Genomic DNA, 71417 nt, shown 5'->3' on the forward strand with positions numbered 1-71417 from the left:
TCTTTAATCGGCTAGCTAGAAAAATCAATAGGGTTTTGTAATTTAATTAAACTAATATAAACTGAAAAATAATAAAATAGGGTTTAAAACAGTAAGATTAAAAACTCAAGGATTGATAATCCCAAATAAATAAGTAAAATTATGGAATAGAATTTCTTAGCGATTTTATCGCGAATCGAGCTATTCTAAAGCACCGAATCCCGCCCTCTCAAGCCTCAAAGATCCGAATAAAATCACAACCTAATTAACTAACCAATTATTAACTCGCTCTCACGATATTAAAACTGAATTAAATAATCAAATTGTAATTATGAAGCAAACTCAATGACTACCTAAATTCCAACCCGCTCTCACGGCGTTTTTCTCTAAGTTCTTAATTATCTATGTCTATTTAATTAACAATCTCTCAATTAGTTAACTAAACACAAAATCATGAACTAAGTAGCTAAATTAATCCAAGCAATAAGATTAATAATTAAGACACGAATTAACACTAATCCATCCCATCCAAGTAATTACCAATTTATAAGTTCATATCAACCCTCGAACAAGGGTTTTAGTTACTCATAATAAAACTGAAACAAAACAAGAAGGATGATGAAGAAGAAAGCATAATTAAACAATAAATACCGGAGTTGTCAATTTCGGAAAGAATCGTCTTGATTAAGCTTGAAATCTTCAACAATCGTCTTGCAGAAACTAATTGTAAACTACTTATAAACTGCTGAGAAACAGAAAACTAAAACGCTAATCTAAGAGAAAATAATTAAAACTAATGTATTCTAAATTATTCTACATCTTAAATTGAGTCTAGTACAAGGTCTTTATATAGTAGGAGAAGTTCCGGAGTCTTCTAATTCATATTACAAATCAATTTGTAATAGGAGTTGTAATTGTGGGTTGAGGAAGAATTTCAGTCCAAATCAAATCCTGAAGCATGCGTGTTTTACTCTTGTCTCGTTCGGGAAGCCCTTGGTTCCGTTCGAGACACAGCCAATTTTCACATGGTCTCGAACGGGAACGTAGGTTACGTTCGAAAAACTTGTAACCGAGAGCAAAGCTCTCGTTCGGGACACTCTTTCCCGTTCGAGACACAATTTCAGCTGCGAAACTACTAACTTCAAAACTTCATAACTCGATGTAGAAAACTCCAAATGAGTCGGTTCTTGAACCGCTGGAAAGCTTAGGATGTCTACTTTATTTCTTATGAAGAACATAAAGTCATTTGAAGTCATTATCTGCTCCAAAATTGCCAATGAATGCGCCGGGGTCAGATTTTCATGTGTGCAAATGTGCTTTCTTCATTCCCAAGCTTCACGACCTCGATCTAATCCACGATTTATACTCTTTATTGCTCAAAATGCTCCATAATCACTAAATAATCCTTGAAACACTAACACACACCATAAAGCATAAAAATACTAAATAATGTATGCATAATACGATAAAAGTGATTAAATACGCTTAGAAACGACTCGGAACATAGGAGTAATTTTACTCCTATCAAACATCCTCACACTTACCCTTTGCTTGTCCTCAAGCAAGAAATAAATCTTACTCTACAAAACATGTTAGAAAACTTAGCACAATCTTGAAAATATATCAATAATAGAAATCCCCAAACCTATGAACAATATGAAAAACAAACTTCTAAACCCGACAACTAAATAATGATGCAATCAAATAATAATAATAATTTTATGACATAATTCAATATAACAACGGTTACTAACTCATTAGTACAAGGTCAAATTGAATCACACTTCAAGCTTTACTATCACTTGCGGGACATGGAAAATAATCGATTTCTCACTTAGGCAAATCATAGCACAATTTAGTAAAAACTAAGCTAATGGCATCAATATTTCAACAAGTAGGGTATATAACAAAGAAAGCTCACAATTGAAAACATGAATACTCACCATAAGCTTGCTCATAGTCCCGGACTCCGCTACTTGATTCGGTAATCAACAAAAATCATATGGTCTTTTATTGGGTTGTAATGTGGCTAAGGTAAAGGGTAGGTAAAAAGGTTAAACAAAGGCTAATTATCAACTTAATACACTATTTACTACTACTATTACTTCTAGGTTGATCTAACTCCGGTTTTTCGTTTATGTGAACTTATAACTTTCTTTTCTTTTTGAATTACGCTCTACTCATTGCTTTTTGCAATCTCAGAATTTTTCTTCTTTTTGAGATTTTACTTGCAAATTTCTATCTCTTTTTTTTCAATCTTTTTCAAAGCGTAAACTCTATCTTTTTAAGCACAATGTAGTTCACTTTCTATTTTCACTAATCTTGAGTTATTAATCACCTATATTCATCATAGTCATAACAAATAATATATCAAGTCGATAAGGTAAATAAAAGAGGTAAAACATAGAACGGTAAAGGGTAAAATATGGTAAAAACAATAAAAAGGCTTAAGGCTCAAATTGGTGTAATCTAAGGGATAAAGGGTGGTCTATTTAGTGGTCTAAAAGAAAGGTTATACCTAATTGCCATAATCATCTAATTGTTGAAAACTCAATCGTGTAACTTTAAACGGACACCGAGCAAGTTCTAGGAATAAAACATGAAATCAATACTCACAACAAGAAAATTAAGCTCAAAACTCTCAAAAGTGTGTAGTGTTATGCCATAAACTCAATTCCTACAAAAATTATGCTACTTATGCCAAAAGTTAAAAACGACTATAAAAATAAACAATCAACATGTCATGAATCCGCATCAAGTTATTCAATTATGTTTCAACGATTTGAACAAGTCTAAATTTTGAATTCACCCTTATTTCATCGGATTATGTCAACGAATTATTAAGTCATTAAGCAAGCATCGCTTATCAATTGTCGAATTAAGAAATCGCGTTCATACATTCATCGATTCGGGGAAATCTAAGATTGACAAATTAATTTAAGATACACACCAAATCAACTAACACTTTTTTTCATAATTGAAAGACAAAGATTTAAAGCGATACAAGGCATTGTAAAAAACTACGACTATCCTAAAACACCCTAATACAATCTACTAAAGCATGAAAACACAAGAAAAAACAAACTAAAAAAAAACAAACTAAACCTAAGAAAACATAAATAAACAAATAATAATAAATAAATAAAAATCCTAACTAAACGATATGTTTTTCCCCCATCCTCACACTATTTCATGCAATGTCCTCAGTGTAATGAAATAATAAAAAAAAATTGAAAAACATGAGTGTAAGATGAAAGGAAAATAATACCTCTTGGGATTGCCTCCCAAGTGCGCTTTAGTTAGAGCCTAAAGCTAGACTCTTCGCGTAAGGTTGCTAAAAATACAACCTAACATGAGGAAGCCGTCTTGGTAGCATCTTCTTCCTCTTTTTCCTTGTTGGCTCCTTCAAATAAAACTCGGATGATATAGAGTATGCTTGTACTCTATAGTAGGGAACATGAGGAGTATGAAGCATATTCATATATTTAGTATTATTTCCATCATACTCGGAATCAAACCCTTCTAAGAATGGATCTTTAAAATCAAAGGTTTTATTAAATTCCTTGTAGAGTACCGTAATACCAAATTGCTCTCCACTTTCATTATTTAAGCTCATGGGTGTTGTAACTGGGTGGAAAATCGGAGTTTCAAGTTCGCCATCCTCACACTGTTCTTTTTCGACCTCTACATGTACCTTTATTGGATGATGTCCAACTAAAGCATTGACATATGGAGTTTCAGCCATCTCATCGTCACTATTGATCGGCACATCGTCAACTTGAACCACCTTCGTAACATATGGACTGTCAAGTGATTTTCCGCTTCGAAGCTCAATTACTTTTACTTGCTCTTTTAGATTTGATTCTGTTGTAGATGGTAGACCATCTTGAGCTATATTTTGAATCAAAATAGCCAATTGAGAAATTTGCGTCTCAAGACGGTGGTTGACCGCGGCTTGATTTTGGAAACCGATTCTCATCTCCTCAATGAATTCATCAATCTTGCTTCCTTCATCCACATTCCAATTTTGCTGAAAATCCGGTAATTGTTGTGGTTCATTATCAAAGTTGGAATTGAAATCCCATTCGTTTTGATGTGGGTGATAACTTGAATTAAAGTTCAAATTTTCATTGAAGTTCTTCCAAGTATCGTTCCAACCATAAGTTTCACTAGCTTGCCATTGATCACCCATATAGTTGGCATGTCCATTCCAATCTGGATAGAGTACATGACAGTCAGCTCGAGTATGACCAAAATCCCCACAAATTTCACAGTTATACTGAAAATTTCGGTACTGCATATAATTTTGATTCCATGCCATTAATCTTTCCAAAATAGGTACACCAAAAACAAATTGAGGAAAAACCAACAAATATCAAATTTCCTGCACACCCAAAAACAAGAACACCCCACGTAAAATCCAATAAACACAAAAAAATAAAAATAAAAAACAGAAAATAAAAGCTAACACAATCAAGAATATAATACTCTTAATTTATTAAATACGCAATTGTCCCCGGCAACGGCGCCAAAAACTTGTTGGCAAATAATCGCAAGTGTACGATATCGCTCAAGTAATATAACTTGGAAGACCAAGTATCGATCCCACAGAGACAATGGACTTAATCACTAATTTTAAATATTCTTTAATCGGCTAGCTAGAAAAATCAATAGGGTTTTGTAATTTAATTAAACTAATATAAACTGAAAAATAATAAAATAGGGTTTAAAACAGTAAGATTAAAAACTCAAGGATTGATAATCCCAAATAAATAAGTAAAATTATGGAATAGAATTTCTTAGCGATTTTATCGCGAATCGAGCTATTCTAAAGCACCGAATCCCGCCCTCTCAAGCCTCAAAGATCCGAATAAAATCACAACCTAATTAACTAACCAATTATTAACTCGCTCTCACGATATTAAAACTGAATTAAATAATCAAATTGTAATTATGAAGCAAACTCAATGACTACCTAAATTCCAACCCGCTCTCACGGCGTTTTTCTCTAAGTTCTTAATTATCTATGTCTATTTAATTAACAATCTCTCAATTAGTTAACTAAACACAAAATCATGAACTAAGTAGCTAAATTAATCCAAGCAATAAGATTAATAATTAAGACACGAATTAACACTAATCCATCCCATCCAAGTAATTACCAATTTATAAGTTCATATCAACCCTCGAACAAGGGTTTTAGTTACTCATAATAAAACTGAAACAAAACAAGAAGGATGATGAAGAAGAAAGCATAATTAAACAATAAATACCGGAGTTGTCAATTTCGGAAAGAATCGTCTTGATTAAGCTTGAAATCTTCAACAATCGTCTTGCAGAAACTAATTGTAAACTACTTATAAACTGCTGAGAAACAGAAAACTAAAACGCTAATCTAAGAGAAAATAATTAAAACTAATGTATTCTAAATTATTCTACATCTTAAATTGAGTCTAGTACAAGGTCTTTATATAGTAGGAGAAGTTCCGGAGTCTTCTAATTCATATTACAAATCAATTTGTAATAGGAGTTGTAATTGTGGGTTGAGGAAGAATTTCAGTCCAAATCAAATCCTGAAGCATGCGTGTTTTACTCTTGTCTCGTTCGGGAAGCCCTTGGTTCCGTTCGAGACACAGCCAATTTTCACATGGTCTCGAACGGGAACGTAGGTCACGTTCGAAAAACTTGTAACCGAGAGCAAAGCTCTCGTTCGGGACACTCTTTCCCGTTCGAGACACAATTTCAGCTGCGAAACTACTAACTTCAAAACTTCATAACTCGATGTAGAAAACTCCAAATGAGTCGGTTCTTGAACCGCTGGAAAGCTTAGGATGTCTACTTTATTTCTTATGAAGAACATAAAGTCATTTGAAGTCATTATCTGCTCCAAAATTGCCAATGAATGCGCCGGGGTCAGATTTTCATGTGTGCAAATGTGCTTTCTTCATTCCCAAGCTTCACGACCTCGATCTAATCCACGATTTATACTCTTTATTGCTCAAAATGCTCCATAATCACTAAATAATCCTTGAAACACTAACACACACCATAAAGCATAAAAATACTAAATAATGTATGCATAATACGATAAAAGTGATTAAATACGCTTAGAAACGACTCGGAACATAGGAGTAATTTTACTCCTATCAGTACACAAAGGAGGATTATGAGGATGATGGATGTATTGGATCCAAAATCGTTGGAGTTGGAGTAAGGCCACCACCTGCATTCATGAGCATGAGGGCTACATGAGGCTGCTCTGGTGGGGTGGGATGGAGAAAAGTGGGCGAACTGTGAAGACTCTGCTGGTGCCATATCTGGTTGTGGCTGTATATGCTCTATCTGGTGAGGCGATGGAATTTGTTTCCGCGGATGCAGCTTTGGTTGTTTGGAAGACGAGATAACTAGTTGATAGAGAGAGAAAGGTGATTGCATGCCAAATCAGACATGGGTGAGATTTTATAAGGTATCAGACAGCAATTAAGCAATGCATACGTCACTTGAGTCTATTTTTTTTTTCCTTTTTTACAATTATTTTCCCCCCTTTATAAGGTACTAATCGAAATGATTCTATTTCTGATGGGTCTCACTACCTCTTATTTTTGATTTGTGTGTTTGTTCCTCATTTTTCTTTTTAGTGATCGACAAAGTAATATTGTTACTGTTGTATGCAGTGCACTAAATAATGTGATTATGTTGCATTTTGTGAGTTATTGGTAATGATAATCTTATATGTCTATTCATTTGAGTTAAAATAAAAAAGGTGCATGGAGTGGATAATGAGACCCGGAGTTTTGAAAACGTTACTTCCAGCTTTGTGAAAAAGACGATAGAGTCGGTTAAAGGTAAATTATTAAAATTTAGAGAAGAAAACAAAAGAAGAAATAGTTCCCGTCAAAGATATGAGATGTGTAATAGACAGGCCCACGAATTTGTGTTGTGTATAGTAGTCTTTTTTTTTATCTGGAAAAGGGAACACTTGTGAAATAAAATGAATTTACGACCATGTTGTCCAGTCACTTATGCCAAACTATAATTCGTTGCTTAGTGTGTAGTAGTTAATAAAGTATAGAAATGGAAATGATGGATAGGTTCACACAGCATAAGTCATCAAACGGGAAATGAAGACTGAGAAATGACTCGACAGAATACAATCCACTCAGGCATCCTTCATGCGCCCGCCCAATACGACTACTCGAAGTTTCATTTAATTTGATATGGAAGACAAGAATAGAGTTAGATAGTAAATTGCCTTGCAATAGAGGCAACTGAACAATGCATCCAAGCAATTGAAAATTATATGGTTGTATTGGTAAAGACAACTTGTTTTTCAGGAGGACCACTCCATGCCCATGCTTCTAACTTGTTAATGTGTCTGCTAAATTATTTACTCCCTCATTCAAATTGATAGATAGTTTAAGATAAATATAAATACTATTAAAATATTTAATTTAAAGTTAATTAATAAAAAATTACTTTCTTGTATTTCTTATTCCAAATTGATTGGTAGTTTATGATAAATATAAATATTAAAAGATTTAATTTTAAATTAATTAATAAAAAATATTACTCGCCTTTATTTAGTATAGACGCAAATATTTATTTTTTATAATTTTTTGGTTTATATGAAAATTAAAGATTTAAATAATAAAATGAAAGTAAATTATTTAGGAAAATAAAAATAAAAATAAAAATAGCATCTCTCAAGTTGGAATTGGGTGTGAATAATATGGAAAAAAGATAGAGAAAATAACAAAAATATTTAAAAAAAGAAAGAAAATAACAAAAATGCTAAGTTTATTGAAGAATTACATGAGCACCTAAAAAACCTAAAAGTTTACATTTAATACCTTTCCAATGAGGATGCAACACATGGCACATTCAAAACAAATAAAAAAAAATTTAAAACGTGTCAGAATGGGTCAAAAACGCGTCAGAAACGCGTCTGACATGCGTTTGACACGCGCGTCAGTCACGCGTCAGTTTGTCAAAATTATTCACATGTATCATTTATGTATCCGCGATGTATCGACAATGTATCAGAAACATATTTAATTATCATTTTCTCTTATTTCTAAAACAAATATACACACACACACACACACACACACACACACACACACACACACACACACACACACACATATTATTTATATTTATTATTTATGTGCCTATAGGGTGTATGTGCAACGTATTTTAAATTAAAAGAAGCTTGTATCACATACTTTAAAAATACATAAATTATGTTATAAAAGAGTATCTATAAAAAAGTGTTATATATATATACATATATATATACACACACACACTCTCATATTATTTATATGTATTAATAATGTGTTTTTAATGTGTATGCATAACATATTTTAAATTAAAGCTATATCTATCATATACTTTAATTGAAAATTCACGCATTAATAACATTTTAATTTGTTATTCGGTATAAACATCTTTATAATTTAGGTTTTTTGGTTGTATTTTTTTTATTCAGTTGCCTAACACTTAAAAATTATGTGTATTTTGTATGTATGTAGAAGATATTTCTAACATATTTTAAGCATTATTTTTTCCGATATATCTATCAAAATATATGATGTGTATCTGTAATATATCTAAAACATATATCATATTAAAAAAATATATGTTATATATATATATATATATATATATATATATCATGTATAAATTAAATATTAGAGATTTATCTAACAAATATAAGTAAGAAACATGTCAAAATACGTCTAATAAATTAATATATATTTAAAAATGTATACATTTGAGCTGTTTTTGATATGTATAATTTATTTATTAAAAATGTATCTAACAAATACATTCAAGTTACATTATACATTTCAGATACATGATATATACATCTCATTTTTTCAAGGTGTGGCTGAGTAAACTCAGTTTTCAAGTTCATAAAATGGCCAAGAAAAAGTGATGTTAAAAAGTTCTAACTATCGCTCAGATAAACATATCTTTATATCTTCAATTATTGAAAACCATGTACCAACAGTTACTCTACAACTATAATGATTCACTAGTTTAAAAATTGATCGATGTATCTATGATGTATCGATAATGTATTATTGATGTATATATGATGTATCAGTAATGTATCTACAATATACTGGTGGTACATCTATGACTTATCAGGTAATGTATTTATAATGTATCATTGATGTACCAAGATGAACTAATAACAATATAATGACGTTATAAAATTTATCACAAACTGAAGTTAAATTAAAAGATATATGTATATCACGTGCTTTAATAAAATTCACGCATCAAATAATATAAACAATTTTTTGATATGTTACTATTCACTATAAATTGAAACATAAAAACAATAAGTTGTGATTTTTCAACTCAACTTTTATCAATATAAACATTCTCACTTGAATTACAACCACTATTATCCATAATGTATCAGATACCGATCGATAATACTACATGTCAATATACACACATAAACATATATTAAAATAAAAAATATAGCTATAAACTATTTCTGATATGTACAAAGGATGTGTCGAATATGTATAGTATTTGTATTTGAGTTATATATTTAACGCATTCAATATATAACTTACGAGTAGTTGAAATTTATCTATAACATACATTAAAATAGAAAACATGTCATATGCTCTGTAAATTATGTAAATTATTTATCAATGATACGTATTAAGGATATATTTACCATATTTTAATTGTATATGAAATATGTATCTAAAAATACATCTAAAAGACATATATTTATATAATATATATTTAAATATTCTTTAAGCTGTTTCTGATATGTATTGATGACGCATCCGAGATGTATCAAAAATGTATAGGAGATAAATGTATCTCGAAGGTATTGAGGTACCAGCATTAACGAAAAGATGCATATTAAGAATCTATTTATCATGTATAAATTATATTTAAAAAATTTATCTAATAAATATATTTAAGTAACATGTCAAATACGTTTGATGAATTAATGTATATTTAAAATAAATGTCTTTGAGCTGCATCTGACATGTATCTGATATGTATAATATATGTATCTGAGATGTATCTCAAATACAGTCACATACTAATAATGAGCCCTATTGAAAAAATATATCTCAGACACATCTATACAACACATTTGATATATAATTTTATAATTATTTAAAATAAACAATATAAAAAATGATATATTCACATAAAAATATATAACTGATACATCTTCAATACATAAACAATGCATATCAAATATAATTTTAATAATACATTTATTATGGCCAATTCCGATTAGAAATCTCTAAAATTATCCCCTATTTGTTTGACTACAGCTCTTATCGATCGACAGCTTTCTCTCCACCAAATTCATCAAAGCAGACTGATTGCATTATGTCAATGGAAAACCTAAAAGAAAAGAAAAACAAAACATCCCTTAATGAAATGATGAACTATAAAAGAAGAAAGTAATTGGATCTAATGCAAGTCATACAAACCTCATAAACTCATGAGCATCATCCTGTTTTCCATTGCCAAGATTACCGCCAATATTAGACAAGCGCGACAGAATACTCATTGGCAAAAAGGGCTGCATACTTTTGCTTGCTCTTTCAACATGCACTTGAAATTCACATAAGAAGCACTAATTATTACATCTACCTGAAAAACCAAATTTTAAAAAATGAGAAATTGTTGAGCTTCCTCCATCAAAAGAAAACATATAAATAATAAAAAAAATTAATATCCAAATTTGCATTCTCTATGATGGCCTTTCTCTAGCAAGTAGGCAGTAAGAGGCCGTGTGAACGCGAGATATAGCATACCATATTGGCAAAGCAGTTGTCCATAAAATGTAGAATTAAATAAAAGAATCCAAAAAAATATAAGTGGTAACATTCCATAACTCATTTGTTTTCTATATTAAGCGAAACAGAAGGAAAAGATCAATAAGTATACTCCAGCTAAAAGACCACAAGGAGGGAATGATTCCTTGTCCTAGTTGTAAAGCTTAATGAATTCATATGCTGAAGTTGTAAAGTATAAATATACAATCCGAAGAACCAATTAAGTAATGCCATCTGAAGCACATAAAACAATAACAATAATGACAAAACCCATCTATACCTCTCTCGGCTTCTTTAAGAACTTAAAGGCTCCACGGGAAGGAACAAGCGCAATACCAAAGAAAACTATTTCGCCCACAACACTTGAAGCTTTAAATCCAAAAAATTTTCTCGGATCTCAAAAAAATCAATAAATCTCATATCATTCCCTAACACTAGCTGCTCCTTCTTCTGCACTCCATCAATAATTGCACGCCATCCTTCAGAAAGTTAGAAAGAGATGGAACGAGAGAAGAAAAACGAGGAAGGAGAAACGGGAGAGTGAGAAGGACAAAGATGAGCAGAGGAATGGGCGGAGAGGGTAGAGTGAGTAGAGGAAAAAGAGGAGAAAAAATAGAAATAAAAGTGACAGGTGTAGGTTAGGGATGATCCACGATCCTTTTTAGCTCATAAAAGTAAAGAAAAAAATAGCATTGATGAAAGAATATAGAAGCCTTAGTATTTTTAAAAGAAAAGCCCGCATTTGGCCCGGTTCTGTAATTTTCTCAAAAAGATAATTGGGAGTTGTGGTACTCAATTTCAATAAAGCCCAAATAGAAAGACAGACTAGGAAAAGCGCAGCCCAGCGTGAATATTGGGCTGAAAAGGTGCCGGGCCAATTCAAATTTGAAAGAGAAAGACAGGTGAGAGAAACAGAAATATGTGAAGAGTGGAGTGCAGGGCATTCGGGTATAGTTCCTCCAACTGAATATGATTTGATCTGAGTCTGAGCTCTTTTATGGCATCAATGAGGACATGGAGGACAGCTTTTCTAACGCTGAGGGACGAAACCCTAACAGCAGCTTCTCCTGTTCCACAGCTTCTCCATGATCTCATTTTTTCTCATTCCCACTCTTTAATCTCTGCTGCTTCCCACCTGCCTCCGCATGAGGTAATCTTTTTCACATGCTTTCTTCTACTCATACTCATACAGACTAACCAATCTCTGCTTCTTCTTATTAGGTTACTTCCGATTTACTATTCCTCTTGGATTTGGCTGCTCATTCTGCCCAGCATCCAAATTTTGATTCTCTTTTTACTCAAACTGCTCTCTTGGTACCCCTACTCTTTTCCCTTCTCTCTCTCTCTTTAATTTCATCTCTTTTTCTTGCTCATTCGCCTACTTTTAATTCTTCAGATGCATGAACTATGTCAATCTCAAGGTCTTCCTATTCAATTCATCTCATCTTCTTGGATTCTTTTCCTGAATTCCCTTTCCACCATCCTCCAAACCTTTCTCCGCAATAATGCAACTGCATCCACCGTTAAACCTGCCGTCCAGTCCATTCAAACCCTAAGGTTACTTACTCTTTCTTTTCTCTTCCAAATTATTACTCACTGCTCTCTTTAAAATTAATCCATACACATTTTATTTTTTTCTCTCTCCAGGCAACTTGTCAACCTTCATCACCCTAAGTTTTCTCTGTCAGATAATCTTCAGCTGCTGAAATTTCTTCTTCCAATAGTTGAGCTCTCATATGTACACTTGGTTTACTCATCTACTGCAAGTGCGCCCCAAAAGCCTGCTGCACCTACTGCAAAGAGCTTGTCTAAATATACTAGCTTTTGGGAGCTTCATACTGATACATTTGCTATGTTAGGTGAAACTTTTATGAGGGTTGGGTCTTCTGTTCCTGCAGACATTTGGCAATCTACAATCGAGGTATAATGTATTTGCATACTCTTGTTCCATTTCATTACTAGTACTTTATAACATAATAAGCAATTTATCTTTGTCCTCAGGCTCTTAGGAAAGTGATGGATGCTTTGGCCTTAAAAAGCTTGCTTGTTGAAGATGTCATTATGTCCAGGTGCCCTTTTTATAATATTCACAATCGGTCAATCTGATCAAGTTCTCAAACACAAGCACACCACCCACACCCGTGTGGTCGACATGATTGTTTTGATCATTTCACAGTACAAGTGTTGACCTTTAAATGTGTTGGTGCTTCTACTGCAGGTTTTATGCATCTCTTCTTAATAGTCTACACTTGGTTCTTGTGAATCCTAAAGCTTCCCTTCTTGACCATGTATGTTATTTTTATTATGTTTCCATTCATTTACGCATTGTGATCTTTTAACTTTTGCTACATGTATGTACTTATATACATTTGTTTATTTTATTTGACTGTTTTTAGGTCTCTGGTTTTGTGACCACACTCCGCATGTTCTTTATTTATGGGCTTACCATCAAACAACTATATATATTACCCGCTTGTCATCTCAAGGAGAAGGACATTAGTACAATGCATCTTAAGTTGACAGTAGAAGAACCTACAAGAAAAGATCGTGCTCCATATAGGCCTCCACACTTACGCCAAAAAGACAGTTTAATTATGAAGCAGCCGAAAGCTCGGGATTCTTTGAGCTTCTCAGATCATGAATCTTCCACTGCTGAGAGTATGTCATCAGATTCAGACTGCAGTGACAGTGATGGAGCAGCAAAAGAGACCGATAGTATTCAGAGCTCTAAGGTTCGAGTTGCTGCAATTGTTTGCATACAGGTAAGCATCTCCACTGGTACTATTATGAGTCTTTTTGCAACTTTTTGTTTGGGAAGAGACTTTCAACACTGTATTTATATCTCCCCTTGTACTAGTAAGGTAAATTTCCATAAATACATCATATCATTTGCCTTATTTCAATGTGAATCACTTATGGTGGTGGCCTCTGTTTGGTATATAATCCACTTTGTTTTCTTATGCCCAACTAGCTACTTCAAAATCTATCCATAAGAAGTAATTACAAGTAGCATTGCTAAATTTGACTTAATTATTTTTGTTATGCTGGGTAAGGACCTTTGTCAAGCTGATCCCAAATCATTTACGACTCAGTGGACAATGCTTTTGCCAACCAATGATGTTCTGCAACCAAGGTTATTTCTACCTAATCAATGTGACCCTGAACATTTTTGTTCTTTTCTTCTATACGAACTTCTCTTATTCTCTTGCTTTCTCCCATCATTTCTCACTCTTGTTTGCAGGAAGTCTGAGGCTACTCTGATGACATGTTTGCTATTTGATCCTCATTTAAAGGTACTGTATTTTACCCCTTTCTTGTGTTTTTCATGCAGATTACAATTTGTCCGTCTTGTGATAGGGATCGGAAAGAACTGTCCTTTACCTTACTATGTCGTGCATGAAAACAAACGAGAGAAAATAAGAAAGAATGCTTTCATTCCTATGAGATCCTTAAGGTTTCGTCCCCTTCTTGGAAGATTTGGGAGGAAAGGAGTTGGCTTTTTTCTTTTCTTATTTAGCTACTTTTAACCTTATTTTTTGTTTTTGAGCCGTTTGGGTTAATAATTCTAACTACTATTTCTTTCCCTGCTGTCCCATCAATAACAAAATCAAACAAGGAATTTATTCTCATATTCAGTCTCTTTGATAGCCAGAAATGAAGATGCAAATTGTGTTCTTTGCTTCTGAAGATCTTTTTGTGCATTTCAACATCTTCCTTCCTTCTTCCCATTCAAGCTGATTGTTGATATTTATATGTCCTTGTTTTTTTCTAATGAAAGAAATATGTTTTCACTTGTTTGTTGCGTTGGTGCTTCTGATTTGTTCTTCTGGTGTGTGATATCCAGGTGCGAATTGCCTCTGCTTCTACTCTGGCAGTTATGCTGGATGGGCCTTCATCTGTTTTTCTGCAGGTAGCAGAGTATAACGAAACAAGTAGATGGGGATCTTTTATGGCCCTTTCAAGTTCCCTTGGGAGAATACTAATGCAACTTCATATTGGTAGCTGAAAGCAATTTTGCTATTAATTTCAGTTACCTTGATGCAATTATGCCCGATGATTGCATAATTGTTATGTTTTGCTGCTGACTTGTTTGTGAACTGCGTGTGCTATTCCGCCTTATATTGTAGGTATACTATACCTGATCCAGCATGAAACTTGCAGTAGAATGCTGCCGTCCTTCTTCAAGATTCTCATGCTTTTGATGTCATCTACACCGTAAGAGCCCCCTTCAGAGTTATCTCGTAGTTTGTAAATTCTGATGCTATGTTGATTCTAGTGAACTTCACATGGAAATGGAACTACTCTTTTCTTTTCTTTATGCGAAAGAGTTCTTGTCTGCATTCAATTTTTTAATTTTTTAATTGCATAAGTCAAGAGTGTTTGAGGTGTTACACCATGTCAATCTGTTGTTGGTAGTCAAATTATTATGTTGTTGGTTGCTATTACTGGAAGCATTACTCACACTATTGTGATTTTAATAGATATCATTTGGGTTGAGGCACCATGCCTTGTGTTACTTGTTGTAGCAATGTAGGAGTATTAAGATACTAACTTTGTAGGTTCACTTTATTTGAAGTGTCTCGACTTATATGTATTGTCAAATGTGAACAAGTGTTGGTGGGGTCAGATCTATGATTTAGTTTTTTTAAATATGGTTTTCCTTCATTATTCTTCTTGGAAAAACTGTAGATATACTCATGCTACTTGTTGTTCTTGTGGGTGATCATCGAGCATAGTACAGATATTCAAGAATGCCTGGAGAGTTGTTGCCGACAGTAATTACATCTTTGTTGTCAAGGACTGATAAGGGATTCCCTTTTAGAAGTGATCAAACTGCTTTGTTGGTTAGTGTTGCTTATATTTGATGTATGGAGCTGTTATTGGTTTCCTTCGTATTTTGTGGAGGCTAGGAGTATTGTTGAAGCAGATTGCTTGACTGTGATGCCCATACCATATTTTTACATCATTCTGCAGGCTACTGCTATTAATTGCTTGACAGCAGCTCTTTCTACATTACCTCCATCACCACATGTCAAACAAATGCTAGTAGAAGAAACGTCAACAGGTTGGATTTACTATGATATGTTAATAAGTCTTACACCGATATGTGCTCTTTATCATAGGGCTTAGAATCGTTCAATCACTGCTTCCCTTTTACTGTCAAGTGATTGAAGATGTGTTTGTCGTGCTCCTAATATTAAATGCACGAAACTGATAAAATGTATAGGCTGCTCCTCGAGGCCTTAAAAATTAGAAAAATTAGCTGTAAATTGTACTCATATAATTTTTTTTTCTTGAAGCTCAAACTTAACTCTTTATGTGGCTTGTTTGTATGAATGCCTTGTAAAAGAATAGCATGTTATTGTTATGTGCCTTAGCTTATGATATAGTCACAGGTCTAGACACGATTGAATTTGTCTTCAAATCTATCTTTTATGAATTTAATCTGACTGACTCGTCTTTGACAGAGCCCCTTTCTAAGACTTATTTTTGAAAGAACAAAAGTTACGTTTTATTATTTCATAAGGCCTATTTATAGGCCACATAAGAGAGGAAAAGACATCCTAAATAAGAGACTCCTATTTAGGATTAACTACTTTAATAGAAGTAATAAAGAAATAAAACACTTAATGATGAAACATTGTTGCTCTAGATTTCTTCCTATATTGTTGCTCTAGATTTCTTCCTGTAATAGTGTTGACCAATAAAAGCATCTGTATCAGTTATTTTCTCTTCCTCCTGTTTAAGTTGGATATTCTACACATTTATTTGTTTTTCAATTGTTTTTCTGCTTTATCTAATTTGAACTTATAAATCTATTTGAAGCCATTTTCCAGGTGTTGATGTGGCAGAGAAGAGGTCTGGTGTTCTTTCTACACTATTGCATTATTCCAACCACCCAACCAACTCAGCAATATGTTTTGAAGGCCTCCAGGTAATGAAATAAATTTAGATGCATTTGATACATGTTACTGAATTTCTTTTAAAAGAAAATAGCAGTATGGCTGGCTAAGCTAGCAAGCAGTTCCCGAACTCTCTTTTAACTGTCTGTGATTTTAAGACAAGTAACAGATTATTGTGCTGTGCCTGATCAAATTTAATTTATAAGTAAAGGCTCTTTAGTCTAAACCCTAAAGAAGAATAGGATCTCTAACCTGGCCTGAAACTGGAGAAGAGGTACATTTTCCAAGTGATCTTGAAATTGTTATTGCTGGACGTCAACATGGCTCTCAAACGTACTTAAGCATGGGTGTCATTCTCAAATGAGTAATTTTGCTTGTGGATTTGCAGATATTTTTCCCATTAGTGGATCTAATTAAGGTCGTATCATATCTTAGAAGAGGATGGTTCAAGAAGAATTACAGATATAGAAAATTGTGAAGAGCAAATCAGGGATAAAAAAGAAGTTGCAAAATCATAGGGGAATTTAATGATAGGATCTATGCTGCGCATTTTACAGGCGTTTAGCCAACTAAAAGATAGGAATTAAATACACAAATTCGAGTATGAAAATGCACACCTTGTTAATACTAGTATCAAATGTCTGACAAAATACTAGTAATATCTAAATATTCTAAGAATTAAAATGTAGATAATCCCATGGCCCTAGGAATCACATCCTAGACGTTTGATTACAGTTTTGTTATTCTCCATCAATTACATTACAAAACTTTGTGTTGCAGGCACTTAGAGCTGTGATACACAATTATCCGAACATAGCATTTGCATGTTGGGAACAAGTTATACTAGTCCTTTCCAAAAAAATGAGGGTTGCCGTCTCAGAAGCTCCTGTACGGGCAGGGAAAGGGCATGTGGGAGACAATGTTGGTTTTACTGGTGAAAAAGTTCTGACAGCAGCTATTAAGGTAGAAAATGTTTCATCTATTCAGTTAATTTCTTCACGCATGAGTCAACTTCTGCATGTTAATCTATTTTTATTTAATTCAAGTTTTGTTATGAATATGTACTAAGATTATGCACTAGTAGAAGCATATATACGCCTTTGATCTACATTATATGAAAACTTTTGTTCAAAGAGAAAGACAGAAGATTAATATTACCTTTCTTTTTATTAGTAACTTCTATCACATTTACTTCTTGGGTTTGATGGGGGAAATCCATAACAACAGCCAAGGTAGATATCCATGACAATTCCCAGCTTCAAATTGCAACTATATAAGTTTGGTTATTACTGCATAAATCACCTACACATAAGATAAGAATTCTTAGAATTGTATTACCTGCCATACTTAAATAAATTGGAAAAGTGCTTATATATGAAAAGTATAACTGTTGGCCTATTCAGTGTTATTTTTTAGCCTGGATTGATGCTCTGTGGTTAAGAGGATGGCTTCTTCTTTTATCCTGTTCAGGTTCTAGATGTATGTCTTCGTGCAACATCTGGATTTAAAGGAACTGAAGATCTAGATGACAAATTATTGGATAACCCATTTACAGCTGATTGCATAAGGACAAAGAAAGTATCATCCGCTCCGTCATATGAACCAGAGAGTACAGAAGATATTAAGGAAGAACTTCAAGTCTTTGAGCCAGGGTGTCAGTGTTGGTCTGAGACATTAGAGAAGCATATACCTCCGATGCTGCAGCATCCTTCTTTCTTGGTTGGTTTATATTATTTTGCTTATTTTTTTTTACCAATTTGAGTTCCTGGTATGTTGTCTTTGAAAGATGTCTTCTTCCTATAGAAACCTTAAAATTGCTGCACCTTTATCTAAGTAAAGGTTTCAAATTCGGACTCACCGCCAGTTAGACTGTGAAACTTGGAAACCAAGGAAAGTGCCCCTTGGAATTTTGTTTTGAAATTTGGATCAACAAATTCAACCTAATCAGATACCCAGTGGTCATGGATTAAGCAATTTGGATGCAATTTCTCTATTTTACCTTTTTCGAAAAGCTCGACAATGTTTTAAGTTTTGAACGTTGAGTGGGTATTTTTATATTTGTGAATTAATTTTAGTGGTTCAGCTGCTTTGTTTTTATGAGCACTTTGTCTGTTAGATCTGCTAACCACCAAGCACTAAGGCAGCAAACTATATATAGTTTTTTTCCTAAATTATTGCTAAGATTGTCTTTAGGCAACTCCAGGACTTTCTTCCAATCAGGTGTTTCTCTAATAATTTTCTTCAGTTACTTGTTTCCGTGCTTAGGTCCATTTTGTCTCCATTAACTTATCCATTTGCATCCTGTTATGGTTTCTGGTTGTTCAAGTCTTTTCTATAATTGTTTCTTTCATTATGATTTATTGTCTCTTTGAAATTCAAAGTAGTTGTCTTGCTATTGGGTTTATTTGACATGTTTCTCTTACACTTTACTAATTTGATATGTTATGTATACTTTTCAATTTATTGAATTCATATAGTTAAAATTTCGCCTGTTCAAGCTCAGCTGAACCTTTGATCTGTGATTTCCATTTATCAGTAGAAGTCGTCCCAGTGTTAAAACCCGTAGATGTGGCACCTATATAGTTCTATTATACTTAGTTATGGTAATTTTTAGATACCATGTCCACATATGATTATTTTCATCTTTTCTGCATCCCTTATCCTTCACTTGGTTAGTCATTTACTCTAAGTCTTTAACCATTCGAGGTTTATCTGCTTGAAAGTTGAGATTCCTTCTGCATCTTTAGAGTTGAAGAAAGATGAAATATGGGAGCTATGGCGATGATAGCTTGCTTTAAAAATAAGTATAAAATGACAGCTATTGCAAGAGAAAATCACCTTGTGAACTTGTGATTTAAATTAGGCGGAATGGAAGTTCTTGCATTTATCATGACAAGTAATTAAGTAGGAAATGCACTTGGCATATATATATATATAAACTATGTTACTCACTTTTCATTATCTTTTTGCATATGAAAGGTGAGAACCGCATCATTGACCTGTTTTGCGGGTATTACATCTTCCGTGTTCATATCCCTTGCAAAGGAGAGACAAGAGTTTGTTATTTCTTGTTTGGTAAGTATTCTAAGTGATCATATATATTTTATTCCTGGTAGTTAATTTGGTACAGTATGTTTACACCTCAAAAATCTTTATAGATCAATGCTGCCGTGCATGACGGTGTTCCTTCAGTTCGGTCAGCCACTTGTCGAGCTATTGGTGTGGTATCTTGTTTTCCACAAGTTTCTCACAGGTGATAAAATGTTTTTGATTGACATAAATTTTTGTATCATTGCCAGTTCATTCAGGTCTAAGATTGCAATTAAAAAATGTTTTAACTTATACCATTCAGTGCAGAGATTCTTGTCAAGTTTATCCATGCTGTTGAGATAAATACTCGTGATCCCTTGGTTTCGGTAACTTACCATGCCTTTTTGTTCCTATTGTTTTTGGCATCTATCTGTATTAAAGCGGGTTAAACTCTCGGCTGAAAACTCCTAACTGCAGGTCCGAATAACAGCCTCTTGGGCTTTGGCAAACATCTGTGGTTCTCTGCAACATTGTATTGATGATTTTCCTGTGGAGAAATATGCTGGTGGGTTTTCGGTTATCAGAATGCCATTTTATTTTAATCTATGGTAAAGACCTATAAGTCAAAATGATCCGAATATTGGTGAGTTTTGTCGATATTTGACAATTTTAAATCATGTTAGAAGATTAGTTGCAATAATGGCATGTGGCACTATATTTATTTAGACTTTGAGATGATTAAATTTGGTAGAGAAAAGTTATTTTTTTTCTCATTTTGACAATGTCAGCTAATTTAATTAAGGCTTATCCCCTTAAAATCCCCCCACCTTTTGCCTTCAATTTGTTTGCACCCTCACATTGTAAAACCACCAAATATACCCAAATTACGACCTTTCACTTTCAATTGCACCCTCAAGCATTAAATTGACCTCTTTTCACTTGAAAAATGTTCAAATCAATACTTTAAACTTTAGCATATATTTTAAAATAGGACTTAATATTTTATTTAAAACAAAAATAAACCTATTTTTCAAGTGAAAAGAGATCAATTTAATGCTTGAGGGTGGAATTGAAAGTGAAAGGTCGTAATTTGGGTATATTTGGTGGTTTTGCAATATGAGGGTGCAAACGAATTGGAGGTAAAAGGTGAGGGGTTTTTAAGGGGAGAAGCCTTTAATTAAAAGTGCTACTGAATATTTTATTTATTTTTTAAAATCTATAAACATTTACAATTTTATTTCAGAAGAATATTTTATTATAATTTACTAAGAACGCTGGTAACGTAATGTAACCTACAAACTGATCTACTTCCTTTAAAAAGTTTATATACCAATATGTAAGCAAAGTTGATTCAACTGTAAGTCCGTATGATTGTGATTTAAAAAGTTTAAATGTACTTTTCAATATTTTAGTTCTTTGAGCTGATAATAAACAAAATTATTTCAATGATAATCCAAAGGGATACCTGAATTAAAAATTTATAGGATATTAAAACGCTTAACAATTAGCTAAAATTCGTAAAAAACTAAAAAGGCTTGAATTTTTCTTTTAATCTGCTTTATATATCTATTTGTGGATTAATATTTAATTCACATCTGTAATGCCAAATTCAAATTTGACTGATATTTGTAATTGACTGAATCTATGACAAATTGTATCATTTGGGTTAGAATAGCCAAAAATAAAAGGATGACAAAAATTAGCATATCTCGCTACAGTTAGATTTTTTTACCATTAGACCTATGATAAAAGTATGATAGATTTTCATTTTCAAGTTTCCTTCTCATACTTTATAGATTTAAATGGGAACCTTCAAGTTATGGAATTCTTAGCTGAGTGTGCTTTGCAACTCACGAAAGATGGTGACAAGGTATGATTGATCAACTATGTTATCTCCATAAAATTCTCAAGTTTCTAGGTTTTTATTTTCTGATAATAAAAATCATAACCATATGAGTTATAGGATTTCTGATATCCCTATTGTTTATGATCAGCTAGGAAAGTGCGTGTGTCTGTGTACCTACTACCTATTTATAATTCTCATTCTCTTTTAGAGGGTGTTATGTAAAAGCAACTAACCATCCTAGTTATTTCTTGGTAATGAGCTTTGGATATAACGTTTGTCGGAGGCATGTGAAAGAATCTGTGTTTTGTGGATGGATAAGATTCATGAGCTTATTGTGTGAGTAAAATATATGTAAATGAGTAACGTCTTGCATAAAACATGTTTCTTGTCAGAGAAATGTTATCGGGGTGTTTATTGTTCGGTGATCACACAGGTTTTGTACTATAGTGTTCCATTTATAGGAATTTCTTTCCCTTCCATCATTACTATAATTTGTTAGATGTTTCGTCTTGTGTTTATTTGTTCTTCATTGGCGGCACTCGGCATAAGGGTTCAAAATTTGTTTATGAATTTTCATTGTTAATTTTTTATTCCTTGGATATATATACACTTATTAAATCCTTTGCGTTCTTTACTTCTTGTCATCAGGTTAAATCAAATGCTGTAAGAGCTCTGGGAAATCTTTCAAGATTTGTCAGAGTCGCTTCTGTTACACAAGGTAAGCCTGTAGATTTTCTCAATTATCAAATTACTCAGGTTGAGCCAGAAGGTATGATATTTTGATGTGGTAAGGATACATATTTACATAATTGTCAAACTTGCTCAGGAGATTCTCATCTTCTGGAGAGAATGGTTCAAGCGTTCCTTTCTTGTGTCACGACTGGGAATGTCAAGGTATTATTTTCTCACCACTTAATTGTATTGGAAATTTTACCCAACTTTCCCAGTTTGCTAGTGGTCTATACTGAAGCTCTTACATACATTTAACAGGTTCAGTGGAATGTATGTCACGCACTGAGCAACCTATTTTTAAATGAGACATTAAGACTGCAAGATATGGATTGGTATGGTGATCTAAAAACAAGACTTCTCCATTTGTTCCCGATTCCTGGATCTGCAAAGTTCAATAGTAACCTAATAGTCTACTACTTGCTATATTTAGATTCTTCTTTTCCAATCTCGTGTAGTTTCCTGATCTGATTTAATTTAATCAGCAAAAGCCTCCATGTTTTGTTCTCTTGCGGTGCTAGTTCTCTTGTAGGTCTCATGATGATATTTCTGGTTCAACAATTATTTTATAATTTGCATGCCAGCATGATGATGGTGTTTTAAAAAGCTAGCCAGCAGTTTGGATTTTGGAAATCATTTTTCATCTATTTATTGATTAAATCTTGATTCTTTATAATTTTGTGCGCATGTATGTTTTCAGGTCTCCCTCTGTGTTCAGTATTCTTCTACTGTTACTACGTGATTCGTCAAATTTTAAGATCAGGATACAAGCTGCCGCTGCTTTGGCTGTACCAGCTTCTGTACTGGGTGGGTGGTGATCTTTACCCTATGGTGATCAAGATGAATATGATATGATCACTCTAGTGCCACAGAACAATGATTTTGTTGACTTTTCATGTTATATACCTTCTAAGCGAACCAAAGATTGTGCTTGGAATACTGTAATGCCTCTTATTAAATACTGACCAGGCGGCTTATCTGTCATATTTATGCAGATTATGGCGAATCCTTCTCAGATGTTGTTCAAGGTTTGGAGCATGTAGTTGAAAATCTAGGATCAGACAAAATATCAACACCATCAAGTTTCAAATACAGGGTTGTGCTTGAGAAGCAGGTCAAGTTCCTGTCTATTCCTGAAGCATTCAGAATCATATTCTATAAAGAGTAAACATTTGTATGAATTTTAGAAGTGATTAAAGGTGGTTGTTTTAATTTTTTAGTTTTTGTTATTGTGGGAAATCCTTTGATTTTTTTTAAGATGGCTGGTCTCTGATGTCCTGATCTACCCTTTCTTGTTGAGTAGTATTAGATTAAGACATTTGTATAAATTGACATCAATCTTCTTTTTGCTCACGTTTGTTTACATTATTATTTGCATTTCGCAGGTAACATCAACCCTGTTGCATGTCCTTAGCCTTGCTTCAAGCACTGATCATCAATCCCTGAAAGATTTTATTGTGAAGGTAAACATTTTTTATCTGCAATTTTTGGAAAATGATATCAAAATTATGCTAGGATATTGTGCTTTCTGCAGATGAGTTTCCTTTGGATGTGCTGCAGCCATTAGGGCTATGCATACTTTTCTTGGTGTGGTTCGGAAGTGAATGATAAAACCAATAACAACTGAACCGAATTTAGGGGAAAAAATTCGTTCAGTTTTCGGTTAATACTGAAATAGAAAAACATTCTCTCTCTTCTAAAATTTTAAAGATAAAAAAGAATTAAACAAAGAAAGCAAAAAGATTTTAAATTTAGAAATTAAATCTAAGTTAAAACTGTAATGTTTTATAAATTTTAGCATTTAAATCCGTAAGAAAAGAGTATTAACTTTTGAAAAATAATAGTATTATTTTAAAAATTGTGATAGATTTACATAGTTCGGTTTTTGGTTTTTCAGTCTTTTAAAATTTAAAATCAAATTGAATCAATTTTAAAATAAATTATAATATATAAACCAAAACGATAGTTTTCGGTTTGGTTTTTCAAAGAATTTGATGCGGTGCACACCCCGGGCAGTCATCGTGGAGTGAAGAGGAAATGCGGGGAGCAGGCAGGGGGGAGGGGGGAGAAAGAAAGAGGGGGGATAATTCATTGTTATTTTACATTGTGTTTGAAGTATCTTTTTTTTTTTAATCTTATTGAAATATCTCAAGTTCCAGCTAAATTTATAGCCATCGTCTATCTTTGTCCCCTGCAGAAAGCCCCATTTCTGGAGGAGTGGTTAAAGAATGTATGCTTGTCATTAGGGGATACAAGTGGCAGAAACTCCGTCGAAAACCTAAAGAAACAAGTGATATCCAGGGCAATACATTCATTGATAAAAGTGTTTGAGAGCAAGAATCATCACGCAATTGCACATAAATTTGAGAAGCTGGATAAGTAAGTTGGTGCACTGATCGATAGAAATCATTGTCGGCGTTTTTGGACTAAATAAACTGGCAGCGGGTGATTATGTTAAACTTCATTCCACTTTTGGTTGCTGATTGTAGATTGAAACATGTGATGCTTATTATAAAAGGAATGGATGTTTTAGTTTATAGTAAAGTATGAGTTGGCTTGTCCATTACTTAGTAAGAGTTGAGAGATCCATCCTACAATTAAAGCTTCTTTATCTTTTTGACTGACTTGAAGTTGTATTATTGTATCAAGGAATAATGGTCTTTAATTTCATTCTTTCTATTTATATTATTTTGAACAGAAGAAATGCCATCAACTAAAATGTGCTAAAATGCTAGTATTAGAAACACTCATAACAAATTATCCAAATTATCAATAAAAATTTAATAAAATGATATCAATATTCAACCATCTATAAAATGTACTTCCTTATTTATTATTTAATCTAAAATTTCTTAATGTCAAAGTACAAAATAAAATAATATATGCATGTTACTATACTTTTTGTCTACTTAAAACTTTGTTAGTTTCACTATTAGATAAGAGTGATAATAATTTATCCAATAATAATAAATAAACCAAGTAAGATAAACTCTCTAAAAAATAAAACAATTGTAGAAGCATCATATATATATTTGCACTATTCAGTTATAATTTTGATTCTTCAATAACATACTTATTTGATATGGTCTGTTATGATTATAAATATGAATTTCAATCTGACATATAAAATCACATCAAGTAATTTTTTGATAATATTCGAGTAAAAATATTAACGATCAACAAATAATTTATAATTAGAATTTGAAAATCTTAGATCCTTCCACTATTTTAATTTATATATATAACACGCATCCAATTTGATCAAATAACATGTGGTCGTTCAAAATTAGTTTTAATATGGATTAGTAGTAATTATATGTATATAACACGCATCCAATTTGAAGTTCAAACACACAATATTTTATAATTTAAGTATTTTTAAAATTTTGCTAATTAGCAGTTGTATTATTTATTAAACACGTGCTAATCTAATTAATTTTGAGGACTAAAATTTATTGTAAGTTTATTTAACATAAAAATAAATTTAGAGTTAGAATAAAATTTGTTTTATATTTCATTAAAATAAAATTGTATTAAATTAATTTTTAATAATGAACCAATTTGATTAAATTTAATCATGGAAAAGGAGAGATAGGGAAGTGAATAATTAATAAATGAATAAAGATTCAATCCAGGTCTCGAGTTTGTATTTCGTGATAAGTAAGTATTTTTTTAGTTAATTAGATCTTCAAATTTGTTTTTTCGGGGTCATTTTAAGCAATTTATAACTTTACCAGTGAATTAGGTTCCCAAACTCTCTTAATTACACAAATTTGAAAATTTAATTGATCCAAAATAAATAAAATATATTTATTTGATCGGAGAGAGGGGCTTGTTAATTGATGAAGGAAAGTAGAAATGGGGGAATATGAGTTGAATATTGAGATTTGGGGAAAAGTAGTGAATTAAATGAAAAGTATGGGGGTGATAGTAATTATCCAAGGAAAGGGATTGAAGCAGGAGATGGAGGTTGAGACCACATAAAATCGTGAGTCGGCCGCAGAGAGAGGTTAGATAATCGAAAAGACAAGGAAAGCTCACATACACAGAGAGCTGTGCCGTTTTTATTTAATGAAATAGAAAAGAGAAGCCCATTCTGAGTTCTGAGTTCTGAGTTCTGAGTTTGGTTTGGATCAAATAAGGGAGATGGAGTCATCGTCGTCGTTGTCGACGGTGGAAGAGGAGGTGGGAAGAGTGGTGGAGCAGGCGAAGCAGCTGCAAGAATCAGCGGCATCTCTGATTGCTAGCTCATCTAACGAAGAGCAATCGCTCCGGCAGAGAGCTCTGCTGCTGGATTCTTCTATCCGTAGATGCCGTTCCCTTCTTCTCCACTCTACTAACCTCGACACCAACCTTTCTCACAAGGTGAAATCACCTCTCTCTACTGGTCTTAATTTTATTATTTCATTTTTATTAATCAATTCAATCGCAGCAGCTCGAAGAAGATTTGGAGAGAGCCAGATGTGTGCTGGTCGATGGAGATGCCTCTGCTTTTCTTCCTAATAAACCTCACGGTATCTTTGTTTCATGGAATAACTATACTTGGCTCCTTTGCTTAGGTTCATGTCCAAAGCCTATAAATTGATGTAAATGAATGAATTGCAGGCAGGGTGCTGAGAATGTTCCTGGGGCCAATTAATGTGCGCGCCTCTCGCAAAGACGTGCAATTGAAGGTGAAAGAGGAGTACAACAGTTACAGAGACAGAACTGCGCTTCTCTTCCTTCTATTTCCATCTCTTCTCCTTATTCTCCGATCTTCCCTCTGGAACGGTTGTTTGCCCACCTTCCCCGTCCAACTCTACCAGGTAGCTCCCTTTCTCTTCTCATTTTCATTACTAACTTTCACTCATTTTCATCTCACTCTCTTCCTTTCCTTTCAGGCGTGGCTTTTGTTCCTCTACACTGGCCTGGCCTTACGTGAAAATATTCTTAGAGCCAATGGAAGTGATATTCGTTCTTGGTATATTCTGCTTCTCTCCATTCCTATCAACTTTACTTGTTACTTTCACTTCATTGCCATATATTTTACTTAGCTGTTCTATCAAAACCCTTCTTTCCCACTTTTATCAAACACATACACATTGCTTTTGCTATATGCATACCACAGCATTGCCAAAACTGCATCCAATTCTTTCTTTGTTTTTTCAAAAACTCTGTTTTTTTTCTTCATCTCTTGCATTTTACTATCTTTATTACTTATATTTTTCTGCTCAATATGCTGGCAAACATTTTGAGATGCTAAGGTCATGATTCTATGTTTTTAAATTTATTTTGGTTCTTGTCATTACATATGCGTATGTAGGTACAGATACATGCATGTAGTGCATAAAAAGCATTTAAAACACAAATCACATTTTTTGATTTAGTGGGTATTCTTCTTGTTTGCAGTTTCCATTTAGAATGTCATGTTAGGATACAGCTCAACACTAAAATGTTTTTCATGTCTGGTTTTAGTGAGATTATAGGCTAGTGATTATGCCTACGGTTTTATGATTATCTTCTTTTATTTTATGTTGCTTTTTTCCTTTTCATGTTTGTCAATCTTATTACAATTACTATCCTGCATTTCATGATGAAGTTGATTGACAAAAATATAATGTCTACATAAAGAAGAGTAGTAAGGTTTAGAACTTGAGATACTTTACCCGCTTTTGCAGGTGGATATATCATCACTACTGTGCTATGATTATGGCTCTTGTTAGTCTCACATGGGAGATTAAAGGACAACCGAATTGTGCCCAGAAGCAGGTTACATGCACTATCTGCTAGTTGAATTTGCGCTTTACACGATTATTGACAACTTAAAAAATTGTGCAGAGAGGGGTTCAGCTTTTCTTGCAATGGGCTATGATGCAAGGAGTTGCAATGCTTCTACAGAACAGATATCAACGTCAAAGACTTTATACTCGTATTGCGTTGGGAAAGGTTCCACTTTTCAAATTATTTTATGCGCTGCAAAGTCTATTAATTTTTTTTTGTATTTGATGGCCTACTTAGGCTTTGATTTTTTCTTTTAATCAATTGCATCTTGCATAGCAACAGCCATATGGAATTGCGTTGTGCAGGATTTTGATTACAGTAACTTACATACTAAAAGGAAATGGCTAACTCAATTTCAGTTTCATTCTTATTATAGGCTAAGAGAATGGATGTTGTCTGGGGTGAAACAGCTGGAGTGGATGGCCAATTGTGGATTTTGTGCCCAATTCTATTCGTTTTGCAGGTGATTCAAGCTGCCTTTTACTGCTTCTAAGATCGATAGATGTAAAGTTCATTTATGTTTATACTATTTTATTAAAGCCTAATTATGTGGTTTCATTTTGCTGGTAAAAAATATTTGTTCCTACAATAATATTTATATGCTCTATATATTGTCTATGACATTCCACATTTTGAAATTTGAAAATGAAAAATCTGAGATTATGCCCGGGAATTAATGAAGCAAAGAATGGATATTTGAGTCTTTGTTGCTGCAGTCAAACTTCAGAATAAAAGATCTATATAAACATTTCAACAAAAATCTATTTAACATTATTTTCCCACAGAACATGTGAGGTTTAATTGATGTTCTCTTCCTTTGATAAGCTTGATGCAAACTTGAGGAGGTTGGTTATTTTGTTTCTTTGGTTGTATGTAATCTTATTATTTTTGTCTACTCTTTGATAGGGTTTTGAGGCATATGTTGGACTACAGCTGCTCAGGACTGCATTTGCAAGGGTTGTCACCGAATGGCAGGTAAGAATACACTGTTTTGTCCTCCTTTTTGGGGTTTCTGAAGTTTGTTTTCTATTATGACTGTAGCAGCATGCATTTCTTGAATAATGCTGTTTCTGGCAGGTAATATTCTGTGGGATACTTTTGGTTTTTATGGCGGCGGGGAACTTCTTTAATACAGTGCAGACGCTAATGGCAAAGTCGAGATTTAAGGCAAAAATGAAAAGAAGCAAGAGCAAGCAGGAATTGGATTGAGTAAGGCAATTCCTAATTGTCAGGATCAAATTTTTGGATTTTCTGTTGAGAAAGTTTTGTTAGGTTGCATTTGGGCCATTGCAAAAAATTTGATGATAATGCTGTTCATTTCTGGCGTCCCATCCTCCTGATCTGATCATTTAGCTAGCTTGGCGTCAGTAGAATTGTGTTAATAATATGCAAATTAACGTTTCAGTATAACAGTGCATTTTTCTCTCTTGGGTGATGATTTTACTTTTATAAATGCGACAAGTTTAAGTTTTTTGCAAGATGTTTTACATTTCCACCTAGGGGCGTGAATTCGGTTTTTCGGTTCTCAAGAATTTGAAAAGCTCAAAACTTTGACAAAAAAATCGGTTCGCTTTTAGCGAAATAGGAAAAGGATATATCTTTTTTAAAATTTTACTCAAAAAATAAAAATAAAATGAAAAAAATTGAAAGATTGAATTAAAAAAATCAAAGTTAATGCCAAATTATAATGTCTTATATGCTATAGTAAAATGGTTTTTTTTTAATAATAGTAATTTCAAAAGAAAATTGGGTTTTTGTTTTTCGGTTTTCTAAAACTTAAAACTGAATTGAATGTATGAAAAAATCACAACTTTAAAATTGAACCGGCTATTTTGGTTGGATGTTTGGTTTAGTTTTTTGCACATCCCTATTTGGCTAATAATCACCCATGGCACCTCAACTTTAGGGGTACGGGCGCTAAACCCCCTAATGTTTAAAAACGGGCGCTAAACCCCCTGAACTTTGAGGCGGCGTTCACTAAACCCCTTTTGGACGAAATATGACCAAAATACCCCTGGCGCCGTTTTTTTGGTCAACTGACTTTTTTTCAAAAAAAATCTGACATTGTCACATCAGCTACCACGTCAATAAAATACCTTAAAAATTTCAAACACCCAAAATACCCCTAATTTGATTTAGAAAAAGACAAAAAAATAAATCAACCCAATCTAAATCAAAAGATTAACTCAACACCCGACCGGACCACACCGAAAAATTTTTCCGGTCATCTTCTCCGTTGAAGATGACCGGAAAAATTTTCCGGTCATCTTCCGGATCTGTTCCTCAAGAGGAACAGATCTGTCGCCGGATCTGTTCCTCATCGTCGTCTGTTCCTCAGTGAGGAACGATCTGTTCCTCAGTTGAGGAATAGATCCCGGCGGCGGCGGTGGTTATGGTGGCGGCGGCGGCGGCGGTTGTGGTGGCGGTTCGGGTGAAAGTGGTTTGGTTGGATGTCATTGGGTTGATTTGATTGGGTTGGGTGTTTTAGGGGTATTTTATGTGTTTTAATTTTTTAGGGTAGTTTGGTGACGTGGCAGCTGACGTGGCGCCACTATTTATTTATTTATTTTTTGAAAAAAAGTCAGTTGACCAAAAAAACGGCGCCAGGGGTATTTTGGTCATATTTCGTCCAAAAGGGGTTTAGTGAGCGCCGCCTCAAAGTTCAGGGGGTTTAGCGCCCGTTTTTAAACATCAGGGGGTTTAGCGCCCGTACCCCTAAAGTTGAGGCGACATGGGTGATTATTAGCCTCCCTATTTCCACCAAAGAAATTCGTCTTTTGGTACTAGACCTGTTCACGGGATTGGGTACCCGCCCAAACCCGTCAGATCCCGATATTTAGGGCCGGGCTTGGATAATGATTTTTTGTCTCAAGCCCGGTTCGAGTCCGAGTGCGAAGAAAGCCGCTATTTTATAGGCGGGTCGAACTTTTATTTTTATAGATATTGCATAAGTCCGTCCAAACCATTAGGAACAGATTTAGGTAGGAAATACAAAGTCCGAGTCAGGCTCGAGCCTTGCTTGAACTTGTATAAAAAAATTAGAGGAAATTACGCCATTTACCGAAAAAAATAAAAATAATTATAAAACTACATATTGGCTTTTTTCATTTACAAAAATATTAATAATATTTACAAATGTACAAAAAAATAAAAAAAATATCAAACATACGGTGTATACTGTGGGTATAATGTCAGTATACTAATAAACTAACATTATATCAACAGTATACCAAAATTATACCAACATTATACATACTGAGATTTTATTAATATTAAATAAAAATTTACCAAAATTACATCAAATCGTATATTAAAAATTAAACTAATAATATACCAAAATTATACCAACAGTATACCAAGAGTGAACACATCAAAATATACTGAATTTTTATTATTACATCAACATTACACCACATCGCATACTAAATATTAACCGAACAATATACTAAATTATACCAACAATATACAAATTCTCTAGTTCATTACCAACTATAGTGAAAAATAGATATAAAAATAATTATACAATTTTATCAACTAGAAAATATATATAAAAATTTATAATCAATATACCAAAAATATACTGAAATTATACCAATAATAAACCAAATATTATTTTTAAATTATCTGATTTATAGTTTTAATATTCCAAAATTATACCATAATTATACCGACATTATACAAATCGTACTTTTGTAATTAATTTTCATTTTTTGGTACTTTTGTAATTAATTTTAAATCAGTCGTATTTTTGTAAATAAAAAAAATTTACAGGTACTTTTGTAAATATTTATAAAATTTTAGGTACTTTTGTCATCGTCCCTAAAAATTAAAATGTCCAACTGGCCCGGGCCGAGCTTGGCCCATGAACAAGTCTTGATGCCCGTAACAAAATCGTCCCTTTGTCTCTAGCAGGAACGGTAACGGGTATCCTATTCTCATGTGTTTTTCTTGGTACTCTAGTTTAATAGAGTTGTCCTTTTTTATTTTATTTTTTACTTCAAAACCCTTGCTCAATTTTAGCAAATAATAATTCTTGAAATTAATTTTATTTATATTACTCTTATTTAATATCTCTAGTCCCAAAATGATAATTCATTTGAAATTTTGGACAAATATAAAATGTGGTTAAATTTGTTATTTTATCTAAGTTTTTATTATCGTTCTTTAACAATTTTTAAAAGGTTTAATGGCGAAAAAGCCAAATATTTACGACTTGTTACAATTTAAGTCAAACCTTTTAATTTTTGTAATAATAGCCAAATTGCATCTTGTTGTTGCGATACTAGCTCTTTTTATGTTTTTGAATTTTTTGCCACTTCTTGTGACTTTTAGTATATTATTATTCATGAAAAAATTATAATAACTTAATATTTTAATTGAAAACAACAAGTTTGACCACCAATTTGACTATTATTGCAACAAAAAAATGCAATTTGACTGTTATTACAAAAATTAGAAGATTTGGTTTAAATTGTAACAAGTCGTAAATGTTTGGTTTTTTTTTTACCGTTAGACCTTTTTAAAACTTTCGCATTACGTGCTATGCACGTGGCTCGTAACGTAACTCGTCAATGTACATATTAGTAAATTTATTATAATTTTATCAATTTTTTATTTATAATTAATATTAAATTACTTAATAATTTTTGTAAACGTAAATATAATATATTCGGTTATTAAATTTTTTTCCATACTGAATTTATTCTTTATTTGGTTTTATAATAACCGTAATTAAATAATTAATTTAATTTTATTAATAATATCTTTAAAAATAATAAGATATAAATTTAAATAATAATATATTGACCAAATACAGTATTTTAATTTTGTAGTTAAATCAAACTAAAATATAGGTATTCCTACTAATTTGGAGACAATTTAGTTATTTTTTACATACTAAAAACTAAATTGGAGATAATTTAACTACCTATTCTAATTAGGACTTTAATTACAATAGTGATCAATTAAATAACTAATTAGTTAATGAGTATAAAACCTTTATTTAGTAATAAATTAAAAAGGATTATTCAGTAAATTTGTCCGTCCCCCCCCCCCACCTCCATCCGTGCTTTTATATATAGTATGGATATAGATATTGTTCGCTAGATTTTCACCTTGCTCAAACCTTTGAATTTATTAATGGGTAACTTTAGGTACTGATGCTTTAACCGGTATGATTCTAGATGAGGTAAACAGGATTTGAATGACGTAACCCTAATTCAAGTGACGTAACTCGAATTCAAGAAACGTTGTTCAAATTGTGAATGACGTCGCCGTCGTTCGATTAAACTAACAGTATTAATCTGGGAATCCTGAGATCCAAGCGAGATTAATATCAATTCTACTCCTAAACTAAGATTCAATCCGGAGATTGGGATAAAAAGCCTGAGCTTTGGTTTTTTGATTAATGATGTGTTGATGAAAAAATAATAATACAAAACTACTGACTATTTATAGGGAACAAACCCTAATAAAGAGACCTAATTCTAATGAGATTCTATCTCCTAATTAATGAAGAAAAACTAAATAATAAAAGACTAAAATAAACATAGCTCCTGTTGGGCTGAAATCCCCTATGAGCCCATTCAGCTTTTCTTTCTTCTCAGATCTCTGGGCCGGTGCAAACAATGCCCCCAACAAGCTTAGAGTCCCAGCTCTGGGCTTGTTATTTTCGGCCTAGAGCCTCATATGGGCTTCACTCCATGTCATAAGGCCCATGCGGTAATATTTTCTTGACTTTTGACATTCAGTAACCACTTTTCCCGGATATAAAATAGTCATTTTTCCCTTTTTAGATTTACCTGAATCTTTGACTCCGAAATTCTCTCAGAACTATTGACCACTTGCCGATTTTCCAGATTCAAATCGCCTATCCTTCAACACGAATCACCACATCATCATGTCTCAACAAGAACAAGCTGCTCTCGAAGCATCAAACAAGATCGCCGAAGTCCGCTCAGCTGCCCCGTCAACTTCCTTTGAGGTAATTTCAGAACTAGATGATAACCGATTCTCCGTTGGTCCGATTCTCACCACTCCTTCAGAACTCTGTGAAACCGCAGTCCCATTCCCAGATCATGCTCCTCCTCGCTTCTCCGAACTCCACTATTCTTCCGTATGGACCGGTGAAACTTTCCGAAACTGGCCAAGTACCAATGCCGATTACAAAAGTTGGGTTTTAAGACTTCACGGTTATTATGGCGATGTCTGGAAGGCTATCGGCCTGTACGATCTAATTGGGATTAGCCAAAACTCCTTCCCTATCGCCAAACATTACTGCTTTGGGGCTTCCCTTTTCTGGTCAGACACCACCAACACCTTCTGTTTCAGACAGGGACCGATGTCTATCACCCTTTTAGACTTAGCCTGTATGTTCAATATTAACATAACCGGTATAAGGATATCGCCTCTCAACTGCCAAACACTTCCAAACTTACACCTCCGTCCTGAAAAGTCGGCAAAAAGCTTCAAAAACTTCTTATCAGCGAACATCGGTCAAAATCACCTCCCCCCAACTGCTGACGAGCATGTTGCTTTTCTAGCCTATTTCCTCGCCAAATTCATAATATGCCCAGCCTCCTTCCGAGTCTCCCACGAGTGTCTTCGAATCGCCGTTGCCCTCGCAGAAGGCCATCCATTGAACATGGGCGAATTCATACTTGGACACCTCTACCGATGCATGCATACCATGGTAAAAAATGGCAAAGTCAAGGCACACCGATGTTCCAGTGGGCCGATGTGGATGATCCAAGCATGGCTGTTTATGTACTTCCCAGATATCGTCACACTTCCAGAACGATCTTCAGACATATGTTTTGGATACACCATCTTTCAAGGGGTCGCCACCTTACCTCATCTTAAAGACGTCATCGCCTACTTTTTGGACACACGTGAATCGCCTAACACCTGGTGCCCGATACTTAGCTGGCGATTCCCACCCAAATGGCTTACCTACGGTTGGGAAATAACTGACGACAATGACATTGATGAAGACATCTACTCCCAATGGTGGGGAAACTGGTGCAACGCCCTAACAAGCCGCAACCTGATGATCGGCAATAACTTCAAGCACAACGGGTCCGAAGCTTACTGTCCGAACTACCTGTCAAGGCAATTCGGCTATACCCAGGCGATTCCATGCCCGTTCTTAATAGACAGAAACGAACAAGGGCTTACTCGCTCGGCCTTACCAACTCCCAGATATGTTGGGTACCTCGGCCAACTGCATGAAGCTTACTTACCTTCCCCAGACGAATTACCAATTCCTGACCGGAACCCTTCTTCAACAAATGAGTTCGAGGAGTGGTGGGAGATAGTAATCGGGATCAACTTTGGATTATCGGCAGACGAAATACTTAAACTGAATATTTTTCAACTTCCTGAAACGAAGCGAAAACGTACTCACGCCGATGTTTTTCTTTTACAGGTGCCGCAGCAGAAGAAGAGGAAAGGTAATTACGAGCATCACCTTGAAATCGTTAAATTTGAGCGCTTTTACAAATTCAAGTATGACCCCACAAATCGCCCTCTTTTAAGCTTAAAAATGGAAAACCATAGAAGAGAAGCATGGCGAAAATATGTCCTTAAATGGCGGAAAGTGTGGGAGAAAAAATATCTGCATCGCCCTTACCCAATTTTCCAAAAACATATTCGCCCATCTTTTCTTTATAAAGCACCCTTAGTACCAAATTCTGAAATTATGTTAGCGAATAAGTGGCCGAAGTCTCGTCCTAACAAGGTGACATTTACTGGTTATTTTGTGCCAGGTGATTGCAAAGATATCGCCGCCCTCGTTAAGGAACTGAAAGTGCCTGCTGGTAAATAACGAATCCTCTTATATCTTTTTATAACTCTACAAAATTCGTCTAACTTCTTTTCTTTTCAGAGGTAGAAGCCGAGATTGAAGGAGCGATTCCTTCTGAAGACGAGGAAGACGAACAACCTCTGAAGAGGAAAAGAACTGGGAAATCGCCAGCAGTACTGCAGACTGGTAGGAAACCGAAGCCACAACCAAAAAAGGCGAAATCGGCTGTCGTTCCGCCGATTATTATACCGGAGGCGAGTCCCTTGAAACCGCAAGAGAAAGAACCCTCAAAGAAAAGTAGTAGCACCAGGATATCAATAAGGATGAGTGGGGGTTCGGTGGATCGCCCAGCCGTGGCTGAATCGCCTGCTTCGGTGACTGCTGCTGCGACAGTTTCGGTTCCTGGCCCTTCAAGTCTGAAGCCAAACATCTCTCGCACCGAAGCTCTAAAGGTACATCCCTGATAATCTTCATTTATCGCTCATGACCCCGAAATCTAACGCGTACCTTTCTTGCAGACTAAACTCCTCGCCTTTGACTCCGATACTGAAAGTGATGAGGAGGGCTCCACTGAAAGTTCGTCCAACTCTGAGCCAGAAGCTGGTGACTCGGCAAATAACGTGGATCTCCACCTGAACAACATGGCGGCGATGAAAACCAAAGGAATCCAAGTTCTGGGCGATCCTGACGAGGCTGAATCCATGAAAACATCGCTGGAAGCCCTCCTTGCCGTGAAGGATGTGAGCAAGGTCGCTGAATCGGCCAGAGCGACAATCGCCAGGGTGGTGAAGGAACTACCAAATCTGACGAAGCTTTATAAAGAAGCCGCCCCTGCCCGAGCCTCATATGAGAAATCGCTGGAGACCAAACGCAAACTTGATGATGAGTTTGGCTCTCTGAGGTCGAATGCTAAGAAAACGTCTGACAAACTCGCCCCTCACACCACAAAAATGGATGAACTAAGATCCAAAATTGAGGAACTGCAGGCGGAACTTAAAGCCGAGGAAGAAATTGCCGCGCCCCTGGAGCAACAGTTGGATGAATTTATTTCCCAGGGGACGGATCTGAAGGATCGCCGGAACCAGCTGAAGAAAACACTTGCCAGTGCTGAGAAGCGTTATTCTGAGGCGGTAAAGAATTTATCCGACATCCGAAGTGTGATGGGCGATCTCTTCAGTCATTTCGGCTGATTTCTTTTTAGCATCCTATAGTCTGAACATTTTAGATTTGTAATTTTCTTTTTTAAGTACAATGTTATTGATATTATATTTTGCTTGCACTTTTAAACATTTTGTTTCTTTAAATGAAAAAATATCGCGTTAATCGGCTACTTTTCCGATTTCAAACCCACATAGGTGCCGGTGCTAGTTGGAAAAATCGGCTGGTGTTCCGAAATTCTTATATATATGATGCAAACATAAATTACAAGGTAAACATAAATAATTTGAATCGGCTCTGTTTCCGATTATCAATTCCGTACCGTCAACCCATCGGTCAAGAGTCCGATTTCGTGAAAGTTGCCCTCTTACTTCTCAAAAATACGTCTGTCAACTCCTTCCCAGCAGCTCGGGACGTATTTCTTCAAATACTGCGCGTTAATGGATCGGTCATGTACTCGACCATCTATGTCAGCGAGTATATATGCACCGTTACCCAATATTCGGACAACTTTGTATGGTCCTTCCCAGTTCGGTGACCATTTTCCTAGTCCTTCCTTTTTTGCTCCAATGGGCAACACGACTTTCAACACGAGCTGGTCAAGTAAAAAACTCTTACTTTTGACCCGTTTGTTGTAAATTCGCTCTACTCTTTTCTTCTGAGCTTCTAAGTGATCGAGTGCCAGTAATCGTTCTTCATCTAAGTCTAGAGCTTCGAGAACCATTTTGTCGTGATAATCGGCTTTTGTCAAAACGTGCTGCATCTTTCGCCTCGTAGATGCTACCGTTAACTCCATTGGTAACATGGCGTCATATCCATACACGAGTTTGAAAGGTGTGGTGCCCGTAGCCGATTTCTAGCTCGTGCGATTCGCCCAAACGGCTTCTGTCAACATCTGATGCCACTGTTTCGGGTTGTCTTCAATCATCTTCTGAATAATACCCTTTATCGCCTTGTTGGTTGCTTCAGCTTGGCCATTCGCCTGCGCGTAATACGGGGTCGAACGTATCAATTTGAAGCCCATCTCTTTTGCATAATCGGTTATTTCCCCTCCGGTAAACATAGTTCCTTGGTCTGTGGTAATAGTTTCTGGTAAACCATGTCTTAGGATAATATACTCTTTGAAGAACTTTATGACCGATTCTTGACTTGGTGATTTCAATGGGATGGCTTCAACCCATTTGGAATAGTAATCGGTTGCGACAATCACAAACGTGTGTCCTTTTGACGACGATGGGTATATTTTGCCGATTAAATCCACAGCCCATCCTCGGAACGGCCAAGGCTTTACTATTGAATGTAGCGTTTCAGCAGGAACATGCTGTATGGGACCGCACTTTTGGCATGCCTCGCACCCTTGGGAGTATCGGATACAATCTTGCTCCATCTTGGGCCAATAGAACCCGTATTTATGGATCAGCCATCTCATTTGTGGACCAGCTTGATGCGCACCGGCGATGCCTTCGTGTACCTCGGCCATGACCAACATCGCTTCTTTTGGGCCGACGCATCTAAACAGCAACCCGTCACTCCCCCTTTTGTATAACTCGTCGGCCAGGATTACATAATTGAGGGCCAAAGTTCGCAATCTTATGTTGGACATATCTGGTGATTTAAGCCAATTAATTATCTCTTTCCTCCAATCTGTCGAAAAGTCCAACTGGTACACGGAATGGGTCGTCTCGTATATCGCATCGTCTCTTGTTACCAAGTTTGGTGTATCTCGTCGGATCGCTTCATACTCATGGCAAGGCTTATAACCGCTACCGTGCTGGGCGAGATCATTCGCCTCCATATTGTCGCTCCTCTCTGTGTATTCTAACCATGTATCCGAGAAACCACCAATAAGATGCTTAGCTTTGTTACAATATCTGATTAAGAGTTCCGACTCGCACTTGTATTCTCCAGCAACCTGTTTTATCACCAACAGTGAATCGCCCCAGACTTGGATCGATTTTGCCCCCAGCTCCATTAAGATCTCCAAACCTAAAATGAGAGCCTCATACTCGGCTTGGTTGTTGGTACACTTGAATGCTAAGGAACAAGACATTGTGAATCGTGCCCCCGAGGGCGAGATGATGACGATTCCTGCCCCGGCACCTTTTTCTGTTCTTGATCCGTCGAACCATAATTTCCAAGGATGTAGTTCCATGCAGCCGATTTCTTCTTTTATGTTGACTCCTGGGTGATCTGAGAGAAAATCGGCAAGGACCTGTCCTTTAACTGCTTTCTGAGGCACATAAACGAGCGTGAATTCTGACATTGCCACTGCCCACTTTCCCATCCGATTCCTGAGATACGGCCGGGAGAGAATGTATTTTATGATGTCCGTTTGTGCTAGGACATAAACCACTACTGGCAACATGTAATATCTCAACTTGCAGCAAGTGAAATATAAACAAAGGCAAAGTTTCTCGATGTCCGAGTATCATGTTTCAGTATCGGTCAAGGCTCTACTGAGATAGTAGACCGATCTTTCAACGCCTTGGTCTTCTTGTGCAAGCATACATCCCAAAGATTGGGGAGCTGCTGATATATACAGTAACAAAGGCTGATTCGGCTTTGGCGGCATCATAATCGGCGGCTTTACTAAGTATGCTTTCAGCTCGTCAAACACTTGTTGTTGTTCAGGGGTCCATACAAACTGGTCATTATCATTTCCCTTCAACAACACGCTCCAACTGCGTAATCGGCCTGCTGTGTTTGAAATGAAGCGCCTTAGGAAGTTTATCTGTCCGATCAACCGCTGTAGTTGTTTCTTGGTTTTTGGTGGTTCAGCATTGATTATCGCTTTTGCTTTATTCTTGTCTACCTCTACCCCCCGCTGGTGAACCAAGAAACCCAAGAAATTCCCTGCCGATACACCAAAAGCGCATTTTAATGGATTCATCTTCAAACCGTTGCTTCGGATCCGCTCAAAGCCCTGTTTCAGATCGGCCAGGTGAGCTGCATTGCTCGGCAATTTTACGACAACGTCGTCGATATACACCTCCATACATGCTAAACCTTCGAACATTTTGTTCATGGTCCGTTGGTAAGTTGCACCGGCGTTCTTTAAACCAAAGGGCATCACAATCCATTCATAAGCACCAATCGGCCCTGGGCATCGAAAAGCGGTTTTTGAGATATCAGCTTCGTGAATCGGCACTTGATTATATCCAGAATGAGCGTCTAGAAAACTAAGGATGTTGTGTCCGGCAGCACCGTCAATCAGCATGTCAGCTACCGGCATCGGATATTCGTCTTTGGGTGTCGCCAGATTCAAATTCCGGAAGTCGACGCATACTCGCAGCTTGCCGTTCTTTTTCATGACGGGCACTATGTTGGATAACCATTCTGTGTATTTAGCCTCCCGTATGAAGTGTGCCTCTTTAAGCCGATTGATCTCTTCTCTGATCAACTCCTCGACCTCTTTTGACATTCGTCTAGGAGGTTGCCTGAATGGACGAAAGCCATCTTTCAGAGGCAACTTATGTTCGGCGATTGATTTGTCGAGACCCGGCATGTCTGCATATGACCAAGCGAAACAATCCTTATATTCCCGAAGGAGCGCAATCAACTCGTCTCTAAACGTGGCATCAAGGTTTGCGCTGATAAATATCGGTTTTGGCGACGATCCTGAGCCTAAATTAACTTCTAAGAGCGTGTCTTGAACCTGGGCTGGATCGTCCCCCAACTTTCCGGTGGCTATTTTGAGATCCTCTATTCTCAATGTACCAGTCGGGTCTTGATCTTGATCCTCGTATATGCACTCCGCGGATGACACTCCGAATCTGAGTGCTAAGTTATGAACCTTTCTTCGCAACTCTGTGTGTCGTCTATCCATCAGAATGTTGCAGGATGGTAGATCGGCCGTTGCCCCCGAGGGTAACGTCTGCAGGCCGATCCGCGTTGATGAGGATCCTGGGACTTTTGATATCTCGATGACTTAAAGATTGGATGTTCCTTACTTGCTCGTCATACATCATGGCTTCTAGAACGTTGCTATCTTCGCCGAAAGGGCTCGGGTCACCCTGTACTATTTCGGCCTCTCCAGCCTCTCGCCATAGTATCAGCATCTGATGCATGGTTGATGGGATGCACATATTGGAATGGATCCAGTCTCGGCCGAGTAGCACATTGTAATTGCTCCTGGCATTAACAACGAAGAAACCTTCTTCGGTCTCTACTCGGCCAACCTTTATCTTAAGGGTGATGTACCCTTCGGCGGGGGTTTCGCCTCCGGCGAAATCTGTCATATAAACATCGGTGGTTTCCAGCTGGGTGCGTTCTATACCGAACTTCTTGAGCATCCGGGAAGGTAAGATGTTTACTCCTGCGCCGTTGTCGATTAGAACCCTTCCAATGGCGACGCCATTTACTTCGGCTTTGATGTACAACGGCCTTATGTGCCTTGTCATTCTTGCCGGTGGTTTGCTTAGAGAAACAACTGCCGACGCGTCCGCACTATTCTCGTCCGGGATTATAACATCCCCGTCCAAAATCGACTTCTGCCCCGACTTATTCCTAAAAGAATCCGGAAGAGTAACTACTTGGACCTCTTTTCGGTTATTATCTTTAGGAATCCATGCTTTGAGCTGCCCGTCTTGGTGAACAACGACTAACTCTTTTTTCACGGGCACCCAGGCCTTCAACTGGCCGTCTGCGTGACTCAGGACTACGTCCCTGAAAGATCGCCTGTCCCTGTTGGGCGATTTTTCATCTCTTGTGTGTGTATGAGAAGGTAGGCCATTATCCTGATGTCGTTTCTTTTCCACCCAAACCTTCCTTAGCTTTCGCTTTGGTGTCTCAAAGGGCTCGGTTTCGGACCGACTATGTCTGCCCTGGTCTGCGTCTAAATCGTCTTCAGGTGCCCCCAGTCTTTCTTGAATCGGTCTTTTAGTCCCGGAAGGAGGTGCAGCATCGGCCAAACGATTTTTAACTGGGACTCGGCTCCCTGGTGCCGATTCTGGTCCTGCGGCGATCAGTCGCGACTCCTGTCGCATTCTCTGCATCCGCCTCTTTTGTGTCTTGGTCATACGAGGGGTCTCCTCCGTTGGCCTGAACACCCTTTTAAAAACCGACCTCCCCTTCTGTCCGGATGGCATGTGCTGTTGCCACTCATTGGTGGGGGACTTTGGTTTAAATTTTTTTGGATTTGCTCTGACCGATTTTCGTACGTACTTGGTCTCGGGGCGTTTCTGGCAGTGCTGGCAATGTTGGCAAATAGGCTCTGATGTAACGGGTTTGGTCACTCGACGTTGCCCTACTGCATCATTCACCGCTACTCTCTGTCGAGGTCTCTTAGCACTCCATTTCTCTAAAACTTTCCCGATTCCCAATACTTGGTCTAAGTTGGGCCGAATCAAATTAATCGAGACGCATTTCACATCGGCCTCCCTTCTTGACGGGAACAACAATTTCCCTTCCATTATTGCTTTCTGGACTACGTTTCTGAACACCACGCAATTATTGGTGTTGTGTCTCCATGAGTTATGGAATTTGCAGTAGTCCTTGCCCAGCAGTTCCTCGCTTGTTGGCAACACATGACCCTCAGATAGGGAGATTTGCCCGTCTTTTAGCAAAGCGTCAAATATATCGTCGGCTTTCGTCAAGTCGAACGAATATTCCTTTTGGATGACCGCCATCTTATTTTTCTTCACATATCCTGGCTTCCTTAACGCTGCGCATTCCGTTGGTTTCTTTCCGAGGAACTCGGCCATACATATCTCATCATCGGATGAATCGTCCTCACTATCGGAGATGACGGCCACGTCTAACTGATCGCGGTAATAGGTGCCTTTCGAAGAACCTCGCCTCTGTTCCTTCTCCTGGAGTAATCGTTCGTAACCCATAACCCTGTTGGTGAGCTCGAACAAGTCCCTAAATCGATGGCCTTCGAAATGTTCCCTCATCGCGAAATTCATCCCTTTTACGACCATTGGCACGCAATCTCCCTCGGATATGTGCGTCATGCACCTCGTCCTTAGATTCCGGAAGCGGCCGATGTATTTTTCGACGGATTCGCTGGGCAGCTGCGAAATCCTTGCGAGATCGGCCAAGGTGACATCCGGTGGTGCCCTGTAAAATTCTTCGTGGAATTTTATTTCCAGGTCTTTCCACGTATCGATCGAGTTGGGCGATAGGTGGGAGTACCATGTGAACGCCACCTTGGTGAGAGAGCTGGCAAATAAACGTAGTTTCCAGAAGTCGTGGGCCCCCGCTTCTCCACATTGGGCAGAAAATCGTGCGATGTGTTCCACCGTGGACTGGCTTTTCTCTTCTCCTGAGAACAAACTAAATTCGGGCACTTTGTACCCCCTAGGGAATGGGTATAGTTTGTCGATCCAATCCGGGCAGGGCTTCATGTAAGACGGCCGAGGCATCGGCCTGACGTCGACTCCTAATTTCTCCAGTTCGTCTAGTAACTGCCCCCGATTGTATAAGTTGTTGTCTCCCGTGGGGGCGTTGTCGCTACCGTAGAGATTATCCTGTGGCGATTGCAGGTTTGGGTATTGTTGCCCTGGCAACTGGTCGTTGCCTTGGTACCTTCCGGCTCCCAGGCCGGGCAGGTCATGGCCCTGGTGTCGGTTTGCTCCGGTACCAGTTGCATCGCCCCCTTGGAATCGCCCGGCTCCTGAAGATGGCAGATCGCCCATTGGAAATCGCCCGGCTCCTGATGAAGAAGGATCGGCCCTAACACCTGTGTCTCCTTCTGGGCGAGTTAACAATCGCACCGATCCATAAGTAAAACCGGCTTTACTTTGTGATTGCCCTGCATCGGCCGAACTACCGAGACCGCCATTTCTTTGTGCTGTCGAGGTATAATCGGCCCTACGGTGATTCTGATCGGTCACTGATTGTCCCGAAAAGATCTTCCCCAGATTGTCCATTGAACTTGTCAAGTTGTTCAAATTCTTCACGATCGACTGCTGAACGACCGCCTGGTCGGCCAACATTCCTTTGAAAGCGTTGGACATCTGCTGCATCGCTCCGTCAAACATCTGCCGATTTTCCTGAGCTATTTCGTCTCTCATTATGGTAAAATCGGCCCTAGATAGCGACGGGCGAGTGGGTGGTATTTCTCGGGAAAATTCGTCGAACTCCTTCTCCACGTCATCGCCTTCCATGGATTTGTTGCTTACAGAAGTCACATCGGGTATCGTATTCTGAACCCCTTTGCTCTGTGACTGCTTATCGCCTTTCGCCATGATGGTAATGATCTCTGGATCTGGTTGCTCTATTTCTCCGAATTTCCTTTGAAGTTTTGCTCGGCTTTGAGACCGAGTTTCCCTGTAATCGTCTGGAAAAACTCCGGTTTTTGTGCTGACCATAAACTGTCCCCAGTGGAGTCGCCAAAAGATGTTCGCTAGATTTTCACCTTGCTCAAACCTTTGAATTTATTAATGGGTAACTTTAGGTACTGATGCTTTAACCGGTATGATCCTAGATGAGGTAAACAGGATTTGAATGACGTAACCCTAATTCAAGTGACGTAACTCGAATTCAAGAAACGTTGTTCAAATTGTGAATGACGTCGCCGTCGTTCGATTAAACTAACAGTATTAATCTGGGAATCTTGAGATCCAAGCGAGATTAATATCAATTCTACTCCTAAACTAAGATTCAATCCGGAGATTGGGATAAAAAGCCTGAGCTTTGGTTTTTTGATTAATGATGTGTTGATGAAAAAATAATAATACAAAACTACTGACTATTTATAGGGAACAAACCCTAATAAAGAGACCTAATTCTAATGAGATTCTATCTCCTAATTAATGAAGAAAAACTAAATAATAAAAGACTAAAATAAACATAGCTCCTGTTGGGCTGAAATCCCCTATGAGCCCATTCAGCTTTTCTTTCTTCCCAGATCTCTGGGCCGGTGCAAACAGATATATATTAATGACTAATTTTTTTTATTATATGTTGGAATATGGAACAATTAATTTATCTAAAGATAACTATGCATCTTTATTAGAAGTAAGTAAATTTTTAGCTTTTAAATTATATGGAACGCCAAAATCAGTTTTTTGAAATGGATGTAGTATCCACTTATAAATTAGTATTTGTTTTTTTTGGTAGAAAGACAACCAAAAAGCTCTGTTACTTAAAAAGATAGAGAATAAACAACAGGAAAACACCCTGAAACCAAAAAATCAGCATAGGACTACAGAACAACCTCTCAACAAGAACAAAACAACACCTACATATTTTGGATCTCTCTCATAATACTATTAAGAGCAATGCTAGAACTATAGATGCTAAACTTATTAATCAAAACATTTCTAACTTTTTTCGCAATGACACTAGGATGAGGGGCTTCTTGAAGAAAAATTTGGTCATCCACAGACTATAGGAAGTTGCAGCCGGGGTCATTCTTCTCAAGCTATGCCTCCTGCTTTCCTGCAGCTCTAGCTGATCATTCTTCTCCAGATTTTAATACTCTAAGGGATTCTGTAAATGAATCTCAACTTACTCCATACTTCAACAATTACATCACTTTCAAAGAGAACATGATCAATGGTTTCCACTTGATAAGAGAACACCTCACAATGGTCATTAGGAGTAACTCCCTAATTCTTCAGTTTCTTTTTAGTCCTGAGTCTTTTTTTTATGCAAGCCACAAAATGATGTTGTGTCTTGGAATGGCATTCTTCCCCAAACAATCTTATACCAAGGCTGCTTGAGTACTTCCTATAAGTATCCCAGGTTCTGCTTATAGAAAACTTATCATGATCCAACACTTTCCAACTAATGTTATCCTCCTGCTCTATGTTAATACTGGAGTTGCATTTAATATACTTCCAAGCTAATTCAGTTTTATTATCTATTGGATCAGGAAGATTCCAATTTTCATATCTCCACAGGTCTGCAACTAAGCTTTCCAATTAGTATTTATTGTTATTACCAAAAGTTGAAAATTCTATTGAAATAGACAAATATTATTATCTTCATCCTTAAAATAGAAACAAAATTATACTTTCACAAAATTTATGAATTAATTTATTTCATAAAATATTCTTTAAATAAATTTAAAGTGAAATTATTATAGATTAATAATTTAAAATATTCAAATTTATTATATTTAATGTTCATACGATAAAATCAAATAATATTTTAATAGTTCATTTAGCAATGTCATTTTTATTATTTAAAATATTAATTTTTAAAATTTGAGGGACGGGGCTAGTATAATTTGGGTAGTGCGCAAATTATACTGATTCTAGCTTGCAAAAACAGCAAGTTCTGTCATGAACTAGCTTCCGCTTGAATGAAACTGCATCCACAAATTTGCACAATCTCAAAATGAGAAGTAACTTTGAAATATAAAGTACTGGTTCCGCCACAAAACTCTGATGTGATGCCGTATTACACTCAGACATAAATCTTAAGATAATTTTTCAATGCTCTTATGCTCTTCTTGAACATCTTCTTAAATTTACAATTCCATCACCAATAAAATTCATTAATATAAACTCTCAAAATATCAAAAATTTAAAGAAGTCAATATAAATAATTACTCCTTAATTGTAGCTAGCTATTAAATTAACAGCTTATATACAATAGAAATATATACTAACAATAATGTAGAAATCTCTTAGTCAATAACTTTTTAATCTTTAAAATAATTTCAAAATAAAAAAAATGGAAAAAGAATAAGAAGTGATTTTTTAAAATTAAATGATCAAATAGTTCGGTGCGGTTCGGCACCATTCAGAACCTATACCAGAGTTTGGTTCAGTTTGGTCGATTTTGATGGATTTCCCACCAAACCAAAATGAGCCAACTAATGTACATCCCTAAGTGACGAGAAATAGAGATTTAGTCACAAGTTCGTCTTTAAATTATCAAAATTAAAAATGGGTATTGCTATTCGCCGCCCCCTTTTGCTTACCACCGCACAGGCAAAAGACATTTTCTGCCCTTTTAGAAAAATTTCGAAAAAAAAAAACCAAGATTCTCTCAACTTATTCGAACACATTCGGAAAAATATGTAAAAAGCCGAGTAAAATGACGGATAACGAGTATAATTCGTCGGGAAACGAGTATCGACATTCGGAAACAAGTTTTTCCGGCTTTTCTGGGATAATAATTAAATTTTTTAAATATTTTTTTAAATTTTTTCAAGGGGGACGATTGGATTTCACGTTCCCTCCAGAGGAGGGGACGATTGGATTTCACGTTCCCTCCAGAGGAGAGGACGTGAAATTCAACGTCCTCTCCTCTAGAGGGGACGCCAATTTTGGGCGTCCCCTCCTCTAGAGGGGACGCTCAACGCCGGCGTCCTCTCCTCTGGAGAGGACGCCGGCGTCCCCTTTTCCGGCCGCGACCGAAACGTCGCGGCCGGAAATTAATTAATGCTAAAAAATTTAATAATTACAGTAATTTATTATTCCATATTATTACGACTTTTTATTACATATTATTTCGATTTGTTAAACGTAAGTATTTATGTTTTGCAGGTTGATTTAGAAGATTATGGCGGTGATGGAATTGATTACAGCGATTGGTTTAAGCTAGATCATGGGTTTGATAGTGATGTTGAAGCAATTACTTGGGCTAAGAGTACTGCTATAAAGATTGGATTTGAATTAGTCATTTCGTCACATAAGAACGAGGGGAAAAAGAAGCTTCTACGATGTGCTCGGGGTGAGCGTTACAGAGGTTCATTCACAGATTCTGATTCCTTCGTACGGAAAAATACGAAGACAAAAGCGTGTAAGTGCAAATTTAAAATTATTGTCAAATTAGGAAAGACTGCATGGTTTATACTTACAGATCCTGGTATTTCGAGTACACACAACCATGCTCTAGCTGTGTATCCTGAAGGATACCGTCAGATGAGTGGGCTGAGTGGCGAGGCGAAAGAAATTGTGCGAGATATGACTGCGGCACAAGCGAAGCCGTGTTCTATTATGGCAGTTTTAAAAGAAAAAGTACCATCTGACAACCCTAGAATAAAGCAAGTGTACAACTATAGAGAGACTTTGAGAAAGTCTAGCTTTGAGGGTAGAGATGTGGTTGGGCAATTTTATCACATGGCTCAGCAAAATGATTATGTACACTGGACTCTTGCTGAGGAGGATACAGGTGTGTTGACCCATATTTTCATGGCTCATCCTGATTCAGTGAGACTACTTCGTACGTACTACTGGATCATCGGCATGGACTCCACGTACAAGACGAACAAGTACAAGCTGCCTTTTTTTGAGATTATTGGAATGACTCCTTGCAACAAGAACTTCATAATTGCATATGCAATTATGAAGGATGAGACTGAAGGGAGCTACAGATGGGTATTGGAGAGACTGAGGTATTTAATTATAATTATGTTATTTGATATTTTAATGATATTCAAATTCAAATTACTTATTAAATCATCGGGCAATAATGCAGGTGCTTGATTGGGGAACATATTCATCCGAGCGCTATTCTTACTGATCGAGAATTGGGGCTTATGAGACCAGTGTCAGAGGTTTTCCCACGTTCTTCTCATCTACTATGTACGTGGCATATAAATAAGGACGTAGAAGATAGAGTGTACAGAATTAGTGGGAAAAACCAAGAGTTTGCTGAAATTTTCAAGAATAGTACATGGAAGAAAATTATCAGAGCGCCAAGTTTTGATCAATATAACATAGCTGTGGAGCACTTCAGAGATCGGTTTAAAGGTTTTCCAGGGTTGATACAGTACATTGAGGGGACTTGGCTGGGACACAGAGAGAAGTTCGTATCTTGCTGGACGGACTTAGTCCTACATTTTGGAAACACCACCACATGTAGAGTCGAGAGCGCACATGCTCAGCTTAAGCAGTGGCTCAACTCTAGCACCGGTGCTCTGGACACAGTCTGGACGAAGGTCGACAAAGTTATACAGTCGCAGCTGATAGATATCCGGTAACATTCTTCTCGAGTAATATTAGTACTTATACAAACTATGTGGACATTGTTATTAACATAAATGTTTTAAAATTACTGCAGCAAAACACTTGAGGACTCCAGACGGACTATTGGCGTACATCGACGCGGTTTTCCATTTGACAAGCTCTCATGCAGAGTGTCGCATTACTGTCTGGATTTAATATCGAAAGAACTAAGGCGTATGCGAGAATTGAGTACCGATGTCTACGATCGCTGTGGTTGTGTGGTTAGATCAACACATCAGATCCCCTGTGCATGTGAGCTGCGAGCGGTGGTCGATTCAGGTATCACGCACCACTTTCATTGAATACTAATATTAAAAATATTAATATTGTTATTGAAAGCTAATATGTGTTATTTGTAGGTAACCCGATCAGCCTTGACAGTATACACCCGTTTTGGACGAAACTTGTTATTCTCGGCGATGGGTTGGACACATCTGCGCAACCCGATTTTGCTGGTTTTCAGACTGAGGAACATCAGTATTTTCACGAGGTCGCCGACGAGGTCATGACTAAGGATCCTTCAGTGTTGCGTGATATTTCTCGTATTGTTCGAGAGCGACTTCACCCCGAAGACTTAGGCTACATGGAACCAGAAGTTAAAACAAATGTCAGAGGTCGACCAAAGGGGAGCAAATCAACGAAGCGGGATCCGAGTCGTCATGAGTACAAGGACCGTGTACCTGGTCGTCCTAAATCTTCCAAAGCTCAGAAAAATCGTACATCCGCGTCAGGTAATTATCATCCACTAATATTCGTTATGTACGTCTACTGTAGTAGTATCCTTGTTATTTATAATAATATTTTTTTTATTTCCCGCAGCTGGTTTGCAAAATGCGGAGGTTATTCCAGGATTCCTTTTACCATTCGTTGACGAGCTTGTGGACGTGCGTGGAGACGGCAACTGTGGATTTCGCGTGGTGGCAGACCACATATATGGTGACGAGAAGATGTGGGGAATGACTAGAATGAACATTGCAAACGAAATCTCCGCCCACCCTTATCGATACGAAGGTATTTTCATTGATGGGTTGCAAGCGGCCATTACACGTATTAGCTGGGAAGGCGGCGAGTGTGGCCCTAGCTACTGGATGCAGGTATTTAATTGAATTATATAAATTTATCACAAAGTTATTATATTTTTTTTAAGAAATGATATTTATATTCTGACTTATTAAATGGATGCAGGTATTGGATGACTTGTTCCCTATTGCCACTATCTTCAATGCAGCTGTTATTTACATACAAGGCGGGACGCTACAACAGACGCGGTTCTCTTCGTTTACTGTTCTGCCTTTGCATTCCTCTGAGGTTCACTCACGACCATCGAAGGAGATAGTGATATTGTATATTAGTGGACGCGCACATTTTGTTAGGTTGAATTTGCAGGATAATTTTCCTGTCCCACCAATTCCCACCCTGTGGTTCCAGCACAGGGACCATACTGTTCAGTCTTGGCATACTTTATATGCTAATAGGAGAGAGCAATGGGATAGTTTGATAGGTATGGCAGATTGAGTTGATTGTAAAATGTTTATTCGGTAATTATGCTGATTGTGTGTTTTATTATTATATGCGCTTGTTTCTTCCGTCGAGCCGAGGCAGAAACTTTACGCGTCGTAACGTGACGGGCTCCCGATCCCCCTAATTCTGGGGCCAAAAACGTCTTCCCCATACGCTTTCTGCCCTGCAATTATAATAATTTAAATTATAGAAATAATATATATTAAATTAAATAAATTTGTAAAATTATTTAATTTATTTTTAAATTTAATTTTTTTTTAAAAAAAAAATAAATTATATTAAATTACGGAACGGGCGTCCGGCGTCCCCTCCGGAAGAGGGGACGCCGGACGCCCGGCGTCTCCTCCGGAAGGGGGGACGCCGTTTCCGGCGACCCTCTTCCGGAGGGGACGCCGTTCGTCCCCTCCGGAAGGGGGGACGCCGAAAACGGCGTCCTCCCTTCCGGGGGGGACGCCAGCGTCCCCTGTCCCCTCCGGAAGGGGGGACGCCGAAAACGGCGTCCTCCCTTCCGGAGGGGACGCCAGCGTCCCCTGTCCCCTCCGGAAGGGGGGACGCCGTTTCCGGCGTCCCCCCTTCCGGAGGGGACGCCGCACGTTCCCTCCGGAAGAGGGAACGTGGGAAATCCACGTTCCCTCTTCCGGAGGGAACGTCGGATTTCACGTCCCCTCCGGAAGAGGGGACGCCGGTTTCCGGCGTCCCCTCCTCCGGAGGGGACGTGAAATCCCGTTTTCTATTTTTTAAATTGTTTTTTAAAAAAAAAAACCGAAATTAATTAAAAAAAATACTTACCGGAGGTTGTCGATTTCTATCTCGTTCCAAATCCGACATTTTCGTAAAATATGAATTTGTGAAAAGTTGAATGAGTTGAGAGGATTTAGTTTTTTTTTTATGAATTGGTTATCTATTGAAAATGTGAAAAGGGTAAAATTGTCCTTTGTCCGTGCGGTGCTAAGCAAAAGGGGGCGGCGAATAGCAATCCAGTTAAAAATTCATGGTAACATTATAATATATGCTAAAGTTAGTGGTTTATTTTGCAATTAACCTTTTAATTTATCAAGCAAAGTAATAGTTTATTTTAAATGAATAGTAGCATAATATTTTAATAATTTATTATTTAAATTGAAAAGATATTAATGTAAATATGAATGTTCTCCCATCCCTTGTATATATTTTGTATGTATGCTTAAATTTATATTCGAATGTTATAGTCTCATAGGCACTATCAAATTGAAATAAAAAAATAGGATTAATATCATATAAATTCACTAATTATACACGTTTTTTGCAATTTAATTGCATCTATGACGTGGAATGTTTTGATGTGCGAATGTGGCCAGCCCCGCCTTCCACGTCAGTCAATCATTCCCTTTCTATCTCCTATTCCTATAACATAGACTCGTTTCTTAACTTTCTGTAATTCGATTTGAGTATGAGAGAAGGCACTCCGCCAAGTAAACCCACCGCACCTCTGATTATTTTATTTACTGAATTTTATTAGGAAGATGCTTTATTAAGAAGCACTTCACAAAGGGTTGAAGTGAAAAGATGGCAATGCAACAATTATAATAGACAAGGGCAAGAAAAAATGAATCTTCTGCATTTCATAAGTAAACTAACCAAAGTAACACCACAATTTGTTAGCAACTTCCAAAATCAAATAGCGGTTAATGATTATGTACCTTCTGATGAAAAAAGGAAGGCAAAGAATGTAAGTCGCATTTGCAAGCTCATCTTAGACTCAATTTGTACAAAGCTGGATTCTCATATCTGCATTTTGTTAGCATGCCACTAACACCTGCAAGTCAATGGTGTTGGATGATACAAAGCTTAAGAGAGTCCTAATGGCCCTTCTTCAACCGCATATCACAATCAAACAGAATCCTTAAAAGAACCAGAAGATCCCTTCCCACACTGCCCAACTGATAACGTAAGTAGTTCATCACTAGTTCGATTCAGTTTACAACATAGACGACGTGGTGCCTGTTCAAAATCCAAATTAATTACAAATACATTCATTTCAAAGGAAAATCCAAAAGAATTGTAAAGAAATAAGAGCAATTAGCTCACCAAATGCCACTTGTTCGCCACAGAATAGCCAAGCACCTGAATATTCTCTACGTAAGGCAGAGGAGGTGAACGCGGAAAACATAAAATTTTTCTTTTAAAATCATCTTTCATCCTGGCCCGTGCATATGAACCATGCGTAGTGTTGCCTAGTTTTGATATATCTTTTAAGAAAAAGAGGACAGGCCTTTTACAAATAGATCTATGAGGAGCTCTGGTATCCAAATCAAATTCACTGCGATCTCTGATTTTGTTCCAAGCAGAGTAAGTAGTTTCTGAGCGCTCGAGTACATCAGGAAGCACAATGGTTGGAAAAACTTGAATGACATATCCAAGAGAAATGGAAAAGGAAAGGTGGCGAGCATGGTCATAACAAATTGACCTCTGCAAAAAGCTCACGGGATCAACAGTCATAGCTTTAGCGAACAGTTGTAAACTGTCCAAAGAGCTCAGGCCAGGGTAGAACGGATCAACAGCTTCCACATGATGAATGGACACAAAGGGTGCAACCGGGTGCGAAGATAGAAGACCATGAGCATTCCCTCTAATATCCCACTGCCATGATTATAAAATTATGCTGAATTTTGTAAATCGTGCTACACCATAAAAGCTATGTAGCACCGACACAGAACCGGAGAAATGAGACTCTTAGATACAGACACGACATGACGACAGAACAGTTTTATTTTAAAGTTTTCTATGTTAAAAATGAAATGTCGTGTTCGAAACCCCAAAGTTTTCAAAAGTGTGCATGCTAATTACTGAAAAAAGAGAGTAATAAATCAGTCACACCTATCATATTCTGTGGAAAAAGGAAATAATGGGAGCCAAAACAAAATGAAACCAACCTGGTGGAAGCCTTGTTCTCTGGACAAAGGAACGCCGAGCTCAGAAATGCAGGCATGGAGGCGATCGTCGCTCCCGTAGAGTTTATGATATCGGTCGATGCAATCGTCTAAAACGTTGGAAAGCGCCTCCGCCAGTGGATAACTGATGGCAATACCACCGCCTCCGTAGGCCATGGAGTGGCTGAAATAGGTGTTGGCAGAGTGGCTCTCGGACGGAGCACCTACGTAGACCATCTGGGAAGAGTCATACTTGCTGAGGACAAGAGCCAGATTGTCCACATTGAAAACGGTGTCGTCGTCCCCAAGAACGAACCAGCGGACGCCGGGCAATCCAAGGCGAAAGGTCTCCAAGAGAATGCGGGAGATGCGGAGTCCTGAAGGGTGGCCGGTGGGGTTGGTATAGCGGAAGCGGGAGGTGTCCTCGGAGATCATGATTTGCGGCAAGGAATCGTCCCAGTCCTCTTGCGCCACGCCTTCTTCAAGCCACACGTAGCCTCTCAGGTCGTCAGAGCGCCACCAAAGCCTCAGGAATTCCTTTCGACGTTTCCATAGCTGAGAGGATCCGGCTATGCCAAACATCATATGATGGACTGCCGGTTCGCAATGCTCCTCGGAAAGACTGCGATTGCGGCCCAAATGCAATTGGAGGAGAGGCGAAGCAGGAGGAGGAGGAGGCCAGGAGGAGATTGCGGGGCTCCTCCTAAAGCGGTGCAAGCAACGGGCGGTGGTTCCGGAGAATACAAGAGAGAGCCATGCGGTGGTAGAAACGAGAAGCGCCGCCACCACAACCACCGCAGTGCCTGTGCGACTTTGACGCCTACTACGGGTTCGGGAGAGCGGCGATCGGCACGAATTCTTGGGCTTATCTGGAGAGGAAGAATCCATAATGAGGCAGCAGAGCAGCTCCCCCGCACAGCACTTGATTATACGATAACATCAACTAAATATGTTGAGCCAATAAGACAATATCAACAAGAACAAGCGGAAGCCGGCGGCCAAGTCTCCGCCAGATACAGCATCAAAGTTTGGTTAACTTTTAGCTTACATTAAATAATGATTTTTGAACTTTGCATCCCTTTGGTTTTTTCTATTGTTTGGCAGCAGCAGACATCTTTACTTTTCTTTTTCATTTTAATTTTCTTGTTTAAAATATCTTCAACAAATTAATCGGACGTTGCGATTTTGTGGGGTGGTGGGTTTTCAAAACCATCATGCACCTCTTTCTGCTGTCCCTTTGTGGTTTCATTCCAACTTCCCACACTTCTCTTCAAACTATTCCCCTTTTTTATTTTTATCTCTCTTTGCTTTTCCTCTCTTTCTTTTGTTCGGCCGGCTTTAATCATATTTAATTCTACTATCAAAACTTACAAATAAATCTACATTCGATGCATTTATTCTGCCATGTCATATGTCAAGCGAATGAGCGTTTGCAACAAAAAATCTATTAATTATTATTTAATTTTTTCACATAACTAACGCATCATTGATTTGTTGCACGAATAACATGGCGCAACAGTTGCGTGCAATAATTTTTATATAAAAAAACTCTCATGTATTTTTTAAAAGTACATATAAGCCCTTAAATAGATTTGTGCTCAATTAAACTCTCATTATTTTAAAACTGAACAATTACACCCTTTAAAAAGATTATCGAATAAATTAACTATTCCGTTAAATATGGTAGTTAATGGCGTCAGATTTACTAAGAAGAAGGTTCAAAAATGACCTTAATATTTATAATATATCTCATAGTAGTCCTTTAAAAGCCTTTTATTGGTAAACAATCTAAATTAAAGACTCAATTGACGTTTTTTCTTTTTAATTAGAAAAAAAGCTAAACAAAAACGATCTCAGCGAGCGGAAATTGTCTGAGAACTGAAAGAGAACAGATCTGTTCTTTTAGAAAATAGATCGATTTGTTCTCTTAATTAGAACAAACCACGAAGAAGATATGTTCTAAGAGAACAAGTGGCCTTTGGCTTGCCGGTAGTCATTTGTTGTCGGGGGAGGGTCGGTAATGGTGGTAATTTTTTAAGATAAATTAAGTTTAGTTATATTTAATTTGATTTGATTTAATTTAATTAAATTTTAATTGGTTTAATTAGGTTTAGTTGAATTTTGATTGACTTTTGATAAATTTAATTGGATTTTGATTGGTGTAATTAGGTTTTAATTAGGTTTTAATTTAATTTAATCAGATTTTAATTAATTTATTTTGATATGTTTAATTAGTTGATAGGTTCAGTTCTGTTTAATTGAATTTTAATATTTATTTTGGATTTTAATTGGTTAGATTTAATTGGTTAGATTTAATTGGTTGATTGGTTTAGTTAACTTTAATTAGGTTTTAATTGATTTTAATAAAAAAATTAATTAAAGCTAATCAGGATAAGGAGGGTGAAAAATGCTAAAAAAATTCATAAATATAAAATTGATAAATATTTTAAATATTAATTTTTTTTCCTATAACGTTATAAGTGCGACGTTAACAATTAACGTTAGTTTGTAATGTTGATAGACGGAGAGCTAAATGTTAAAATATTTAGCATATTTTATGCTCCCTCTAAAGAATTTATCTCTTTTATGTGAGAAATGGACGGAGAGCAGTAAATTTACAAATAAAATTTAAACTGAGTATTACTCTATTATTTAATAAAAAATCATAATTTTTTATAATTAATTGACGGATTCTGTGCTTCAATCGATGGTCGTGACCTCTAAAACATGATAGATGGCTAATAGAATGGTGATTATCCGATTGGCTGTGCGATACTTAAGTCGGTTTATTAAACTGGAAAAGTAGTTTTGAATGTAGTCGTGTATAGGCACATCAACTTCTTTTATAGTAGTGAGATTTGACATGTTTGAGTCCTAAAAGGAAAATGATTTCTTTAAAAAATAGAGTCGAAAAAGGAAGTAATCCCTATTTTATAACGTGATCTTCAGTCGAATTCTTTTTAGAAAACAATCTTAAATAGGAATGTCTTCCGTATAAGTCTTTAACCCCGTTTAGGAGACTATCTTTAATAATCCAGAAGATCATTGTCTTATATATCTCTCCGTAATTATAGCATTTATAGTTGACTTTGGATCCGATCTCTTAGTGAGTCTTCAGAGTTCGGTCTCTGTGTACTACCAACTCTTTAAAGATTCGATCTCGGGCGAATCCGCCTAAACATGCTTTAAGGCAGACGGATCTCTTAGGATTCGGCCGTGTCGATACACATTGCTAATTACTTCGAGGCGAGTCCTAAGATAGGCTTAATTAGCAGAACTCTTATAGATCTCGACTCACTATTATGGTCTTGATAAAACATGTTTCCATCATCAATCCCCTTAGGTAAGCTAATGTCGAAGTATTTATGCTCATGTTGATTTTTAGCCTGTGCATCTTTCATCGTTCAGTTGAGGCGAGTCTTTTCGGATTCGAGAGATTCATTTCAGATCTCCTAGTTTAGACACGTGTTGGTAAAGGGCTTTTGTTGTTTGACATCTGTCGATGGGCTTGTCTCGTGCTATCTTTTTAGGGTTTTGATATTTTGATTTTAGGATTCATGCTTATTTGTATTTATATTTCTTCTTCTTCTTTTTCTTCTTCTACTTTTTTTCATATTTGCAAAACTCTATCTCAACTGTGATTTTTGCTTTCTTTGCTTTTTGCTGTTCTAATTTTCAAGTGTTTTTGCATTTTATTTACTCCACATTCTTCGATGTTTTTCCTCCAAGTATTGCCTTAATTCTCTTTTGTAATCTTAGTTTGGTATGTCATTTCAAGCTCGTGTTCTTCAGACCATCTTAGAAAATGAAAAAACTTATTTGTCCAATCGTCTAGAAGGGGCGATTGGAAGGAAGACCGCACGTGAATACAATTAACGGTGATAAACATCCCATCATCTTTCGAAAATAAACAAAAATGGCAAAGAACAGTCATTGAAGGGGTCTGCCCCCGAAGCGTACAAGCTTCTATGAAAAAAACTAAAACCCGGATGATTGGTGGTAAATTTTACTTCACCAACTTGTAATAAAAGTGGACTTTAAGTCCGGGTTGTCGAACCCACGAGGAATGTAGAGTTATGATGAGAATGAGTTTAGTTGTCACTCAATTCGTTTAGCATACAAATAGCATGAGTTGCAATAACACTAACTTAACACAACTAAAAGTAGAGAAGTACTAAATTAAGCAAATAACTAATTAAGTAACGATTAACTAAACAACGGAATAAACAAGAAGTAAAAAGCGTTTAAGGGTTGCTAATCAAATCTATGAATCCTAGGTAACCGGGGGTTGTTTGAAATATTGGTTTGGATCAAGTCTTTCTAAAATGCCTAATCCGCTCTCTCGAGTCCGCAATTAGAGCTAATTGAAATTGGATTAATATACCGAAATCTAAATCGCTCTCGCGTAATTAGATTTCGATAATACCAATCGAATCCAATCATGAAGCTAACTTATAACCAAATAAAACCTAAACCGCTCTCGCGTGATTAAGCCTTAAACATGTGATTTCTAAATCCGACTAATTAAATGACCCTCGCCTAAGCAATTAGTCCAACAACCATAGATTAGGAGATCAATCTAACTTAGGTCAATAAGCACAAAAATCACATCAAACCCTAATTACAAATCACCCTAATCAACTAATCATCACACAACTATCATAAGCAACCCCCAAACAAGGGGTTTAGCAAACCATAACTACTCTAACATTAATCACTAAACAACATTCAATAAACATATTAAAAGTAAGAAAGATTACCTTTAGTAGGTTGTAGAGCACTAACATAAACAAGATAATGAAGATTCAATAGTAAAAGCTTGCATTAATAAGGATCAATCTCAAAAAGAACAAAATCTGGAAATTCTTTATGAAGAACACCAAGAACAATAAAGACTCCCACATAAAAGTGAGAGAAAAAGGAATTACAACTACACTAAAATTGATGTCTCCTATACTAATGAGACATGCCCTAAAAATAGAGATAAAAGTGTTTATATAGTACTCCCTAAAAGGAAATAAAAGACATCCTATTACATGAGTGTTTGGCCAAATAAGGAAGTGGGCCTCAAGTCTTGTGTCTTCAAAATTCGAAATCTGAGCCCAATGTTTGACCCTTGTCTCGATCGAGACATTCATTAAAGGAATGTGTCTCGATCGAGACAAGCTTCTCCAAAAGCTACTGCCTGAATTTTCTCTCTTGTCTCGATCGAGACACTTCTATAAGTGTGTCTGTCTCGATCGAGACAGGCTTCAATCATGGCTTTTTCGACAAGACTTAGCTCCTTGTATTCTTTGTCGATTCCTTCACATTCTTTGGCCAAAAACGCTCCAAAACGCTTCAATGCCCTGAAAAGCTCAAACACATAATAAGGCACACAAACACCTCAAAATGCACGGTAAATAGCATAAAAACGTAATGAAACGACTCAAGTAAATAAGAGTATTTTACTCCTATCAAACCTCCTCACACTAACCCCTTGCTTGTCCTCAAGCAAGAAATGAACCTTACTCGAGGACGCATGTTAACTAATGAACTCACACCCGCAACATATCTACAAAATGTTCCAAACAATGAATGCCCGAATGAATGCTTCAAGGATTTACAACTCATGATGATGCAAACAAGCGATAGATGCAATGTCAACGACATAAGATGATAGCATTAAGACTACAATCACGAAAGCATGCTTATCAACACAATACACAATACGAATTTGCTATCATATGCGGGACGTGTAAACAAATTGGATACAAGCTATTTTTGGTAAAACAAGGCATGATTGTCTAATTTCAAGAAATGCATACTCCTCTCTAGATTTCACTCGCTCAAACATCAAGGGGTATAAACAATACGCATGCAAAGTCACCATAGGCTTGCTCAAAGTCCGAACTCCACTACTTAGTTCGGTTCTCAACAATCATCAATTGGACTTTTAAGGCACTACAAGAATGTCCGGTGTTAGCGACGGAAATTTCCGTCACTAACACATGAAAATCCGTCGGTAAACTTAGTTACCGACGGACTGCCGACGGATACCATCCGTCGGCACGCTTTTCGTCGGCATTCATTGGCGACAAAAACTATCCGTCGGGAAATGTCACCGACGGAAACATAGTGGTCGGTAAATATATAAATCCGTCGGTGGGTTGTGACTAACACACCGACGAAGATCCGACGTTTTACCGACCGATATTTCCGTCGGCAAATATTCCCGAAGGATAATCGTCGGTAAAACCGTCGGTGAAAGAGGGCCGTTGCCGACGTTGATCCGACGATATACCGACGGATATTCCGTCGGGAATATATACCGACGGACCATCCGTCGGTAAATTCCGTCGCCCCTTATTTTCTTTACCGACGAATAATCCGTCGGTAGGGTGTTGTCGGAAAATGGTATTAAATTACCGACGGAATAATCCGTCGGTAAAGGAAGAAATCCGTCGGTAATACGGTTCATTTCCGACAAAAAAATTGTCGTTTTCCTGCCCATTATGGGTTGTTTTTTGTCTATTATACCTGTGCAGAATTACAAAAATAAGATACACATACAAACAGACTAAATAAGAATCAAAAGTATCTATATATATAAATACGGAACAAGCGTTAACAAATTTGTCGATGTTTATAAGCATAATACTGTATAGGAATACAAAAAACTAAAGTCTAGTAATATCCTCGTCATCTGGACCTGAGGGGGGCTGCGGGGGGCGCATGGCTTCTGGTAGAGTGCTCATCATCTTTGCCAGCTCCGAGCGGACCCTCTCAGCAATCCGCTCGTCGACGGAAGACTCCACATCCCTCTGAATCTCTTCCCGCATCCCTTGCACCCGAGCGGATACCTCTCTCTGGATCCGCTCCTCGATATCCTCGGTCGAGTGAGTCTGCTGGGACGACGAGCATGAGCCGCGGCGTACACCGGTGCCCTTGAATGACGCGATGTACGAAGCTGCAGCTGAACCAACTCCGTAAACCCGCTGCTTCTTCACCGCCTCGAGAGACAAGAACAGTTCGTTCTCGTCGATGGACTGCGGGGTCGACGAACTGCCCTCAGCCGGGGAGGACTGGGTCGCAGCTGCACGCTCTGCAAGGAAACGCTCCTGAAAAAATAAACAAGTAGTCAAGTTAGTACGATTTCGATAATCGAAAACAGAAATAGTTAAACTTTAAATTCCTAACTAAAATTCGGCAGCATCTCCTCTATAATACGAGCATCACCCATTTTCAGGGACTTCCTGCAAACAAACATGGACTACATACAATTCACAGTTCACAGTTCACAGTTCACAATTTATATTTCACATGTTTTAATTAACTACAATCAAGTAATAACGATTCAATTTCAAGTTACATCAGACTTACATGCTTATCCTGCGACCTCTTGTCGACAAACTTGTTCCGATCGTCCTTTGTCGAGTGCATACGAACATGCAACTCAGCATATGTCGCAGGACGACCGAGCTCCTGACTCTGAGACAAAAATCATAAATTTAATTCGATATAAATAATGAACATTTAAACACTATAATCATTTAAGTCTGAAGAATACAAATTTAGAAAAATTACCAAAACGGTCATATGCTTCACAGCTGAGCGCGATCCTGCCGTGTGGCGCACCGGTCCAGTCCCGGGCCCTGACGGCTCACTCATCCTGTTAGCCCGAGCGATGGCGGACTTCCTCTTCGCCGCAGCCGTATCCCAAATCGCATTCCATGCCGCCCAAATATCATCTGTGACACTGTTATCCCTAACACTCTTCATCGCGTGAATTGTGTCCTTGTAACGATTAGCAGCATGTCTCATAAAGACATCTCTAATCGCCTGCTCGGGGTAGATGGAGTCCCACCAAAACTTCTTCTGCACGTATTTAACAAATGAATAGATAATTAATTAGTAAATTTAAATAATATGAAACTTAAAATTGAATAAAATGTTAATGTAAATATTACCTTGAACTCCTCCCAGTAGAACGTCTTCTGCTCCGCCTTCAATCCCTTCCAGGAAGAACCTTCTATGAACCAGCAGGAACGAAAGATGTCCAGCAAGCCTCTGGAGACCTTCCCGCTGTCATGTAGCCGCTCCCTATCATTTCAAAACATAAAATTAGTTAAATAGTGTTTTATAACTAAACTTTAAAAAATGGATAACAGTGATAATACCTTAGAGCGTCAGGTGCGACCTTTAACCTCCCCGAGGCATCAATCTCGTACTCGACCTGCTGCTGGGCCTCCAACTGTTCTAAAAATTGAAAGTCGGTCGACATCATCATCCATATCGGTATCGAATACCTCATTTCTTTGCAGTCGACAGGGTAACGTCGGATCACCATCCGTGAAATAAAAAGAGGCAAATTTTGCTGTTTCCTCCATTAGGTATCCGCTACTAATGCTGCCTTCCACCCGACTTTTGTTGGATACCTTTTTTTTCAATTTCCGCAAATATCTGTTCAATCATGAATTGATTAATACAATTAAACACTTCAAACAAAAACCGATGAATATAAAAGATATTTATTTACATCACCTTTCAAATGGATACATCCACCGATACTGAACCGGTCCAGCCATTCTAGCTTCGTATGGCAGATGAACAGGAAGATGTTCCATCGAATCAAAAAAGCTGGGAGGAAATATGCGTTCCAACTTGCAAAGTATCTTCGGGATTTCTTCTTCCATACGTTTCAGATCCTCGCCCTTAAGTGATGTAGCAGTTAACTCCCTGAAGAAGATACTCAACTCTGCTATAGGCTCCCATATCTCTTTTGGGAGAAGCTCACGCAGCGCAATTGGTAGGAGTCGCTGCATAAACACATGACAGTCGTGGCTTTTCATGCCCATCATTTTCTGTTTGGTTGAATCAACACACCGAGACAAGTTTGACACGTAGCCATCCGGGAATTTAATTTGCTGAATCCATTCTAGCAATAATTTTTTTTGCTCCTTGTCCAGAGCATACAGTGCCTTCAGATATCTACCAGTAGTTGGGTCTTGTGCTAGTTCCGGACGATCGCAAAAATCATTTAACTCTGCCCTTGATTTTGCATGGTCCTTTGTCTTTCCAGGAACATTCAGCACGGTATTGAAAACGTTGTCAAAAACATTTTTCTCGATATGCATGACATCCAAATTATGCCGAATCACATTTGTTCTCCAATACGGCAAATCCCAAAATATACTTTTTCTGTTCCAACCACACTTCTTCGACAAGTCGGCATTAATAACTTCTGCATGGGGCTCATATGCCCTCCTAAAGCCTAGGTGGTCCACCTCTGCCAACAGTTCATCTCCTGTTTTCACCCTACGAAAATGGTTTTTTTCTTGTTTACCTTTTCGAAAATCGGTGACATTTCGACGAAAACGGTGCCCCGGAGGTAGAAACTTTCTGTGGCAGTCAAACCACGATTGTTTACCACTCTTAGTAAGCGTGAATGCATTCGTATCTTCCATGCAATATGGACATGCCAATCTACCTGATGTGCTCCAACCAGATAGCATTGAATAGGCCGGGAAATCATTAATTGTCCACATAAGGGCCGCTTTCATCTGAAAGTTCTGACGCTTGTGAATATCAAAGGTCCGGATCCCAGATTCCCACAATTGGTTTAACTCTGCTATCAACGGCTGGAGGAAAATGTCCATAGTGTTTTTCGGATTACGCGGACCCGGGACAAGTATCGTTAAAAACATGAACTCATCCTTCATGCACATGCCTGGCGGCAGATTATAAGGCGTCACAATTACCGGCCATGAAGAATAAGGTGACCCGAAACTGCCAAACGGTTGAAACCCATCAGTGCATAAGCCAAGTCTAACATTTCGAGGTTCGTCAGCAAAATCCGTATGCAACTCACTAAACCGTTTCCAGGCTGGAGAATCAGACGGATGACACATTTTCCCGTCTTCCATTTCATGTTCGGCGTGCCATGTCATATGCCCAGCTGTGGCTTTCGACGCATACAACCTCTGCAGCCTCGGAGTAATTGGAAAATAAAACATCTTCTTATATGGCACGTTGGCCTTTCGTTTTCTGGAAGAATTGCTTTTGGTAACTGGTTTCCACCGTTCGTGGCCACACACTTTACAACACGTTAAAGCCTCATCTTCCCCCCAGAAAAGCATGCAGTTGTAAAAACAGCATTCAATAACCTCCACCGGCAACCCCAAACCTTTCACCAGCTTTTTAATTTTAGCAAAATTTGCTGGCATCTTGTTCTCCTCTGGCAGCAATTCTTGCATTAAACTACAAATGTCGTCAATTAAAGCAACTGAACCCTGATGGCGACATTTAATGTCCAATATGTTAGTTGCTGCGGACAAAGGGGAATGTCTGTTATTCCCGGGCCATATTTCTTCTTCCGCCGAACGCATCATATCATAAAATCTCTGGGCTTCCTGATTAGGAGGCTCTTCATCAGTAAACATTTCAGGACCAGCTGCATCGATCACCATTCTCTGAACTGCATCAAAACCATCCTCGTCATTTCCGTAGTCAAACTGATCGTAATTACCCGATGGCAGTGCCCAAGGAGGAGGATTCAAGACAGTGCCCTCACCGTGATGAACCCACACTTGGTAATCTTCAACAAACCCAGACTGCAACACATGTAACTTGACATCTTCTGGATCTCGGTAATTTGTGTTTCTGCATTTTCTCCTAGAGCACGGGCATTTTATTTTTGCCCCACTCTTACATTCAGGATGTCGTAAAGCAAACTCGACAAACTCCTCAACCTTATCAAAAAATCCTTCCGCTAGCAATCCATTACTATGTCTAATATACATCCAACTGCGGTCCTGATTCATGTCTGTTGCACAAATAATTAGGTGGTTTACAGGCTCAAGGATAGCAACGTCAATGAAATTGACTGCTAAAAGGGTATGGACCTATCCCATTCGGAAAACTGGCGCCCCGTAACCCGACCACCATATATGTGTAGGAACGGAAAAAAATATTCGGCAGCCTTCCGGCGTCGTTCTCCTTAAGTGCGCTATATACTATATCCCGAGTAACGCTGATTAAATATTCTGTGAAGAACAAGCGTTACGCGGTATATACCAATATGCACCCGGAGAACAAACGCTAGAAAAACCACAAAATATTTTTCTACCGTAACTACGCATATATTTTTTCGGCAGTCAGATTACGGAAGCACGAGTTTTGCGAACTGTACAAACTGTACAATCCCGCGACATTCAATAGATTGAAGTCACGAGACGGGAAATCTACGTCTAGGATTACGATTTTATTCGGTGGGAATAAAATCGTGTTTAATTAATTAAATTGAAGTGTTTTTAATCTAACTATGTAAATAAAATACAAAAAGAAATAAAACCTACTTGTTGTAGGGCAGAACCGCACGCCAACGCTGGATCCCGGTCAGAAAAATCGGAGCAGGCGTCTACTGTCACCAGCTATCAGGAATCCACAGCAGAGAGAGGTCTACATTAAAATTGTAATCTAATTGTTATTGTTTACTAATCTAATTGTTATTATTTTCTAATCTAATTGTTATTATTTTCTAACAAAAATCGGACAGCATTTCCCCTAAAAATGAGCATCGCCCATTTTTCAGGGAAAGCCTGCAAGCAAATAAAACATATACGAAAATATCCAACATACCAATTCAAGTTAATGTTTTTAATTTAAGATACTTCTCAATTAATCACAATTATTTTTAATTACTAACGCAAAAATAACACAAATGAAATCTAATTAACCAAACGTCTAATAATTACTATTTAATTATAAAATTACCAAATATTATAAATTTAACCTACAATTAAAAATTAATTAAGTAAGTAAACACATTTGACCTACAACTCACTAATAATTACGTATTAAATTAACCTTACTTAACACATTTGACCTAAATTAAATATGTTTATCAATTAGGCTTAATTAACCGGTTAATTACTAATTAATTAAAAATGAAACGATTATTTATCAAATAAACCTAATTAGGCTAATATATAATCTATTTTAAATAAACTAATTAAATAAATCTAATTAGTCCATTATCAAACCTAATTTAATTTTACAAAACACCTAATTTAATTTAATCTAACCTAATCTAAATAAACTAACTATTTAATTTAACCTAATCTAAATAAGTTTAATTTAATCTAAATATTTAATTTAATCTAAATATTTAATTTAATCTAACCTAATCTAAATAAACACCTAATTTAATCTAACCTAATCTAAATATACTAACTATTTAATTTAATCTACTACACTTATAATAACTTAATTTAATTAAAATCAAATTTTATAAAAACTAACCTAGATGGACGTCGGCAAAACTGCGGGCAGCGGAAAGCGGCGGAGGCAGCAGCGGGCGGCAGGCGGCAGCGGGCGGCAGGCGGCAGCGGGCGGCAGCAACTATTTTCAAAAAAATTAAAAATTAATTACATATAAATACAATAAAAACAAAATAATAAATAAAAACGTTAACTGAAATGGCAAACTGACCGGCGGCGTTGGTGGCCGGAGGAAATGGCAGGCGACAGCGCAAGGCGGCAGTGGTGGGTGGAAGCGGCAGCGAGGGGAAGCGGCAGCGAGGGGAGGCGACAGCGAGGAGAGGCGGAAGGCGGAAGGCGGCAGCGAGGTGTGGCGGAAGGCGGCAGCGAGGTGTGGCGGAAGGCGGCAGCGAGGTGTGGGTGGAAGCGGCAGAAAAGGGAAGAAAAGAAGAAAAAGGGGGAGAAGAAGAGGCTGCTGGAGAATGGGGAAGAAGAGGCTGCTCGCGTTTTAGGGCTAAATTTACCGACGGACAATTCCGTCGGCAAATTTAGCCCTAAAACGCTGCGCTTCATTTAGTTAGGATTTACCGACGGATTATATACGAATCCGTCGGTAAACTTAACTGCCAAACGCAGCGTTTGAAGATGTGGAAATATGCCGACGGATATGAATTCCGTCGGCAAACTACCCGACGGATACCATTATCCGTCGGCAAAGGCAGTCGTAAAAACGGCGGGAGTTTACTTTGCCACTTCGCGCCTCAATTTCATGGGAAATTAGCGACGGATAACGCTTTCCGTCGGTAAATTTCCCGACGGCTACTTAATCCGTCGACAATATCAGTCGGCAAAAACGCGGGAGTGTGCTTTCCCTCTTCCCGCCTCAAGTTCCTGGGAAATTGGCGATGGACTTTTATCCGTCGCCGATTTCCGTCGGTAATGTGTTATATAGCGACGGAAATGCCGTCCGTCGGTAATTTCCGTCGCTATCTTCGGACATTCTAGTAGTGAGGGTTGTAATGGGGCTAAGGGTTAGGGGTAGGTAAAAGAGGTGGTTTTTTGGTTAAAACTTAAGGGTTGTAATGGGGCTAAGGGTTAGGGGTAGGTAAAAGAGGTGGTTTTTTGGTTAAAACTTGACTTGACAATCACTTTTCATACACAAATTATCTAACTTGGAAAATTTTGTAACACGTGAACTTTTTTTTTGAATTATTCAATGCCTTTATTCACACTAATTTTTTTTGTATTTTTCTCTTTTTCTTGATTTTGTTTATTCTTTATTTCTTTTATTTTTCTATTTTTCTTTTTCTCAAGGCAACTTTTCTTGAAGCACAAGTTCATAAATTTTTCATAGCCATCAAGCTAAAATTCATTTTTCTTCATATAAGCTCATCAAGTCAAATTAGGGTGTTTTAGAGGTAAATTTTTGAAAAGGTCTAATTGTGTGAATTTTTGGTTTAAAACAAGAAATTGGTTTTAGGCTCAAATTGTGTTATCTAGGGGTAAAAGGGTAGGCTTTTTAAAGTGGGTCTATGAAAGGGTTAATCCTAGTGCCAAAATCATTTGATTGTTTAAAACTCAACAATGTAATTTTAAACGGACATAGGAGCAAGTTCTAGGACTTAAGCATGCAAAACACACAACAACGAATTTTTGGCTCGAAATTTTAAGTAATAAGGTTGTGTTTTTGCCATTGCTAGAGACTTAAACAACTATGCCAAACATTGCCCAAATTTTACCTAGAATTCAACAATTCTATTACATACACATCATGAATCCGCATCAAGCTAGGTCGATCATGCAATAAGGGTCAAAATTGCTCACAAGTGACTTCACCCTAATCCTATCAAATTATGTCATCTAATTGGCATCTCGCTAAGCAAGCATCACACAAGAATTGTAAGCCCGAGAGACACCATTCAAACATTCATTATACGGGACATAAAATTTGATACAATTGCAAGCATCTGATCAACTTAACTAACATACTCAAAATACTAAGCTAGGGGGATATGCTAAAGGTTTGACCCAAAATTCTATTAAAAGACATCAATCAAAAAGAAACATAACTAAAACACACACGAAATAACAAACATAAAATAAAAACATCCTAGGCAACTACATTCAATTTTCCAACCCTCCTCACACATTTCTAAGCAATGTCCTCAATGCTACGGAATAAGACATAAAAAAAAATTGAATAGGAGTTGAGTTAGAAAATCAAATCTTTTTGTTTCAATCGAAGTCCGGGGGTGGTGGTGATGGTGGATGAGAATCAATCCAAACTATTCCCGAACCATTGACATAGTCACGGAATTGCCTTCCTTTGCTTGTCCATGTTGGCCTTCAACCGGCATTGCTTGTATTCGATCCTTGTCATTCCCCTCCTTTGACTTGCTTCCATCCGCTCGAGTATCTTTTTTTGTCTTCCCTAGCCCGACGGTTTTGCTCCGCCAATTTACTAAAACGATGGTCAAAAGCCGACCATTGGGCCCCCTTGTTCGGGTTGGGAAGATTCATCCATTTTTCCTTGCCTTTCCTCCCCACTCTTTCCTTTGTCGGCCTTTAGTTAGGTTGCTCAACCGGCCCCTCCGCCGTAGGAAATTCCGCTCGCCTCGCCCCATCAATACAGGATTTTTTTGGGGTTGTTTGGTGGTAGAAAAGGTGGTGGATGAATTTTCTTGGAGGAGATAGAGAAGCTTTTGTTTTTGTTAAAAATGTCAAAGTTTGATGGAGAAGATTAAGTGGTAGGTAGGCTTTTATGGATATGATTCTCAATTCAAAATCAAAGCCTAAGATGTTGCCACTTCAGCAATCCATGTCTTTTATGTTTCTCAAGAATGGCTAGGATCGTGCCACCTCATCTATCTATGTGCTTGTGTTTGAATAAAAATCATCCTCCCCCTTTAATGATTGTCTCGATCGAGACACCTGGGTTTGGTGTGTGTCTCGATCGAGACACTAATAGCTCAAAAGCTACTGCCCGTTTTTTTCCTCTTGTCTCGATCGAGACACTCTCTTTAAATGAATGTCTCGATCGAGACACCCATATCTGAGTAGAATTGATTTTTTTTTTCTTTTTGCCTACACAACACAAATCTAACACACCCGGCATAAGATTGAACAACAAATTATTAAAACAACAAATAAAATACTGAAAATAACTAAGCTAAAAACAAGTAAAAAGACAAGAAATTAAATCGAACCTCTCGGGAATGCCTCCCGAGCGCGCTTGTTTAAGGTCGAGAGCTCGACCCTTCGCGAAAAATTATTAAAAATACAACCTAACATGCGGAAGCCGTATTGGTAGCATCTTCTCCCTCTTTTTCCTTGTTGGCTCCTTCGAATAAAGCTTAGATGATATGGAATATGCTTGTTCTCTATAATAATATGAACATGGGGAGCATGAAGCATATTCATAGGTTTGGTATTATTTCCATCATACTCGGAATCAAATCCCTCTAAGTACGGATCTTTATAATCAAAGGATTTGTTGAATTCCTCGTAGAGTACCGTAATACCAAATTTCTCTCCACTTTCATCATTTAAGCTCATGGGACAAGTAAATGGCTTGAAAATTGGTGCTTCAAGTTCAACATCCTCGCACTTTTTTCTTTCGATCTCTGTGTGAACCTTTGTGGGAGGATGTCTTACTAAAGCATTGTCATCTTCCAACTCGATGGCTATAACATGATGTGTTGGAGTATCTTCTATTACGACCGGTAATCCTTCTTGGTTTTCCTCTTGCAAATCTCTAGCTAACCGAGCAACTTGTATCTCTAGGTTATGAAAATGTGTAGATTGAATTTCATGATGTACCTCCATTCTATCTAACAACTCCATGATCTTGTCGGTTTTGCTAGATTCATCAAACATTTCATCTTGTTGAAAATCATGTGATTGTTGTGGTTCATTGCCAAAATTGGAGTTGAGGTCCCATTGGTTTTGATGTGGGTGATAACTTGAATTGAAGTTCAAGTTTTCATTGAAGTTCTCCCAATTGTTGTCCCAACCATAGTTTGGAGGATTGTGCCACCCCGGATAATACATGTCGAAACAAGGGTCACTAGCTTGCCATTGATCACCCACATAATTGACATGGTCATTCCAATTTGAATAGAGTGTAGGACACTCGGCTCCAATATGACTAAAATCCCCACAAATCTCACAATTCGGATCCCATGCCATCACTCACGTCCAAATAGATTCACCATAAAAATAATATTTGAAGATCAACCAACAAATACACAATTTTCCTACACAACCAAAGACAAGAGCACCAAGCGTGAACCACGAAAACACAATATAAAAGTAATAAAAGCAAAAACAGAAAATAAAGCTAACTCGACCGAATTTCAACTAATTTCAATCAATCATAAAGCGCTCTCATTCCCCGACAACGGCGCCAAAAACTTGGTGGTAAATTTTACTTCACCAACTTGTAATAAAAGTGGACTTTAAGTCCGGGTTGTCGAACCCACGAGGAATGTAGAGTTATGATGAGAATGAGTTTAGTTGTCACTCAATTCGTTTAGCACACAAATAGCATGAGTTGCAATAACACTAACTTAACACAACTAAAAGTAGAGAAGTACTAAATTAAGCAAATAACTAATTAAGTAACGATTAACTAAACAACGGAATAAACAAGAAGTAAAAAGCGTTTAAGGGTTGCTAATCAAATCTATGAATCCTAGGTAACCGGGGGTTGTTTGAAATATTGGTTTGGATCAAGTCTTTCTAAAATGCCTAATCCGCTCTCTCGAGTCCGCAATTAGAGCTAATTGAAATTGGATTAATATACCGAAATCTAAATCGCTCTCGCGTAATTAGATTTCGATAATACCAATCGAATCCAATCATGAAGCTAACTTATAACCAAATAAAACCTAAACCGCTCTCGCGTGATTAAGCCTTAAACATGTGATTTCTAAATCCGACTAATTAAGTGACCCTCGCCTAAGCAATTAGTCCAACAACCATAGATTAGGAGATCAATCTAACTTAGGTCAATAAGCACAAAAATCACATCAAACCCTAATTACAAATCACCCTAATCAACTAATCATCACACAACTATCATAAGCAACCCCCAAACAAGGGGTTTAGCAAACCATAACTATTCTAACATTAATCACTAAACAACATTCAATAAACATATTAAAAGTAAGAAAGATTACCTTTAGTAGGTTGTAGAGCACTAACATAAACAAGATAATGAAGATTCAATAGTAAAAGCTTGCATTAATAAGGATCAATCCCAAAAAGAACAAAATCTGGAAATTTTTTATGAAGAACACCAAGAACAATAAAGATTCCCACATAAAAGTGAGAGCAAAAGGAATTACAACTACACTAAAATTGATGTCTCCTATACTAATGAGACATGCCCTAAAAATAGAGATAAAAGTGTTTATATAGTACTCCCTAAAAGGAAATAAAAGACATCCTATTACATGAGTGTTTGGCCAAATAAGGAAGTGGGCCTCAAGTCTTGTGTCTTCAAAATTCGAAATCTGAGCCCAATGTTTAACCCTCGTCTCGATCGAGACATTCATTAAAGGAATGTGTCTCGATCGAGACAAGCTTCTCCAAAAGCTATTGCCTGAATTTTCTCTCTTGTCTCGATCGAGACACTTCTATAAGTGTCTGTCTCGATCGAGACAGGCTTCAATCATGGCTTTTTTCGACAAGACTTAGCTCCTTGTATTCTTTGTCGATTCCTTCACATTCTTTGGCCAAAAACGCTCCAAAACGCTCCAAAACGCTTCAATGCCCTGAAAAGCTCAAACACA

At 37.2% G+C, this 71417-nt stretch overlaps 5 protein-coding genes, 1 long non-coding RNA gene and 1 pseudogene across 7 annotated transcripts; 3 read left to right on the top strand and 4 right to left on the bottom strand.

The window, feature by feature from the left end:
- Nucleotides 1-6501, bottom strand: part of LOC126676899 (RING-H2 finger protein ATL79-like) — a 7135-nt pseudogene extending 634 nt beyond the window's left edge.
- Nucleotides 6502-10146: 3645 nt separating this feature from the next.
- LOC126676900 (uncharacterized) lies at nt 10147-11438 on the bottom strand. The gene is made up of 3 exons (XR_007640438.2): nt 11095-11438; nt 10467-10629; nt 10147-10377 (listed from the first exon to the last, which is right to left on the bottom strand). It is a non-coding gene; the product is annotated as an uncharacterized LOC126676900 (long non-coding RNA).
- Nucleotides 11439-11727: 289 nt separating this feature from the next.
- On the top strand, nt 11728-25010 carry LOC126676898 (uncharacterized). The gene is made up of 28 exons (XM_050371227.2): nt 11728-11964; nt 12036-12128; nt 12211-12371; nt 12462-12735; nt 12816-12883; nt 13033-13102; nt 13211-13576; nt 13868-13947; nt 14056-14107; nt 14659-14812; nt 14942-15029; nt 15556-15658; nt 15789-15879; nt 16652-16749; nt 17498-17680; nt 18188-18436; nt 19697-19792; nt 19876-19970; nt 20070-20133; nt 20225-20312; nt 21544-21617; nt 22242-22311; nt 22420-22487; nt 22584-22657; nt 23023-23129; nt 23318-23436; nt 23708-23785; nt 24520-25010. Exons 1-28 carry the CDS (start codon nt 11812-11814, stop codon nt 24703-24705), a joined length of 3402 nt encoding a protein of 1133 aa, XP_050227184.1. The 5' UTR covers nt 11728-11811; the 3' UTR covers nt 24706-25010.
- Nucleotides 25011-26152: 1142 nt separating this feature from the next.
- LOC126678149 (uncharacterized) lies at nt 26153-29560 on the top strand. Of its 2 annotated transcripts, none has more exons than XM_056105476.1 (9): nt 26153-26687; nt 26758-26836; nt 26928-27127; nt 27203-27282; nt 27980-28070; nt 28140-28247; nt 28442-28545; nt 28989-29057; nt 29160-29293. In XM_056105476.1, the coding sequence occupies exons 1-9, from the start codon at nt 26469-26471 to the stop codon at nt 29161-29163; spliced, it is 954 nt and encodes a 317-aa protein (XP_055961451.1). In that variant the 5' UTR covers nt 26153-26468; the 3' UTR covers nt 29164-29293. The 2 variants fall into 2 exon arrangements, with proteins under 2 accessions (XP_055961451.1, XP_050228995.1); XM_050373038.2 differs by having other exon boundaries at nt 26160-26687; nt 28459-28545; nt 29160-29560.
- An 8340-nt stretch (nt 29561-37900) lies between these two features.
- Nucleotides 37901-39409, bottom strand: LOC126678718 (uncharacterized). The gene has a single exon (XM_050373613.1). It carries the CDS (start codon nt 39407-39409, stop codon nt 37901-37903), a length of 1509 nt encoding a protein of 502 aa, XP_050229570.1.
- Nucleotides 39410-47037: 7628 nt separating this feature from the next.
- Nucleotides 47038-50491, top strand: LOC126678719 (uncharacterized). The gene is made up of 7 exons (XM_050373615.2): nt 47038-47092; nt 47410-48340; nt 48424-48924; nt 49009-49232; nt 49313-49684; nt 49773-50047; nt 50139-50491. Exons 1-7 carry the CDS (start codon nt 47038-47040, stop codon nt 50466-50468), a joined length of 2688 nt encoding a protein of 895 aa, XP_050229572.1. The 3' UTR covers nt 50469-50491.
- Nucleotides 50492-52052: 1561 nt separating this feature from the next.
- Nucleotides 52053-54714, bottom strand: LOC126679235 (uncharacterized). Its single transcript, XM_050374224.2, has 3 exons — nt 53387-54714; nt 52542-53093; nt 52053-52454 (listed from the first exon to the last, which is right to left on the bottom strand). Exons 1-3 carry the CDS (start codon nt 54269-54271, stop codon nt 52344-52346), a joined length of 1548 nt encoding a protein of 515 aa, XP_050230181.1. The 5' UTR covers nt 54272-54714; the 3' UTR covers nt 52053-52343.
- Between the last annotated feature and the right edge of the window lie 16703 nt (nt 54715-71417).

Source organism: Mercurialis annua, linkage group LG4 (assembly GCF_937616625.2).
Source record: "Mercurialis annua linkage group LG4, ddMerAnnu1.2, whole genome shotgun sequence".
Taxonomy (NCBI): domain Eukaryota; kingdom Viridiplantae; phylum Streptophyta; class Magnoliopsida; order Malpighiales; family Euphorbiaceae; genus Mercurialis; species Mercurialis annua.

Excerpts from the sequence above, each read along its gene's own strand:
- LOC126676898 (XM_050371227.2), top strand. The coding sequence starts at position 11,812 with ATGGCATCAATGAGGACATGGAGGACAGCTTTTCTAACGCTGAGGGAC. Across the intron at positions 12,736-12,815 it reads TTTGGCAATCTACAATCGAG|GCTCTTAGGAAAGTGATGGA; the intron begins GTATAATGTATT and ends CTTTGTCCTCAG. Across the intron at positions 20,313-21,543 it reads TCCTGTGGAGAAATATGCTG|ATTTAAATGGGAACCTTCAA; the intron begins GTGGGTTTTCGG and ends CATACTTTATAG.
- LOC126678149 (XM_050373038.2), top strand. The coding sequence starts at position 26,469 with ATGGAGTCATCGTCGTCGTTGTCGACGGTGGAAGAGGAGGTGGGAAGA. Across the intron at positions 26,837-26,927 it reads TCTTCCTAATAAACCTCACG|GCAGGGTGCTGAGAATGTTC; the intron begins GTATCTTTGTTT and ends AATGAATTGCAG. Across the intron at positions 28,248-28,458 it reads CTCGTATTGCGTTGGGAAAG|GCTAAGAGAATGGATGTTGT; the intron begins GTTCCACTTTTC and ends TTCTTATTATAG.
- LOC126678718 (XM_050373613.1), bottom strand. The coding sequence starts at position 39,409 with ATGTTGCCAGTAGTGGTTTATGTCCTAGCACAAACGGACATCATAAAA.
- LOC126678719 (XM_050373615.2), top strand. The coding sequence starts at position 47,038 with ATGACGGATAACGAGTATAATTCGTCGGGAAACGAGTATCGACATTCG. Across the intron at positions 48,925-49,008 it reads TCGCAGCTGATAGATATCCG|CAAAACACTTGAGGACTCCA; the intron begins GTAACATTCTTC and ends AAATTACTGCAG. Across the intron at positions 49,685-49,772 it reads AAATCGTACATCCGCGTCAG|CTGGTTTGCAAAATGCGGAG; the intron begins GTAATTATCATC and ends TATTTCCCGCAG.
- LOC126679235 (XM_050374224.2), bottom strand. The coding sequence starts at position 54,271 with ATGGATTCTTCCTCTCCAGATAAGCCCAAGAATTCGTGCCGATCGCCG. Across the intron at positions 53,094-53,386 it reads GAGAACAAGGCTTCCACCAG|TGGGATATTAGAGGGAATGC; the intron begins GTTGGTTTCATT and ends TAATCATGGCAG. Across the intron at positions 52,455-52,541 it reads TGGCGAACAAGTGGCATTTG|GCACCACGTCGTCTATGTTG; the intron begins GTGAGCTAATTG and ends GATTTTGAACAG.